Here is a 71620-nt window from a genome sequence, read left to right as displayed (position 1 = left end):
CAGTTTTCCTGAGCCTCTCCCATGTATACATGTTACAAAGCTTTGTTTAATTTTCTCCTGTTATTCTCTCTCATGTGAATTTAATTCGTTGTCTGTCCAGAAGGACCCAGGGTGGGCAGAGGAAATGTCTTCCTCCCCTACAGATTGATTTAGAAAATATGACAGTGGAGCTCAGTAAAGAAAAAAGTCAAAAAAGGAAAGGTGGTCAGAAAGGTAATCTGCTTAAATTTTCAAAAACCAAAAACACTGAAAATAAGCAGTCTTCTGTTGAGCAGGTTTCTCATAAAGTTTGTGAGCAGAGAACTTCATAAATTCTTTACTTAATGAATTTTTTTTTTTTGGTGAGAAAGATTGTCTGTGAGCTAACATCTGTTGCCAATCTTCCTGTTTTTGCTTGAGGAAGATTGCCACTGAGCTAACGTCTGTGGCAATCTTCCACTGTTTTGTATGTGAGATGCTGCCACAGCATGGTAAGTGGTGCTAGGTCTGTGCCCGAGATCTGAACCTGCAAACCCTGGGCTGCCAAAGCATAGTGTGTGAACTTAACCTCTATACCACTGGGCTGGCCCTTTAATGAACTTTTAGTTACTGATAAAAACTGTGAAAATGAGCAAGAAAATTATTCTTGTGTGTGTGTGTGTGTGTGTGTGTGTGTAAGATTAGCTCTGAGCTAACATTCACCCCCAACCCTCCTTTTTTTGCTGAGGAAGACTGGTCCTGAGCCAACATCTGTGTCCATCTTCCTCTCCTTTATATGAGGGATGCCTGCCACAGCATGGCTTGACAAGCAGTGCGTAGGTCCACACCAGGGACCTGAACCTATGAACCCTGGGCTGCCGAAGCAGAACGTGCGCACTTACCCACTGTACCACCGGGCTGGCCCCAAGAAAATTATTCTTTTTTTGGGGTGGGGGATGATTAGCTCTGAGCTAACTACTGCCAATCCTCCTCTTTTTGCTGAGGAAGACTGGCCCTGAGCTAACATCCACGCTCATCTTCCTCTACTTTATATGTGGGACGCCTACCACAGCATGGCTTTTGCCAAGCAGTGCCATGTCCGCACCCGGGATCCAAACCGGTGAACCCCGGGCCGCTGAGAAGCGGAACATGTGCACTTAACCACTGTGCCACTGGGCTGGCCCTATAGAAAATTATTCTTATCAAATTAATGACTTGAACAAGTTGAATGAAATCTCTGCAACTCTGTACTTTTTACTAAATGAAGATTTAATTACAAATCCAAAGACTAAGAATCTACATGGCCTCCATTTGCATGTTTCGGGTGGGAGTGAAAAAATGCCCATCAGCCTTTCTCCCAGAGTTTGTTTTCAGATTAGGCAGAACAGGGCTCAGTCATTCCAGGAAGCCTGTGTGTGTCAGATTCTTCAGAAGGGCCTCCTGGGACACTCTGGGCCCCTGGTATGGCTGGAGAAAGAACCACAGAGAGCGCTCAGTCATGACAGCCTCCCAGGTCCTGCTAGAGGGCCTCATGGGGGCTTGGCCCCATGACCCCTGGGTCTGATGCTCCTGCCCCCTACCTCTGCACCCCTGGAGTCACCTGGGCCTCTGCTTGCCTGTCAGCCTGATAGGTGCAAGCGTCACTTCTAGAAATGAAGGCAGCTGCTTTTCTGTTTGTTTTTCCCTCCCAACACACTGTGTGAATTCATAGCCAGCCCAGTACCCTATTACCTACAGGAACCACCGCAAAGTGACAGCCCCGTTGGATCTGCTACATCTAGCAGCTGCCTCAAGTCACTCAGTGTAGTGTTCGGAGGATCAGTGCAACAGGAGGGAATAGAATAGGGTCCTGCCTGGAAAGCAGAGAGCCATCAGGGGAGGGCATTCCATGGATGAGGTGATGGAGGCTCAGAGAGGGGAAGTGATTGCTTTGAGGTCACACAGCTCCTCAGTAACAGAACCAGGACTCTCGAAGTCCAGTCCAGACTTTTTCCCATTGTGTAAATTAGGAATAGTGAGCTGTCTTCACATCTAGGTAGAAGCTTGTTGTTTTGGTTTTTCTCCCTCTTCTGTAAGACAGCCCTACCTTGGTAAATTAGTAAATGTCCACAGGCTCAGAGATTGGGTGAATTTACAAATGAGAATATAAAAATGTTAAAGATAATTAGACTCTCCCTTTTCCAGGACCCTCTGCTTCCTGAGGCAGCCCTGTTTTCAGCCATCAAATTGTATAGGAAACTTTTGTTTAGTCTGGGGTGTGGGTTACATTTTCTTTTTTCTTTTTTTTTTTTTTTTTGAGGAAGTTTAGCACTGAGCTAACTGCTGCCAATCCTCCTTTTTTGCTGAGGAAGCCTGGCCCTGAGCTAACATTCATGCCCATCCTCCTCTACTTTATATGTGGGACGCCTACCACAGCATGGCTTTTGCCAAGCGGTGCCATGTCTGCACCTGGGATCCGAACCGTCAAACCCCAGGCCACCGAGAGGTGGAACGTAACCGCTGCGCCACCGGGCTGGCCCCAAGGGTTGCATTTTCAACTGCAAAGATTTAGAACTAAAGTTAGAGGATAATAAAAAGACCTCAGCTTCCCATTTGTTATGACACATGAAAAGTGACTATCCAGGCTCCCTTATTTGTAATAGCAAAAGGTTGCAAATAACTTTATTGTCCATCAAAAGAAGATTGATGAAATGACTTATTGTACATCCACACAGCAGCATACTGTGGTGCTATAAAAAAGGAATGACACGATAGTTTTCCTTTTTGCTTTTATTTTTTTATTTTCTGCTTTTTCTCCCCAAATCCCCCTTGTACATAGTTGTATATTTTAGTTGTGGGTCCTTCCAATTGTGGCATGTGGGACGCCACCTCAGCATGGCCTGACGAGCAGCGCCATGTCCTCGCCCAGGATCTGAACCAGCGAAACCCTGGGCCGCCGAAGAGGAGCGTGTGAACTCAACCATTCTGCCATGGGCCGGCCCCCTCCTTTTTGCTTTTAAATTAAAGTTTTCGGATAGTTAATAATCTACAAATAGAATATAGCAAAAAGCCTCCCTCCCACTCAGTCTTCCAGTCACCAAGTTAACGTTCCTGCAGGCAACCAACGTGACCTGACCTATTACTTCTGTAACCTTTTAAAGATGTTTTGTGTGCATAAAAACATTTATGTGGGGGGCTGGCCCCGTGGCCGAGTGGTTAAGTTCGCGTGCTCCGCTGCAGGCGGCCCAGTGTTTCGTTGGTTCGAATCCTGGGCGCGGACATGGCACTGCTCATCAGACCACGCTGAGGCAGCGTCCCACATGCCACAACTAGAAGAACCCACAACGAAGAATACACAACTATGTACCGGGGGGCTTTGGGGAGAAAAAGGAAAAAATAAAATCTTTAAAAAAAAAGAAAAACAAAAAAAACATTTACGTGGGTAGTCTTAAAAAAAAAATTAAATAGAAGTATATTTAAAAACACTGCCCAGCATCTTACTTTTTTTGTATAATATATTCATTTTATTCAATAAATATTTACCAAGTACCTACTATGTGCCAAGCACTCTTTTAGGCATCTGGAATTTGCTAGTGAACAAAACAGATGCATTCCTTGCCCTTATGGAGCCTACATTTTTGTGGGAAATAAGTAAACAATTAAATATATAGTGATAAGTGGTAAGTGCTATGGAGAAAAGCAGGATAAAGGGGTGGGGGGGGTGTGTGCGTGTTGGTGTGTGTCAGGGGATTGTGGCTATTTTATATAGGGTGGTCAGCAAAAGCCTTGCTGATTAAGTGATATTTGAGCCAAGGCCTGAGGCAAGTCGGGAGTGAGCCAGGCAAGTATCTGGAGTTGAATATTCAAAGCAGGCAGGACATCCCGTGCCAAGGCCCTGAGGGAGGAGAGTACTCAGTATGAGGAAGAACAAGGCAACCATTGTAGCTGGAACAGAGTGCGTATGTCTCAGATATTCTGTATCATGAGAACATTCCCATTCTTTTTTACATCTGCATTTTATTCCATTGTGTGTATGTGCCATGGTTTAATTAAGCAATCTCATACTGATGGAAATTTAGGAGACTTCTGGCCTCTTGTGATTGCAATGAATAATCTGATCAGGTGGCCCTTTGCACCTGTGCAAGTTACCTGTAGGATTAATTCCCAGAAGTGGAATTGCTGTCATAGGTGTGTGTTTTTGTATTTTTAATAAATTTTGCCGAACTATAACCAAAAAAGAAGTTATACTATTTTTGCCCCACTGCCAACAATATTTTGATGTTTTAGTCGTTCAACAAATATTTATTGAGTACCTACCAGGGCCCACGTGAGTGCTGAGGACTGAGAATTGGAACAGAAACCACAATCTGTCAAGTAGATCCTGACTCACAAAACAGATAAACTGTGCCAGACCAAGCTACGATGTGCTTCAGACACTATCAAAACTCAAATACGTAACACCAGTTTGTTCAGACCCATAATTCCCAAGTAAGACTACTGACACTTCCATTAATTCTCTAGTTCACAAAATCTACCCAATCCTTGCAAAGAGCACCCTATGTCTAAATACCATCTGGCACAAAATGCACCCAACAATTAAGGAGATCATTTTATTCAGGCTACTGCAAGAGAGGGAACGTTCATTAATGAGGGAGGTCTCAAAGAAGAGGAAGAAAATTTGCAGTTTTCTAAAACCAGGGAGTCATTGAGGAAGGGTAGGGGCAGGTCTTATCTTGGATATGTGAGAGTCAGGTGGTCCTTTGCGGTTAGCCTTTTCTCTGAACACAAAAGGTGGGGGGATTTCTTTTTTTCTTTTAAAGATTGGCACCTGAGCTAACATCTGTTGCCAATCTTCTTTTTTTTTTTTCCTTCTTCTCCCCAAAGCCCCCCAGTACATAGTTGTATATTCTGGTTGTAGGTCCTTCTGGTTGTGCTATGTGGGATGCTGCCTTAGCATGGCCTGATGAACAGTGCCATGTCCGCTCCCAGGATCCGGACTGGGGAAACCCTGGGCCGCCGAAGCGAAGTGCAAGGACTTAACCACTCGGCCACAGGGACTGCCACGGGGGATTTCTTAATGGCTAAAAAAATATATTTTTAAATAACAGCTTGAGACATAATTTACATACTATACAATTAACCCATTTAAAGTGTACAATTTGCCAGTTTTCAGTATATTCACAAAGTTGCGCAACTATCATCATGAACAATTTTAGAACATTTTCATCACCCCAAAAAGAAACCCCATGCCCATCAGCAGTAACTCCCCATTTCCCATTGCCCAGTCCTAGGTAACCACTAATCTACTTTCTGTCTCTATAGATTTGCCCATTTCATATAAATGGAATCATATATCATGTGGTTGTTTGTGACTGGCTTCTTTCATTTAGCATAATGTTTTCAGGATTCATCCATGTTGTAGCATGCATTACATTAGTTCTTCAATTCTTTTTATTGCCTAATAATATTCCATTGTGTAACGCATTTTATTTATCCATTCATCATTTGGTGGACACTTGGCTTGTTTCCACATTTTGGCTATTATGAATAATGCTGCTATGAACATTCAGGTACAAGTTTTTGTGTGAACATGTTTTCAATTCTTTTGGCTATATAGCTTGGAGTGGAATTGCTGGGACCAATGGTAACTCTGTGTTTAATCTTTTGAGGAACTGACAAACTGTTTTCCACAATGGTTGCATCATTTTACATTCCCACCAGCAGTCTAGAAGGGTTCCAGTTTCTCCGCATCCTTGCCAACACTTGTTTTATTACAGCTATCTTAGTGGGCATGAAGTGGGATCTCATTGTGGTTTTGATTGGCATTTCTCTGATGACTAATGATGTTGAGCATCTTTTCATGTGCTTATTTATCTCAGTATAGTTTTAAATTGCGTATCACTTTTTATGAGTAAGGTTAGGCATAGTTACATATGTTTAAGAACCCTTCCTATGTTATTTTCTACGAATTATGTCATTTGTTTGCTTTTCTGTGGGGATGTTGTTTTTCTTGTTTTCTTTCTTTCTTCCTTTCTTGGCTTTTTCAAAGAACCAGCTAAAAGATTTATTTGTTAGTGCTACAATTTTTATGTTTTCTAATTCATTCATTTCTCCTTTATTAATTCCTTCCTCTTGCTTTCCTTAGGAACAATTTTCTTTTTTCCCCTTGACTTTCTTGAGTTTTATGTTTAATTAATTAATTTTTTTCTTTTTACTAAAGTATTTTGGAATATAATTTTTTTCTTCTGAGAACTGTTTTAGCTATATCTTATGGGTTTTGATGTATATACAGTTTTTAACATTATTGTCTAGATATTCTATTGTTCCTCCTTCTTTTTCCTTTTTGAACTTAGCATTAATTAACAGAGGGTTATAAATATCCAAGCAGTAAGGTCTTTTTATTTCCTGGTTCTATAATTAATTTCTAGTTTTATTACATTATGATTAGAGAATGGTGTCTATATTCTTTTTGGAAGTTACTGAAGTCTTCAATAAATTCTTATTGAAGAATTATGGAGGGTACCAGCATACGCCACCCCAAAATATGCCACTTTGGCACATAAGGATTATTTTGAGCTAAAGGCAATTGAGAACCAGGAGACTCAGGAAGAGCTCTTTACCTCCCTCACTTGCCTAAAAATAAAGTATAAATTTCCCCTTTTGTAAAGGAAATTTTCGTTCATAAAGATGTCTCCATCCCAAGAGGAGAGCTACCTTTGGGACAACTTTTATCACCTAAAAGACTCTTAAGCACATAACAAGACAACCTTATTTACCAAACCCCTCACCTTCCCATAACTTGCCTCCCCCAGTCCCAAACCCCAAAAGCCCTTTCCTTTGTTTAGCCTAAGATGGCATGTAAGCCTCAGTCATCTGGCCTCCTCTTTGAGTCTCACATCTTTGTGAAAACCCCGTGCATCGAACCTAGGAGGGTGAAAGGAAAGATTTTTTTCTCCCATACAACTGTATTACTTTTGGAATTTGCTGAAGCTTCTTTGTGAACTAATTACTGTAAAGTCAATTAATTTTGAAAATGTTCCATAGATACATGAAGATAAAATAAACTTTTAGTTTTCAGATTATAAATTTAATATATATCAAGCAGCTCTATTTTAAAAATTATGTTATTTAGGTTTTACCTTATGACCATGGCCTAAAAGAGAGGCAAATTATCTCCCTTATGATGTATTTCTATTTCTCCTTGTATTTTCTCTAGCTTTTGCTTTATTAGTGTAAGTTATTTGTTACATAGATGTTATTAAGAGTTATATCTTTTTTGTATGTGACTTTCACAATCTTATTATTAAATAACTCTTGTCTCATTTCATGATTTTTGCCCAGAATTCACCCAAGTCTGGTATTAAGATTATGAGCTCTGCTAAACTTTTACACTTGCTTGGTAAAAGCACATTTTTTCATCCTGTCACTGCTGAAGGAGGATTGTCTGCTCGCCTCAAGACATGCCAATAGTCAGGAGGCAAGGTGGTAGGAGAGAAAGGGTTTCTTTATTACAGCTTACTAGCAAGAGGGAAGATAGCCGACTAATGTCCAAAAGAGTCATCTTACAGAACAAAGACTACAGGCTAGTTATATACAGGGCTGGTTTCCAGGTGGGGGAGGTGGCTGGTCTCTGGATGAGGCAGATATCTGGTCCCAGTTCCTGATAGTCCTTTGTGTTACTGGATATGCATCAGAGAATGGAGCCATCCCCTATCCCCTGATCTTTCAGTTGTCATTGATGATGGCTATCAGCATAGGCTCTCTGCTCAGGGGCCGTCACATTCCTAGAGAACTCAAAAGATCAAAGTTATCATCTTATCGCAGCTGGGAGGGGCCACAAAATCTACAGAGCATGTCTGGGCTAGTCAATCAGAGGTCATTCAAAGTTACAATATGGTTTCTTTTCTACAATATGGCTTCCCTTATGTCAACCTTGTATTGAGCAGGTATCAGTCCTTTTGTTTTCAATCTTTTTTAATCATTTTGTTTTATCATTAGGTTTCACTTTGTGATCTAATATGAGAATCTCTTTTAACAAGTGAGTTTGACCCAGTTACCCCTGACTCTTGCTCAAACAGATACAAGAATAAAGACATGTTAAAGATTTTATTTTACTCTTGAATTAGTGAGGGTACTTAGACAGATGTTATACTTGGTACAGAAGAAAAGTCCAAGGAACAGAAATTTAAATGGAAAAAAGAGATTATATTACAAATGGAGGCAAAATTGTTTGTCCACAGCTGGAAGTCAAAGGAAACTCTACCACACAATACAGATTTGCATATCTAATCATTTACCTATAGGTTACAAAGAGGTGTAAAATAGCCAGTGACAGGGCTAAAAAGACAATGAACAGGGCTAGAACTGGACAGCCTGGAGGGGTGTGCTATAGACAATGCACAGTTTTTTGTTTTTTGTTTTCTTGAGGAAGATCAGCCCTGAGCTAACTACTGCCAATCCTCCTCTTTTTGCTGAGGAAGGCTGGCCCTGAGCTAACATCCATGCCCATCTTCCTCTACTTTATATGTGGGACACCTATCACAGCATGTCTTGCCGCACAGTGCCATGTCCGCACCTGGGATCCGAACCCGAGAACCCCCGGCCGACAAAGCGGAACACGCAAACTTAACTGCTGCGCCACCAGGCCGGCCCCATGGGTTTTTTTTGTTATTTATTAATTTTTTTTAGGAAGATTAGCCCTGAGCTAACATCTGCTGCCAATCCTCCTCTTTTTGCTGAGGAAGCCTGGCCCTGAGCTAACATCCGTGCCCATCTTCCTCTGCTTTATATATGGGACGCCTGCCACAGCATGGCTTGCCAAGCGGTGTTTACGTTCGCATCCGGGATCCAACCGGCGAACCCTAGGCTGCCAAAGTGGAAGGTGTGAACTTAACTGCGCCACCAGGCGGGCCCAGTAATCACGTTTTTATCTGAAGGTAAGGCTTTTGCTCCACTGGAAGGAGTCAGCTTTGCCTTGCTGATGTGGGGGCTTTTGCTTTTCTTACTCTCTTCCTGTGCCATGTGGGATACCTTCTTCTTGCTCAAGAGGAAGCCCAACTGCTGAGGCGTCAAAATCAGCCCAGGTGCCTCACGGCAATGGCTGGGGCAGGGGCATGGCTGGGGCTGGGCAGCTGCTAGTGGACGCCCCCGCAAACTTAACTGATTGCTTCCCACACAATGGATGCTGTGCTAGGCCGCTTATGGGACAAAAGATCAGCAGTCAAGACTCTGCCAAAAAGGCCCTCCCTATCTGAGGTGGCGGCTAGGAAACGTGCACAGAAGCAGGCCTGTCTTAATATGTATGCGGCCAGGACAAAAGTATCAGTAGAGGCCTACATATTATATGTCTAAATATTTAAAAACTGTAACTCAAGCTAACATACTGTTGACTAAAATATTGTCCTCCTCCCTTAACACATATAACTTCAAATAACCTGAGAAGGCCAGGTTTGAGTGTAGAACTCCCTCTGATTCCTTGCAGTTCTGTGCTTGGATATTGCTGTGGCAGGCAGCTTCTAAGATGGCCCCCAGGGATCCCCACCTCTTGATATTTACACCCTGGTGCAGTCTCCTCCTCTTGAGTATAGATGAGACCTATGACTTGCTTCTAACCAATAGAATGTGTTAAATGGGATGGGATGTTACTACCATGGTTAGGTTACGTAAGATAATGACTTCTCTCTTGCTAGCAGACTCTCCCTTCCTAGCTTTGATGAAGCGAGTTGCCATGTTGGAGAGGCCAACATTACAAGTAAATGAGGGTCGCCTCTGGACAACAGCCGGCAAGGAGCTGAGGCCTGTAGTCCAACGATGCATGAGGAACTGAAATTCTGCCAACAGCTACATGAGCTTAGAAGCAGATTCTTCCCCATCAAGTCTTCAGATGAGACCCGAGCACTGGATAACACTTTGAGAGAGACCTTGAAACAGAGGACCCAGCTAAGCCCTGCCCAGATTCCCAGCTCACAGAAACCGTGAGATAATAAATATGTGCGTGCTTAAGTCACTAAGTTTGTGATAATTTGTTACATAACAATATAAAACTATGTAATAGCACTGCTGGAAGAGTTGGCCTTCGGCCATGGCCCCCAGTTAGTGGCCTACTCATCTTTTCTTTTCTTTTCTTTTTTTTTGAGGAAGATTAGCCCTGAGCTAACTGCTGCCAATCCTCCTCTTTTTGCTGAGGAAGCCTGGCCCTGAGCTAACACCCGTCCCCATCTTCCTCCACTTTATATGTGGGACGCCTACCACAGCATGGCGTGCCAAGCGGTGCCATGTCCCCACCTGGGATCCAAACCAGCAAACCCTGGGCCACCAAAGCGGAACATGTGCATTTACCCTCATCTTTTCTTCCTACCTCCTCTTCATCTTGAACCTTGAGGAGCCTCATGTTCATCTCTATAGACACTCCAGCTTTTGTGTCAGTCCTACCACCCCCACTCCCTACTCCTAGACATCCTTCAGGCCTAGGGGGTGCATGTACTCAGCTGGTGCTGCCCACGGAAGCAGTGCTGCCCTTGGGAGGACAGGCCAGGGGATGACTCCAAACAAGTGCTGGGAATGGCTCAGGGCCATTTATGTAGGGAATTCCAGGGTCCCAGGTACTCAGAACATTCCAGAAGAGGGGCTTCAGGTCCTTGCCCTGCCCCACCCACTGACTTTCCACCTCACTGGAAAGGACACGGCTAGAGCTGGGGCAGAGCAAGGTCCTCTAACACACAAGGCCAAGGCCAGAGGTCCCTTTTGTCCAGTCTAAGGCCAGCACTGCACTCATGAGAAGCACTGGTTGAGGGCTAGGCAGATTGGAACAGACCCAGAGAGCTGCCTGAGGAGCGTAAATAAGCAGATCTGCTGTATATCTGAGGGGAATCTTCAGAGGGAGCTGTGGGTTGAGCTGGGCCATAAAAGAGGGAGGGTTAGGGAGCAGGGCAATGGAAAGGCCTCCAGCAAGGCAGCCAGAATGGAGTTGTTACTTCCCAACAATGTCGTTTCTTTAGGGCAGACTAGTAAAGAGTTTGGGCTATGGAGTTAGAATGCATCTGTTAAAATCCTGCCTCTGTACACTGGTTGTGTGACTTTAGTCCAACTTCCTAAACTCTGAGCATGGTTTCCTCATATGTAAAATGGGGATAATAATACTACCTATTCCATAGGTTGGTGGAGAGGATCAATGCATGCAAAATGCCTGGTAAGTGTTTCATGAATATTGCTGATTACTAAGGAAACTGAGGCTCAAAGCAGATGAAGGGTGATCTTTCTGCTCCCTAGTGCTACTTGCCTTGCTCTATAAATCAGAGGGAGAAGTGAGGAGGGGTTCACTGAGCTGCTAGATTACGCATTTGCTCAACAAGCCCTTATGGAAACTTTCAGAGCATGGTCCTTCCTCATGCCCTCCTTCCTCAAACGCTGTGAGAGCCACAATGAAGCAAAGGGAAGGTGCTGAGTGTGGAGATCTGGGTTCTGTGATGCCTGTCCTTAATGAGTGTGCTCCATTGGGCAAGGCCCCTAGTATCTGCTGCCTCATCTGTGAAGTGAAGGGGTTATCAGTGTCCCTCAAAGAGTGAACCACAGTCCTGCAGCCTCAGCATCACCTGGAGCATGTTCAAAGCACAAGATCTCAGGCTCCACCCCAGACCTACTGAGTTGGAATCTCTAGGGCTGTGGCCTGAGGATCTGCACTTCTAACACACTCTCTCGATGATTCTTTGCTCACTAAAGTTTGAGGATCACTGGGGTGGACTGTCAGAGGTCTTCACAGACCTGGCTCCACTGATGCCCTCAGGCTGCTGTGGGAAGCCTAAGGGCTGGGTTTCCTGGGCCTCCACCCTGGCCCAGTGTGGGCCTCCACCAGAGCAGCTCCACTTTCATAGGCACCTGTGGGGTTTTGAGGAAACAGACACTCTGCTTCTACCCGTTAGAGTTTAGAAACTGCTTGCTATGGTCTGAATGTTTGTGTCTCCCCAAATTCCTACGTTGAAATCCTAACCCCCAAAGGTGATGGTCTTAGGAGGTGGGGCTTTTGAGAGGGGCTTAAATCCGGAAGGTGGAGCCCTTGTAAATGGGATTAGTGATCTTATAAAACAGGCTCCAAAGAGCTCCCTACCCTCTTTGCCACAAGAGGATACAAGGAGAAGTCTGTAACTTGGAAGGGGGCCCTTACCCAACCATGTTAGCACCCTAATCTCGGACTTTTAGCCTCCAGAACTGTGAGATAAAAATTTCTGTTGTTCTCATGCCACTCAGTGTGTGCTATTTTGTCATAGCAGCCGGAGCAGACTAAGATACTGCTGAGCTGGGGTGTAGGACTGGCTATATATGAAAATATATAAAATGTTCAAAAAGCAGGAAAAGAAGCTTTTTGCTTTTTTCTGTGGTCTCCCTCTTGACTCGTCATGTGTTTTAATGTCATGACCTCTCAGGCATGGGGATACCTGCAGGGTGAGTACAGACCCTCACAGGCTTCTGGCACTCCACCCCAACCCCCACCCTCCCTGTGTTCGCACCCAGTCCCTGCCTAGGGTGCTGCAGCTTACAGGGAGACCTCTGAGCTCCGGCTGGAACAAAAGCAATTGCAGCTGGAAGCAAGCAGTGTAGCCAGCAGCAATCTGGTACTCAGAGTGATTAATGAATGCATTTGGAAATATCCTCCTGAGTTGGCCTCAGCCTGTACCTGAACTGTGGTTGACGCAGCAGTATATTTCTGTATAATCTCTTTTGACAGCTGGGAGGAGGGCAAACCCACAAGACTAACCCAATTACAATAAAAGAGAGATCTGACTGCTCCCTGTTGACAAGGTGAACACAAGGGCATCCCAATTCAGGGATATAGTGCTTCGGGAGCAGTGAGCTGCTGGCACAGAAAGTACTTTCCTGTCCAGCTCCCTGGCATATTTTTACTTCATGACAAGTGGTGGCTGTCACTCCTCGCCTGTGTCAGGTTGGGTGATACGAAGGGAGCCAAGTAGATTGGGCTCCCTGTGCACCCATAGCCGGGCCTCTGGTACATCAGCCCAGGAGGAGATGTGCAGACGTAAGAGCCCTGATCAGGGACTCGGAAATGCTGAGGTCTCCTCCGATTCTCCATCACACGGGGTGGCTTTGGGGAGACGTTCAGCTTCCCTGCGCCTCAGTATTCTCATCGTAACAGAAAGGTATTAAATTAGATTATCCTTTACCACCACCTGTCCCTTCCTGAACATTTCATATGGTTAAGGATTTATTTATTTATTTATTTATTTTAAAAGATTTTTTTTTTTCCTTTTTCTCCCCAAAGCCCCCCAGTACATAGTTGTATATTCTTTGTTGTGGGCCCTTCTAGTTGTGGCATGTGGGATGCCGCCTCAGCGTGGTTTGATGAGCAGTGCCATGTCCATGCCCAGGATTCGAACCAATGAAACACTGGGTTGCCTGCAGCTGAACACGCGAACTTAACCACTCGGCCACAAGGCCAGCCCCTGGTTAAGGATTTAAAAGAGACATTTCAGCATGTGCAGTTAATTTTACTAGAGGAGCATTAAGAACATAGGGCAGAGTAGGACACAAATGGAGAGGTGGGTTGATTACATGACAAGGGCCTAAAATGTTCTTAAAGCATTTGAGGCTTCTTTCCCAGAGGAAAGGGATATGTTCAGAGCTGGACCTTAGAAAGATGAAGTAGGATGCCAAATTTCAGAAGAACTGAGGGTAAAAGAAGCCAGGTAAGGGCCTCACACACACATCTTTGCCCTTACAGGCAGCACCAAACGCTTTCCTGAGGCCGTCCTAGTTCACGCTCGCACCAGCAGACTGAGGGAGTTCCTACTTCCCCACAATCTCACCATCACTTGCCATTGTCAGGCCTCTACATTTTTGTAACCAAATGTGTGTGAAGTGGCATTTCACTGTGATTTTAACTTGTGTCTCCCTGGTTAGTCCTGCAGTTGAGCATATTTTTGTGTATTTATATTTCCTCTTCTGTGAGTTTCCTGTTCAGTCTTTTGTCTGTTTTTCTTATGTCCTTTTAAAATCTCTTTCCCCTCATATAGATTCTGGACGCTAATATTTTGTCAGTTTTATGCAGTGCAAATGTATTTTCCCAGTTTGTCGTGGGTCTTTTAACTTGGTTTATTGTGACTTTAAAAAAAGAATTCAGATAACTGTAACCTAGTTGAATTCATCAATATTTTTACTTATGATTTGTTCTTTAATATATTTTTAAGAAATCATTAGGGCCGGCCCTGTGGCGCAGCGGTTAGTACACACATTCCACTTCCTGGTGGCCTGGGGTTCACGGGTTTGGATCCTGGGTGAAGACATGGCACCGCTCGGCAAAAGCCATGCTGTGGTAGGCATCCCACATATAAAGTAGAGGAAGATGGGCATGGATGTGGGCTGAGGGTCAGTCTTCCTCAGCAAAAAGAGGAGGATTGGCAGTAGTTAGCTCAGGGCTAGTCTTCCTCAAAAAAAAAAAAAAAGAAATCCTTTTCTACTCTCAAGTCATAAAGCTATTTTTGATTTTTCCTATATTTTCTAAAACTTTTAATGTTTTCTTTTCATATTTAGGCCTTTGCACACTGAATTTATTTTGGTATATGGTGTAGGATAAGGAAGGATCAGATTGGCTCCAATTTTACCTTTTCCACATGGCTACCCAGTTGTCCCAGCACCACACATTGAATGGTTCATAGCTCAGCTCTGCCACCCAGGGCCAAGAAGAGGCTGAGACAAGCAAGATGCCCCCTCTTAGGGTGGTGAGGGTCTGCAGCCGAGAGTGAGCAGCTCCTTCGATTTTGTACCCGCGGCACTTTGCTTGCCTCACCCTATCCCGGCCCTGCTGTCTCTCTTGCCTTCCAGGGGCCCCAGCTCATGGCAGAAAGGCTTGTCCTGACAGCGACACACGAGACTTTGGGTCTCCTGCCCAGGAATGTTGGTTCCTAAGACAGAAGAGTCTTTGTGAAGAAGGAGAAAAAGGAGCCCTGGAATCTCCTGTTGGCTCTCGCCTGGGGAAGGACGGATGCCTGGGACTGAGGGGAGGGGAGGACCAGACTGGTGCCCCTGAGGTAGTGTGAGAGGCTTTATAGCTTTCTGAGGCTTCTGGGGACAAGGGGCTGGTGCATACAGGGCCTTTTCCCTCCATGCTGTCTTGAGCAGACCCTGCAGGATCTGGTACTTATTGGTTCTACCCCCTGCCTTCTCCATAGAATTTGGGAGGTGCTTAAGGGCCCCGAGAAAGTTTAAGCTACTGCATAGATGTGGAACAGATACCAGTAGAAGGAGAGAAAGATTTCCTTCTTTTAATTCTCTTTCAATCCTTCTAATTGTATCTGGGAGAAAGTTCTCCTTTGGTTTAAGGGGGTCAAGCCTCACTGACACTTGTTAATCCCTCCTTTAACTCCCAGAGGCTCAGGCTTTGAAGACGTGGAAGCTGCAGCATCTAACGAGACATTTCATCCCATTGCTTTGTTTTCATTGTATTTATTTGGGGGGATTGCCTTCTATTCTAGCAAGTGATGACAGTTTGCTATTAGTAATGCTAATAAAAGTTGCCTTTTTAATACGTGTTTGAGCAAAGAAGTTCACCTTATGTATATAAAATCACATTTATGTGTGCATTTGGATAAAGAGATGTAGGAAAGGAGGGTCACCAACATGTTGATGGTGGTTATCTCACGGTGATTTTTGTCTTCCTTATACTTCTTTGTGTTGTTTGCTTTTTTTTACGATGAGCATACATTATTTATATAATCAGAAAATAACGATTTTTGTTATGGAGAAAGGTATATATATTTAAGGGAACATATTAAGTACATAATAATACAAGGAATATATGGATTTGGCAACATGGTTGGTTCTACCCCCTCTGCCAGACAGGAAGAGGAGGAGCTGGCTGAACCCTTGCAAAGAGCAAGGACAGCCTTCCGGTCACGGGAAATTCGATTGCCTACTCCCCAGGGGTGGGCTTTGTCCTTTCAGCGTTGTTCAGAAGAGTCAGCTCAGTTACAACTTTTTTTTTTTAAAGATTTTATTTTTCCTTTTTCTCCCCAATGCCCACTGGTACATAGTTGTGTATTTTAGTTGTGGGTCCTTCTAGTTGTGGCATGTGGGATGCTACCTCAGCATGGCCTGATGAGCAGTGCCATGTCCGCACCCAGGATCTGAACCCCAAACCAGTGAAACCCTGGGCCACCAAAGCAGAGTGAGCAAACTGAACCACTTGGCCACAGGGCGGCCCCCAGTTACAACTTTTGAATCAGCTAAAGCATTGATCATTTGGCCAGATGGGCCCGAGCTTCTGTGGTGTGTTAGATCTTTGCCTGGCTGCATTCAGATGCCCCAGGTTGGGTTGGACAAAGGGAACCCGGCAGGGTCTTGAGGTCTGTTATTTGAGAGTGCTGTCCTGTGAATGGTCTGTTGTATCAGACCTGACAGGTGACAGCCTTCTCCCTGCTGGGTTGTTCCCTGTCTGTGGGGTGACCACTGTCCGGTTCTCTTCCCAAAGAGTCCTGGCAGCTGGCCAGTTCATGGTGCTGGCCATCCCCCAGGGAGGGCATGATTTCACGGGAGCCTGTGGGGCAAAGGGTTCCTGATGTGTAGCCCCAAGAATCCTCAGTTCACTGCCCTCAGGAGAAAGCTCCTTTCCAGATCACACCTCAAGTTATTGTTTAATCTTTAATGGGGCCAACACAGTCCAGATGCAACAAAGAGCAGGCAATTAATCATAGATCCTCCTTGGGGTTTTACCTGGCTTCATAGTCTGACTCCTGTTCTGGGCATCTGATTATGGGACAGGTGGGGGTTGGGCCAACAATGTCTGCCAATCACAAGACAATATAGACTACATAGTCACTAATCAGTAGGCTCTGTATAGGAGGCCCCGCCCTCCTGGAGGTGGCAGTCTGATGGAGAAGGCAGACAAATGATGGCAGATGTGAGAGGGTTTGCAGGAGAGGAGGGGGCTGCTGCAGCACACAACAGTCATCTCTGACAGGGGGACAGGGAGCGGAGTCTGAGCGGGAGACATTTAGACTGAGACACAAAGAAAGAGTTTGCCAGGTGAGGAGATGGGAGGAAAAGCGATCCAGGAAGAGGGAACAGTGTATGCAGAAATCCAGAGGCCAGAGGGACCCTACTGTGTTCAGCTGGGAGATGCCCTTCAGGTGGCTGAGGAAGGGAGACCAAGGTGGGGAGACAAGCAGGGCCCAGATCCTGTAGGACCTCCTAGGACAGGAGTTCTCAACCGAGAGCTATTTTGTCCTCCAGCGACATTTGGCAAGGTTGTCAGACCTTGGTTGTTTCAAGTATGCGGGGGGAGGTGCGGGTGGGGGGTGGGGCTGCTACTGGCATCTAGTGGGTAGAGGCCCTGGACGCTGCTAAACATTCTGCAACATCCTTGCACAAGATAGCTTCTGGCAACCAAGAATGATCCAGCCCAAGATGTCAGTAGTGCTGAAGTTGAGAAACACTTATTTAGGATCACTTTAAGGACTTTGGTTCCTTATTCTAAAGCCGAGGGGAAGCCATGACGGGGTTTTATACAGGAGAAGGACACGATCATATTTACGTTTTAAAGTCTGGCTGCTCTGAGGAAATTTTGAGATCTAACTGTTCCAGTTCGGGGCCAATCTCCTAGTGGTCTTGGACCCACTCTCCAGCTTGGGAATTTCCAGCCTCTGATTTTCTTTCCCCCCTGGGGCTTGCCTTTGAACCGCTCTGTGGCCAAAAGGTTTCTACCAGGTCAGGGAATCCAATTCAGATACTTAGTAAGAGCTAAGCAGGCCAGGGAGTTTCCACTGGGTATAATAGGCACAGCACTAGGCCTACAAGATGTTTAAGACCATGTGGCAGGCAGAAAATGGCCCCCCAAAGATGTCCATGTCCTAATCCCCAAAGCCTGTGAATATGTTACTATACACAGCAACGGGATTTTGCAGATGTGATTACGTTAAGGAACTTGAAATGGGAAGATTATCCTGGATTATCTGAGTTGGCCAATGTAATCACAAGGGTCCTCTTAAGAAGGAGACAGGAGGGTCAGATTCAGAGGAGCTATGGTGACAGAAACAAAGACCAGAGAGAGAGAAAGAGAGAGATTTGATGATGCTATGCTGCTGGCGTTGAAGATGGGGGATGGGGCCAGTCCTATAAAATAATAAATTTGAGTGCCACTAAATTTCTGGCAGTTTGCGAAAATAGCAACTGGAAACTCATATAGCCTGGTAAAAGTTTTAATTAACTCTGAAATAAAAAAGGAAAACTGCAAAATAGAAATTAATAAATGTCATGTATTTTAAAATTTGTTTTATAATATTTAATATATACAAAAAAGCCTAAAGACTAAAACAACACACAACCAGGCCCAGGTAATGTGGGTAACCACATTACTCACTCAACTCAAGAAATAAAGCAGTTCTAATTCAGCTGAAGTCCCTTGCAGACCCATCCCAGATCTCATTTCCCTCTCTTCCTTCCAGAGGTAACCAATATCCTAAATTTGGTATTTATTATTCTCGTGTACTTTTTTTTTTCCCAAGGAAGATTAGCCCTGAGCTAACATCTGCTGCCAATCCTCCTCTTTTTGCTGAGGAAGACTAGACCTGAGCTAACATCCGTGCCCATCTTCCTCTACTTTATATGTGGGATGCCTACCACAGCATGGCTTGGTGAGCGGTGCCATGTCCGCACTCGGGATCGGAACTGGCGAACCTCGGGCCCCTGAAGCGGAATGTGTGCACTTAACCACTGCACCACTGGGCCGGCCCCTCATGTGCTTTTTACACTTGTATCTCCAAACAATATGTAGCACTGCTTTGCATGCTATTTTACATACATGACATCATAGCATGTGTTTCCTTACGCAGCTTGGTTTTTGCATCTAACGTTTTGAGAATCACTATTGTTGATGGAGGTAGTGACTGCCTATTATCCTATTGTATGAATATATCATCCTTGATTTATCTATTCTGCTGATGAACATTTCAGTTGTTGTCAGTTTTGGCAATTACAAACAAAGAGGCCATAAACATCTTTGTGCCTGTCTCTTGGTATATCTCTACAAGATTTCTCTAGGGTTGATTCCTAGGAGTGAAACCACTGGGACCTTAGATAAATAGCTTTTCCAGAGATTTTCAAACTGCTCTTCAAAGAGGCCAGGCCAATCTACACTCAACCAGCAATGCACTGACCTGGTGGTGGTGGTGATATTGTTAGTCTATACGATTTTTGCTGATATGATATAAATATATATTTTTTTTGGGGGGGGGAGATTAGCCCTGAGCTAACTGCTGCCAATCCTCCTCTTTTTGCTCAGCAAGACTGGTCCTGAACTAACATCTTCCTCTACTTTATATGTGGGACGCCTACCACAGCATGGCTTGCCAAGCTGTGCCATGTCTGCACCTGGGATCCAAACTGGTGAACCCCGGGCCGTCAAAGCGGAATGTGCGAACTTAACCACTGCACCACCGGGCTGGCCCCTGCTGATATGATATTTTATTGTGGTGGTTTTAACTCTCATTTTCTGGATTACTATGGAATTGAGCATCTTTTCCTATGTTTATAGGTCATTGCTGTTTCTTCCTCTGTAAATTGCTTATTCATCTTTTTGTCCATTTTTCTATAGAGTTGATTGTTGTGTTCTTATTAGTTCATAGACGTTCTTTATATTATTTTGGATACTAATCCTCTGCAGCTATATGTGTTGTAAATGTCTTCTCCCATTTTGTGGTGTGTCTTTTCATGAACACGTGGCGTCTATTGAGGCAAAGATATCATCTTATTCCAAGGCAGCATTTGGGCAGGAATTCAGTTCCATGATCCACCCACGGTCCTGGTCTGCCACTTAGCTTCAAGGCTCAGCTGGTGCAGATAGTTAAGGCAGGGTTACATAAAATGATTTTCAAAGGTGAGGAGTGTCTTCTAGACATGCTCAGTGTTGTTAATAATTTGTTATGAAACGATATACATACATTTATTTAAACCAGAGAGCACAAACTCAGTGCCTACAGGGAGCCTGGTGGGTAACATAAAAGATTAAAGTGGGCTGGGTGGGACATGCAGCCTTCTCAGAGGCACTTACTTGAGGCTGCCCTAAATGGATACCAGTATTACTCTCATCTTACAGATAAGGAAATCTAGGCTTAGAGAGGTTAAGCAACTTGCCCAAAGTCAAATAACTGGAAAATAAAAGAACCAGAATTCAAAACTAGGCTGTCTGCCTCTTGGGCCCATACTCTTAACTAGGATGCTAAAATGCTGCTCAAGGAACAAGAAATATTTCACATTTCTCTTAACTCTACTATAAGGAATATAGCACTGCAGGTGAGATTAGAAATGACAACTGGCATTGGGCCTCAGTGTTGGGAATTATTAGGGCATGGTGAGGACTGTAGCAGGTTGGAGAGGAAATGCCTGCTACATGGGTCCTTGATTCCAGCTGCCTGATGTCAGCAGGAAACGCAGACCTAGTGTTGCCAAGATCTGCTTTTTTTTCAAGAGAAGCTGGAAATTCAGATTTTTATGGGAATGGCAACTGATTTTTAAGTACTGGCAATAAAATTAAATAATTTTACAATATTGCTCAGACCAAATATAACAATTTTTGTGGGCTGCCACTTTATGACACTTGATTTAGCCCAGAATGAATTATTGGTTTACAGCCTGAACTACCTTTCAGGGTAACCAATTCTGTAAAAATCATATGAAATAACATTTCCTTCCACTTGTACTAAAATAAGCTTTTTCAAGTAATCAGTATTCACCTGTATTATAGTGCCTAGGAATGTGAAGTCCCCAGTACAATCTCACAGACTTCAGTCATGGCTCGTAGTAATCGTCTTCTTTCCAGACAGGAGTTATGACGGATGAAACAGTCACAGATCCTGGGACCGATGTTCCTGGTTTGGACTAGCTTTCCACCGAACCTTAGGAAAATGATTATTTTTTTCTCCCAGGCCAAAGCAAGTGTCTTGATGTCTGTAATTGAAAATACTGCAGCACTGATGGTGTAATGCTGTGTTCTTGCTAGTTAGATTAAGCTTCAATTCCAGGGGCAGTCTACACCCGGGGGGTAGCAGCTAGCATTATATCAGAAAGGCCATCTGCCGAGGTGGCCCCTATACGTGCTTGAGTAATCTATATTTTGGTCCACAGCAGACACCGCTAATCAGCACAAGGAATATCATAAATGGATGGATTTTATTTAATAAAATTAGTGGTGTGGTGATTAGCATGAGGAATGATAGAAAAGGGCTCTCATTGATGAAATTAAAGATAGTCAAGGTGTGTGAATAGTCTAAAATATATAGAAGCACTCCTCGCATTTACCTGAACAGGATATAAGGGTCTAGCAGCGCCTTTAGCATGAACCTGTAAGGACAGAGCCAGACACTTGATCCTGAACCACATCTGTCTCCAGACATAGCTTTAGGTGGGTTTCTGGTTGCCTGATGCTGATCACAAGTATAACGCAATCCTGCCTCTGAAATGTTGTTGGTTCTGCCTCCAGCGGACCATAAATGCCAAGTAGTGATTGGATCATTTAAAAAGATAAGAGCTCGGACTTCATGGAACCTGCAGAGCAGGTTGCATGAAATGTTCTGTGCCCAATTGCTCATGAATGTTTGTTTAATGAGTGTCTTTATAGGGGGTAAAATTTGGTCTGAGACTTGCTTTCATTATAACTTAATAGCATGGTAGTTGAGTACGCAGCTGACTCTCACCCACTTCTAAATGTCTTGGGTAACTTGTAGACTAAAATTAACTTAGGCTAGTTTCCAAGAAGAAAATGGAGGAGCCAGACCTCAGAGACGAGAGGCGGTAACTGAAGGCCCCAGAAGTATATGATCTTCCTTGCTTCCCATGCCCTCCCTGTTGCAAATGGGCCTCTGAGGCCAGGCTGGAGATGCCTCTCTTCTCTTCTCTTCCTTCCTCCAGCCTTGTGAGGCTGCCTGTGAGGTCTGTTGAGGATCCGAGTTTGCATAAGCCCTGGAATCAAGCAGCTCCTGAAAACCTGGCCCCTCCCACAATAGGAAACAAGCAGAAAAGCTGGGCTGCAGGGAACTGGCTCTGTGGAATGCTCACCAGCAAACATTTTAACCTAAAGTCTAAATTACTCAGAGAAGTGGTTTTTCAGTATGAATTTCTAAAAAAGTATCGCCCATGGCTACCCCGTGCTGGATTACAGAAGTCTATAGACACTTCCCTTGCCCTTGAAAGGTTAACAGACTTTCTCTTTCAATAAATAGATTGATAAATACGGTAAAGCTCTCCTTGAGGGATTACCACAGCACAAACCAGTTCTTCCCTTGGAGAAACTCCTATATTTTTCTTTTTTCTTTAAATTCATTCCTTTCTCTGTGGAATCTTGACCTCATAAATGCTTCTCTTTTCCCCTTTTATTATTCCTGCTATGGTCCCTGAAAAGCTTTCTGTCGTTCCCTTTCAAACTTTGGCTTCTATCTCCCCTTAAATTTCATTCATGCTCCTTGATCTGAATCCTTAACCTTCAAAATTACACTCAAGGCAGGGACTCTCCCCTGTTCTCTACAGAGATGAGTGTCACTGGATTTCCAAAGCATTTCTCTGTTTCGTGTATAGATTATCTTTTCTCCCCAACTACATCTTAGGCCTATCAAGGACAGGGTCTGTTTTTAACTTCTGTTGTACCTCCCTGCCCTACAGCACCTGCTCTACAAATAAATTCTCAATGAATAATCACTTCTCATCCCATCTAGAAGATTTACAATCCATAAATGTACACTTCTAATTAATGGAAATAGAAAGCTCTGGATTGGAGGTGGGGTCACCATTATTATAGCTAACGTTTTTTAACATTTCACTTAATCCTCATACAACAATGCTATGAAGTAGGTACTAATATTATCCCCAGTAACTAATGAAAAAATTGAGACACAAAGGAGTTTAGTAATTTGTCTAAGGTCAATGGGGGAGCCTTACTGGGGGCATCCAAGACACAGCAAAATAACCTGGTGGAAGAATGGGGAGGATTTTACAGGGGGAGAGAAATTTGCTTCTCAGTAAGACCTTGAAGTAAGACCTCTTTACTAGTTTGGTAGTTTAAACATATATCCACAAATTCTTTGATATTCCTCCCTTCAAAAAGTGGAGCCTAGGGGCCGGCCCCGTAGCCAAGTGGTAAAGTTCGCATGCTCTGTTTCGGCGGCCCAGAGTTTCACAGGTTTGGATCCTGGGCACAGACATGGCACCACTCATCAGGCCATGCTGAGGTGGCATCCCATATAGCACAACCAGAGGCACTCAAAACTAGGATATACAACTATGTACTGGGGGGCTTTGGGAAGAAGAAGAAGAAGGAGGAAGAGGAGGAGGAGGAGGAGGAGGAGGAGAGGAGGAGGAGAAGGAGGAGGAGAAGAAGGAGGAGGAGAAGGAGGAGGAGAAGAAGGAGGAGAAGGAGGAGGAGGAGGAGGAGAAGAAGGAGGAGGAGGAGAAGGAAGAGGAGGAGGAGGAGAAGGAGAGGAGGAGGAGAAGAAGGAGGAGGAGGAGGAGGAGGAGAAGAAGAAGAAAAAAAAGAATGGCATGTGGCAGGAGTGACAATGTATGACTCCTGAGACTAAGTCATAAAAGCCATTGTGGCTTCTTCCTTGCTCCCTTGGTCACTCCTATGAGGGAATCCAGCTGCAATGTTGTGAGGACACTCAAGCAGCCCAATGGAGAGGTCCATGTGGTAAGGAATCGAGGCCTCTTGCTAAGAGCCAGCAAGGAACTGAGGCCTTCTGCCAACAGCCATGTGAGCAAACCATCTTGGAAGAGATTCTCCAGCCCTAGTCAAGCCTTCAGATGACAGCAACCGCAGCTGACTTCTTGACTGCATCACCACAAGAGATTCAGTCACCCAGCTAAATCACTCAATTCCTTACCCGCACAAGCTTTGAGTAATAAATGTTAGCTGTATTATACTGCTAAGTTTTGGGGTAATTTGTTATATGGCAATAGATAATCAATACAACTAAGGTGATCTCTAAATGAGTAGTTCTTACCCTTTTGGACATCAGGGACCCCTTTGAGAATCTGGTAAAAGCTATGGACCCTCTCTTCAGAAAAATGCACAGACACAAAAACACATAGCTCACATTTCTGGAGGATCATATATTCTAATAAAGCGCATTCATAGATCTCAGGTTAAAAATTCCTTCTCTAAATACTAGACTCTTTGCCACAAAATCGTTTTCCTGTGGATGACTAACTTAAAATATTTTTTATTCTTTCCTTCAGTTTATTTTTCCTTGAGATGGAAGAATCAGTTGAAGAAGAATCCGCCTCCTCCCGCCACCCCCACCCCATTCCCCCAGGCTCTCTCTACCCAGCACATTTCACAGAGCAAAGGGGTCAAACTGACTTTTCTCATGGTTCTATTTTTGTGACTTAAGTCTTTAGGAAGAGAGGGGCAGGGTGACTGGTGGGATTTCCAGAAAAGCCAGAAATAGTAATTACTAGAAGTACAGGAAGGAAGTGTGTTCTTGAAAGATTAAAGTTCCAGAGTTCAGAGAAAAATGAGTTGACTTGGTTTGTCTCAGGACACATTGGAGCATTTGGGGGAATCCTACTGAGCTCACTCTTCATCCACTTGAGCCCTTCCATCCTTGTTTTCACATCTACCGAACTCCAAGGCTGACATCGCTAATACAAAGGAGAAGCATAATTATTCCTGTCTCCTGGGGAGATAAAGACCTCGAAGGGAACACAAATACGGAAGGAAGGGGTATCAAACTTTCTGAGGTCAGTATCTGCTAAATCTCTCGAGCCCATGATTTCTGATCAAACCAAGGACACTAATTGTACCTCTCAGAGTCAACTTATGCTCTGGGGACCCCGGAATGGTTCTTACTTCTATTCACGAGCGCATTTCCCTGGGCTGCAGAAATGTAATGTAATGTAGTGCAGGAAATGTAACCCAGGAAGAGAGACAGAGCTTGGGGACACCATGGTGTGTTAATTTGGGGCAAATTAAGACATTCATTAAGGGTTGGATATATATGGGACTGGAACTCTGGAGAGGTCTGGGTTTGGAGACTTTTGGTAGTTAAAACACGAGGACAAAAGAGCTTGCTCTCTGAGAATGGAATCCTGAAAACTTATGGGTAGAGGAGGAAGACAAGCCCATTAAAGAGTGAGAAGAACTGGGAGAGAGAGAAGTGAGAGAAATCAGTGGATGAGGAGTTTAAAGATGGAAAGAATGTTAAGTAGTTTCACAAATGAACAGACGGATTAGGCAAATGACAGTTGAAACGTGTCAGTTGCATTTAGCATGAGTAGGGGCTCACTGGTGGTCTTGGAAAGAGCATTATCAGCGGAGTGGAGGAGGCAGAAGCCTGATTCGAGCAGGTTGAGGAGTGAATGAGCTGCAGAAGTGGCTCACAGAAAAATGGCTAAACACAGTCACCCAAGATTTTAAATTGGGCAAGGCAGAGACTTCTGTTAGCCCCTATTGTGGGCAGCAGTCTTAGAGGCAGCTGGAAGACTGTAGTGAAAGGATTTTATTCATTTTGCTGTTTGTTCATAATCTTTTATTTATTTTTTGTTTTTTTAATTTTTCCTTTTTCTCCCAAAGTCCCCCGGTACATAGTTGTGTATTTTTAGTTGTGGGTCCCTCTAGTTGTGGCATGCAGGATGCCGCCCCAGCATGGCTTGACAAATGGTGCCATGTCTACGCCCGGGATTTGAACTGGCGAAATCCTGGGCACCGAAGCAGAGCGTGCGAACTTAACCACTCGGCCACGGGGCTGGCCCCTCATAATCTATTTTTATTGAATGAGTAAAATTATATTTTTAATAAACCAAGGTAGCTCTCTAGAGATGTAAACTTTGATGTGGAGAAGATGCAACTAAGTGAGCACAAATAAGCAGATCAAAAGCCATCTGCCCAAACTAGAACTATCAGAGACGAAAAAGCCTTGCCAGGCATAGGGACAGACAAGAAGCTGATGAGGAATCAAAGAATTAAAGGGTAAAGGATTACAAGGGGAGACACATGGAATCCAAAGGTCAGGGCAGGTGATAAGACAGTCTGCTGCCTTGTCTAAATGGATATAACCTCTGAGACACTCAGCCTCTCTGAGTAATTAGCACCAGTCTTAGATGTACTAGAGAGTAAAGAGGAGATGGACAAATTCCACAGACAATTCTAGGACTTCGATTCAGAACACAGAGAACATAGGACTTATAGTATTATTTTATTAGAAATAAATTGATTTCCTATATGTTTTAACAAATAATTTTCTGTATGTTTAATAATAATCTTTCTGGTTTAAAAAAAAGTGAGCAAAGACAACATCTTTCAAGAAGGTTCTCCAGGCTGCCGGCAGGTGCTGCCCTCACAGCTCCTGCTGTGCTTTTCTGTGCTCAACATTCACTGAAGGCCTATCACCTGCCTCTACAACTATGTTACTATGCCTGTCTAGTGATTCTGTCCCTTGGAGACACTGGCTACAGGTGATCCCCAGCCCTTCAGCAGAGCCCAGTATGTGGGTCCAGGGGGCCACACTCCCTTAGGCTTTCATTCAGGTTTAGGTAACACCCCTGTGCCTCAGGCCTTATAGGAAGTGTTTGCCCACGCCAAGACCTCCCCACCCATTCCCACCCCCCCACACCCACTGCTGCTGAGCTAGTGTCTCCCGTTGGGACACCTGTTATGTTACATAGACTAGAAAGATCACGTGAGGGCCAGCATCAACTTTCAGGAAGCAAGGCTGAGAGCCCACAGTGCTTTCATGATGTGCTCAGCCTCAAAACCCCAATTGCCTGCTTGCTATATCCACAGAACGCTCCACCATTTCCATTAAAATACAGGAAGAGAAGCAACAAAAGACAAATTTCCTGCTAAACATTTGGTGGCAACCAGATATAAAAAGAGGAACAATAAAATGTGAATATGATGATGACCGTTATGTACCCAGATGGCTTTCCTGTTGAAAAAGTCCAGCTTGGAGGATGGGGTGGGGAACTTGGTCACACAGCTGTGAGCTCAGGATGGTCACACAGGCAGCTCTCTTGCTTGAGGGTCAAGAAGAATCTGGGAGCATTGGCTTCTTTGATGTCACAATAAAGCAAATGTTGGACTTTCTCAAAAGTTGGAAGCTCTGACTCTTTTTGCTAACCTTAGAGGCCAGCTGGCTTTTTTTTTTTTTTTTTTTTTGAGAAAGATGAGCCCTGAGCTAACTGCTGCCAATCCTCCTCTTTTTGCTGAGGAAGACTGGACCTGAGCTAACATCCATGCCCATCTTCCTCTACTTTATATGTGGGATGCCTACCACAGCATGGCATGGCAAGCGGTGCCATGTCTGCACCCAGGATGCAAACTGGTGAACCCCAGGCCGCCGAATCGGAACGTGTGCACTTAACCCCACTAGGGGGCTTCTTGGGGGCTGGGTCTGACTGTGGAAAGTCCTTAATACATGTGGTAGCATTTGCAGCTGATGAATTTTCTGCCAGAGTGGCTGTGAAACGAGACCCCCAGTTGTGGACAGGCCTCCTAACATCCCAGACACCTTGTGTCAGCTGTCATGGAACCCTCAGATCCCACTTTCTGCCTCCAGGACCTACCTCCTCCTAGGACCTGAAGTTCAGTCCCACTCCCAATGCCTACAAAGAAAGCTTTTGGGAAAATAATATGAAACAATGATTTTATTACTTTTGTTCAAAATAACATATTCATTCTAAAAATTCAAGCAATATAGAAAAGTACAACAAAGAAAGTTTAAAAATTCACTATAAATCCTACTGCCCAGAGACAACCATTCCCAGTATCTGTAAAACACCATTAGAGACTCTATAGGTATGTGGATAAAAGGTAGAATGACTGATAGAATTTTATAAAAATAAGATGATACTCTGCATACTATTTTAAATGAAAAAAAATTTTTTTAAGATTTTATTTTTCCTTTTTCTCCCAAAGCCCCCCAGTACATAATTGTGTATTTTTAGTTGTGGGTCCTTCTAGTTGTGGCATGTGGGATGCTGCCTCAGCATGGCTTGATGAACAGTGCCATATCCGTGCCCAGGACTCGAACCGGCGAAACACTGGGCCACTGCAGCGGAGCGTGCAAACTTAACCACTTGGCCACGGGAGGGGGCTGGCCCCTGAAAAATTTTTAGTATTGTTTTACTTGAATTTAATGTTAGAAAAACTGAAGCAAAACTTAGAAATGACAAAATTGGTTATTTTTTTCAACACAAGTTCTTAAAAGATTAATTCTTTCAGAATTAAAGCATTAAGAGATTGAATTTGCTATGATTTTTTTTAAAAAAACAAGGCAAGCTTCAATTTTAAGTGGTATCTATTGATTTCCTGCTATGAATGAACCACGAGGAATTACCCATCCTTATACTTTATGCCATTGCCCAACTCTGTCTCTTGATTTTTATACATTGTTAATGTTTACCTCATTTCATTTTGTTCTCTAACCATACTATTGCCTTTATACTTGAAGGATAAGTTGGCATGTACACATCCTTGAATCACATTTTCTTTTCTTCAGATCTTTTTAGATGCTGATCCTCTGTCTTCTGGCATTGTGGAGAAGCCTGAAGAAATCCGATTTTTCTCTCTGTACATGGCTTATTAACCACATGGCCATCCACGTGAGATTTTCTTTATCTTTGGTGTTTCATAACCTCCAGGAGGATATACCCTGATTTGAAGAGTCTATATCAGTTTTTCTTGGAATATGTATGCCCTTTTCATCTACCGATTCAAGTCATCCTTATTTCAAGAAAGTTCTCTTCTGTTTTATTTTTGAAAATAATTTGATTAATTCCTTTTATGCTCCTTCTTCAGAAATGCCTATTCTCCTTCAGAAATGCCAAGGATCTCTATTATTGGTTTTCCATAACAATAGCAATTTTCTCTAGAATCATCAACAAATCTTGTTTTCTGTTATTGTTCATTTCCGGTGATTTCCCAGAGTTTTTCCACACTATGGTTCCAACTATATAGTCAGTTATTTGTATCCCATTTTCTCTCGCTTCTAATGTAGATTCCATCTGTATCATGGTTTACTCTTCCATTTTTATCCTGCATCTACCATCTTGCTTTTTATCTTCTTTCATTTTTTAATATTTCTTCTTTGAATTCTTATGTCTTTTCCTTGGGATCTTTTTCTAGAAAGATACTGTTTGAAGTTTCTTTGAGAATATAAAGAATTTATCTGAACATCTTTTCTGTTTCCTTGGGTAATTCTTCTTGCAGTGTTAATTTTTTTTTTTATCAGTCTTTTGTGTATAGTCCCTTCCTCTACAATTTCTATGCATAAATCCTGTTATAGTTTCCTTTTCGATTATGACTTATCATTGAATGGGGTCCACTGCTGGTTGAATAACAGAATGTCAAGTGGAAAAGTTGGTGGGGGGATTGGAGAACATCTAAGATCCTTAGCGTTAAACAGCCTTTCAGTTATTTACTTTTCCTTGGGGACTATCTCCCCTTAGCTTTTGGTATTCTGGAAATCCCTGTGGGTTAGACTCATAGGCTCCCTGTGGTGCCATCTGATGGTCCCTTCCTCCACTTCCTCCTTTCCCTTGCCATCATCCCATGCATCATACCTGCAAGTCTCCCTTCCTGGAGGCAAGGTCAGCAAGGTGGGTTCTGCAGACCTACCTAACCTGCCACTCTGCAGTGTGGATCCCACTCTATACGGGACATTCCCGTCTCTGGAGGCAACCTATGCTACCATATCTCGTAGATGGAGTAAAGGTGTCATCAGCCAATCTTCCACCATGGACCTTCGGAAAGATCTGGGTCCTGCCATGAGTTCAAGGAGGCACCTGGCATCTCTCTTTCCTGTTCCTGTTCTGATCCCACAGTAATGAGAAGGTTTGCTTCATGGTTTCTGGTATGTTGCTTCCTTGTCTCATTGAAAATGAAGGGTACCTCCCTCCCATTTTTAATTTCTTTCACTATGTTCAGTGGGGTTCATAAAAGGAGAGCGGAATAAATATTTTAATATGAAGTTTCTTGTTTGGAAATGCTAATTGGTATTATAATAAATCTATTTATAATTTGGAAAGATTTGTCTTCATTATATTTATATGTGAATACACTATAAATTATAAATAGGGACATGATCTATAGTTCTTTCTTTTTTTTGAGGACGATTAGCCCTAAGCTGACATCTGCTGCCGGTCCTCCTCTTTATGCTGAGGAAGACTGGCCCTGAGCTAACATCGGTGCCCATCTTCCTCTACTTTCTGTGTGGGACGCCTACCACAGCATGGCTTGCCAAGCGGTGCCGTGTCCGCACCCGGGATCCGAACCTGCGAACCCTGGGCCGCCAAAGCGGAACATGCACACTTAACTGCTGCGCCACCAGGCCGGCCCTAAAGACATTTTCTAAGTGTAAATAAATGTGTCTGCAATTTGACAAAATGGGGTCATATATCCTGTTTTGTAGTTTTTAAAATCATCTAAGCACTGTGTTAATACATTATCATTGGAAGAAATTCAAAGGATGCAGACAAGCCCTTCTCACCCTCTCTCTATCCTTTTCTTCCCCTCTTTTGGGAAGAGCACTTGTCTCAGGCTTCCAGGCCTTCTTCTATTCATTTACATACCTATATATAAACACATAAAACATACACGATTTTTGAAAACATAAATTAGATCATACCGAGTATGACGAAAATTCTTATTCAGTATTATATTTTTTGTTACTATTGAATAGGATCTTATTTTTAATTACAATTTCTAATCAGCTCAAAGGAATTATGTTGTGTTTTGAATATACACTGTGTCTTATATTCATCCACTTTACCCAACTGTTTAATGAATTCATGTGAAGCCTCCTCATGCCTGCAGTAGCTGGACAATCATTTTCTGTGGTTAGGATAAAGGTGGGACCCGAAGGGCTTTCTGTTTTGTTCCTGTTTTTACTAACAATGCTTCTGCTTTGCATTAAAGATAAAACCAGCTCTGTTTTAAATAGCTCTGTATTTTGTTATTGCAATATGTTTCTATTCCTCTTTTTCTTTTTTTCCTCCCCAAAGCCCCAGTACAAGTGGCTATTGAATGTTATCAACTGCTGTTTAAGCATCTGTTGAAATCATTGTATTTTTCATTATTTAATCCAGTGATGTGGGTGGTATTTTATTGTTATTAATAATAGTTGCTTTTGTGTCAAACCCTTTGATCATCCTTGAGATAAAGCCTTTTTGGCCATGGTGTAGTGTTTCCCATAATATGTTGCTGTCATCTATTTTACGTATATTTTAATGTGAGATCTGTGGGTGGTTCATGGCAATAGGTGAAGATCCCCTAGAGCAGTGCTTCTTAGCCTGTTTCTCATTATTACCCACCCAAGGAGACTTTTTAGACCTTTTTTTCTTAATTGTCCCTCCATGTGATTTTAATCCCACAGATACACAATATCTGTATATGTACTGTACATATATCTTCACTTTCTACACAAAAAAGAGTAAGATTTTTGGCCCCCTTGAGAACCAAATTGCTCCACTGGAATGCATGGCACTATCGCCCCATTGAGAATATATGGCCTATAGTAGTCTTTATTTGTGCATCATCCTCATTAGATTTCAGGACTGAGACATGCATTTTAGAATGAACTATGCGTCGACGCAAAATAACCAATAACCATTCTATAGATAAGAGAGAGAGGTGAGTTTTACTTGAGCCAGAGTGAGGATTATAACTGCAAAGACCTTTTCCAGAAAGGAAGGCGTTCAGCCCTGGAGAACCATGGTTTTCAGTACAGTGTTATACCTTTTTAGAACAAAGAACATACATTAAACACACCCAGGATACATATTCATCAAAGTTTCAAAGAGGTATTCAATTGCACATTAGCAGTCAACATGACCCTGATGTTGGAAAAGGGACTAATATCAGCATTACCAATAGGGCAAAGGAGGGGAAGAATGTATTCTTATTTTAAGAGAGTGCTTTTTTTTTTTTTTAAAGATTGTCACCTAAACTAACATCTGTTGCCAATACTCTTTTTATTTTTTTCTTCTTCCTCTTCTCCCCAAAGCCCCCCAGTACATAGTTGTATATTCTGGTTGTAGGTCCTTCTGCTTGTGCTATGTGGGACGCCACCTCAACATGGCTTGATGAACAGTGCCTTGGTCCACACCCAGGATCCGAACCTGCAAAACCTTGGGCTGCTGAAGCAGAGCGTGCGAACTCAACCACTTGGCCACGGGGCCAGCCACAAGAGAGTGCATGCTTAAGTGGTTAAAGCAGATGTACAGTGTATGTTTGATAGGCCAAAGTCACGCTTTTTTAGTTCAAGCCAAAACAGTAATCAGTTCTGAATCAGAATAGTTACCCCATAAACCCCAGTATGTGAAAATCTCTTGTCATATGCAATAGGCCACACTTTTCAAGGTTCAGAAACAAGGTATGGAATAGCAGAGATGCTTTAAGGTCAATACATTTTAGTAAAGGTCAAGTCTGTTCATCAGCTTCTCTCTGACCATCCTATAAAAACAGACCAAGAAATACATTGACCTTTGTCATCACTAATAAAATCAGCCCCACAGCCTTACAATTCAGTCCATCCCTAGAGAGCCTTTGCCAAGTAAGACTTTGTAAATTGTAGCCCACAGCCCCTTTCTTCACAGCATCAATCACAGGCCCATCAGCAAGCATATGGATCAGAATATTTGAAATACCTGGTGGATAAAACAGGTTATAGAACAGGAGAGGAGATCAAGGGGTGAGGGCCTAGAATGTCGCTAGACACCTAAAGCTGTATGCATTGCATATATGGCCTTAGCAGGAGAACATGACAGCCACGGAGAGCAAGACTCCGTTAGGGCAGCTGCTTGTCAAATCAAGAAAGTGAAGTCAAGGATTGACAGCATAGGAGCTGGGTCTGAAGTCAGGGAGAAGAAGTGGAGGGCAGAGGTAGGAGTCACAATCTGAACTATAGATTGAGATGTAGCAATGGGTATCAAAGTGCATAAAGTGAGGGCCTAAGGCTCTGCACTCAGAGGCTTAATTTGCCTGCCACACACGCCTCTTTTGGAGCTTCAGTCTTGTCTTAAAGGGACAGAACTCCTTGATTGCCATTTTTCAAGGTAGATAGTTAGCCATTGAAAGTTTGGGAGGATTTCGCATTCACCCACATTGTGGTGGACACGACCTGACGTGACCCCCAATGAGTAACACTCCTATATAATCAATTCCTCCCCTTTAGATGTGAGTGGAACCTGTGACTTGCTTCTAACCAATATACTGTGGCAAATGTGATGGGATATCACTCCCTTGATTAGGTACGTCATATGGCTAAGGTGATGGAATGTCAGTCCTTGATTTGTTCATTATATAAGAGTCTGTATAAGCAGACTAGAGAGAGATTCTCCTGTTGGCCTTGAAGAAACTGTAGGGGAGGAAGACATTTCCTCTACCCACTCTAGGTCCTTCTGGCCAGACAACGAATTAAATTCACATGAGACAGAATAACAGGAGAAAATTAAACAAAGCTTTGTAACATGTATACATACATGGGAGAGACCCAGGAAAACTGAGCAACTCACCAAAATGGTGGAAGCTCTCACCTTAAATACCACCCTCAGCTAAAGACAAAGGAGGATGTTGGGGGTGGGGCAGTCAGTTATGGGAGATTACCAGAAAAGCACAGTAAACAAGAGTAAGGTTATTATGCAGATTTAAGTCCTGGCCTTCTGCATTGATTAAGAGTTTTTAGACATAAAGTCATCCTCCCTTCTTCCTGGTACAGAGAGGAAGACACCTTTATAGATGGAGATTTCCTTTACAAATGTAAATGTCTCTTTACAAAGGGTAACTTCTACTTCTCAGAGTTTCTCTTATGTCTGCAGTTTTTTAAAAGCAACCAGCCCAAAATAATCCTCATGACAAAGAGATATATCTTGGAGTGGCCAATTCCTGTCCCCTAGAGTCTTGCCTTTGAAACTTTTAAGTTTCACAGTCCTTTGAAACTTTAAGGAGTTTCATAGTCCAGAAGCCGAGTGGGAGATTGTTTCATCTCACTGAACACATTTCTTAGTCCCGGTAATAGATCAGTCCAGTTAAATTTATTTTAGAAGGTGTTGATCCAGGTGGGTTCCCAAAGCTAGGCCTATATTTTGGAAGCATGCAGTCAGGTTAATAAGAAGTATTTCTATGGAAATAAAAAGGGAAACAAGGTTAATGGTTGGAGCAAATTGTAAACCAGTTCCTGAGCCTAGGGAGCAGCCAGTCAAGAAGATTTCTAGATGTCAGAGTTGAAGCATCTTTTGCAGCTTGAGATGTCTCTGATGATGTCATTGGGCATTCAGGTATCTTTCTGAGTGGCTTACAGCTTACACAGCAACAGTCAGGAATCTCCCTTAAGTTTATATCAAGTTGTTCAGCTTCAGTTTGCAAGGCTTCAGGAAAAAGGGCAGGTTCAATTCTCAATTATTCCAAATGAAAATGAGGGAAAAAATTGAAAATGTTACTTTGGAGATTTGCAGCCAGATATTTCAGGAGACTAGAAGAATTCAGGATCCTGTCCAGTTCACAGGTAGAAAAATCCTCAAAGACAACTAACAGAACTATGATCTAATATCCACAAATGAATATTATAGTTTTCACTGAAACATAATTTTTCTCTCTAAATCACCCTCATTTTTACCAAAGATAGCCAAATTAAGACTAACTGGTTTGAAAAATATTTAGTTTCAATAAACTTGGCCCAATTATTTACATAAGTACAGCAAGAATATCTATTGATCATATAGGATCTTTTAAATCTGCTTTGTTGGAACTTTTTATAAGGAATCTCAGATTGAACTTTAAAGGCCTCTCAAGGGGCCAAGCCTGGTGGCACAGTGGTTAAGTTTGCATGTTCCACTTCTCAGTGGCCCAGGATTCGCTGGTTTGGATCCCAGGGGCGGAAATGGCACCACTTGGCAAAAGCAATGCTGTGGTAGGCGTCCCACGTATAAAGTAGAGGAACATGGGCATGGATGTTAGCTCAGGGCCAGTCTTCCTCAGCAAAAAGAGGAGGATTGGCAGCAGTTAGCTCAGGGCTCATCTTCCTCAAAAAAAAAAAAAAAAAAAAAAGGCCTCTCAAGGCCAGGAAAGCCAAGTCAAGGATTTGTCATCAGGCCTCACCTGCAATACCTACAGATTTGGGTAGACTCCTTTCTTCTGGAGGTCCCCCAAAATACTTTGAGGTTCCAGGCACTTGCCAGATGAATAAGCTTCCTTACTTACTAGGTAAGATTGCTGGAATCTCTGTAAATAAGCTGCCAGGCCCATATTTCAAAGAGGCTTTATTCCATAAAGTCCAATCCCTGTTTCTCAAAAGCTGTCTGGTCATATCTGAGTCTATACCTGTTTCTCTCAAATATGACATTCCAGTCAAAGCTTTGGTAAGATAACTAATGTTTCCAATTGTGTCCTGTTATAAGGAGAACAGATGCTCATTGAACTTATGCAAATAACTATATTGCCATGAAAATAATAATACTCACTCACTAAGTTTCCAAATTCTGGAGGAATCAGGTAGGGAGAAAAAGATAAATGTTTCAGTTCTGCTCACAAAGGTATAATTTCACCAAATTATTCTAAGTCATAATTAGCAAAAGAGAAAAGAGGAAAAGATTTCCTTAAATCTGAGAAAACAAACTATCAAAAAATCAACATTATTTCAAACAAAAGTCATAAAAAATTATAATCATCCTCATCAGTTCATACAGTCCTGTGTAATCGATTTTTTTAATCTTAATCCTTTAGCAGTTTTATGGGATCATCAGTTTCTCCATTAGAATTCTGTACTTTTTTAACCAGTTCAGTTTTATGATCTGAAAGTTTATCAGAAACCTGCATTCCAGAGTAAGTGTCAGAGTCCCTTCCATGAATCTCTCTGAAGATGAACTATATTTGCAAAAGCAAAAAGCATCAGAGCAAAACCATAACTGTCTGTAAACAACAAAAGACTCAAAAATGGAAATCAACAATAAATTTCGTTAATTTTGTGAATACAACACCTTAAAATAAACAGAATTACGGCTGACAACCAGGAGAGATCAGAATTTTAGGAACGTTATATAATTTCAAAAATTTATATCAATAACATTTACCCACATAATACCAAAGGTCTCTTTGAAACAATGTTTAGTTATCCATGTAACCATAGTGACAATTAAAGATTTTTAGGCAAATTCAGAAGACTAAACAGCTGTAAGATCTTAGCACCTATGATTAACGACGTGATAAACAATACAGGAAATTTATTTTGATAAAACACAAAATCCCTACCCTTCCACTAGACTACTTAAAGAAAAACTTTCCATAATCTCTTTACCAAGAGAAGACTAGAAGTTCAGGAAAATTACCCTTTGAGAGGAAAACCAAATTTTAATTTCCGCACCGGCTTATTTTTATCATTAACACTCATTTACTTTAATATTAGTCAACTTGACCAGCATAAAACTCCTTTCAGAATTTCTCCTTCACAAACTTCTACAACTTTCTTTGTACCTTCAGAATTTGTCCCATGCTTGCTATCTTCCTTTCTAGTACTTCAGGACAAATTTATCTTTCTTAACCCAACAAACAAAAATACTTCCATTCTTTGTACCTTCTTTACCGAAAATATACATTTTACTTTCCTTGAAAACAGAGCTGTTTTCCTTATTAATTTCCAGTAGCTTTAATTACATTTATTAGTTAGAATTTTAACCCTTAACAGACCACAGTAAAAACTAAAAAGTAAGCAACTATGAACTGTCTTTTATATCACCATTCTAAACACATTTCATAATTTCTAGAAACATGCTACTTCACAGTAATAGACCCAAACACTTTTAGCCTCTCTTCAGTAAGAAGCCAAAAGTAGATAAACTTACACTTAATAATTAATGTCTAATATCTTATCTTATTTGGAAATGATCTAGATATTCAATGAATTTTATCATTTAAATTAACCTAGCAAAACTTCAAAGTTTCTAGTTACCAAAAATATTTTGGACATTACTTTAGATATGTATGCCATAAACTATAATTATTGCTAAAAGTTTATCAATAAACTCTTGATTCATTTATATCTAAATCATTTGTTCCCAATAATGATGTTTAGATTACCCACAAAAACTTTATGAGACATTAGACTATGGGGGAGTGGAACTGGCCACCCCAAGATATGTCTCTTTGGCATGAGGATTATTTTGGGCTGGTTACTTTTATTTATTTTGTTTATTTTTTTTTGAGGAAGATTAGCCCTGAGCTAACTGCTACCAATCCTCCTCTTTTTGCTGAGGAAGACTGGCCCTGAGCTCATATCCATGCCCATGTTCCACTGCTTTATACATGGGATGCCTACCACAGCGTTGCTTTTGCCGAGTGGTGCCATATCCGCCCCCGGGATCTGAACCAGCGAACCCTAGGCTGCCGAAGTGGAACATGTGCACCTAACTGCTGTGGCACCGGGCCGGCCCCTGGGCTGGTTACTTTTAAAAAACTGCAGACATGAGAGAAACTCTGAGAAGTAGAAGTTACCCTTTGTAAAGAGACATTTACATTTGTAAAGGAAATCTCCATCTGTAAAGGTGTCTCCCTCTCTGTACCAAGAAGAAGGGAGGATGACCTTATCTCTGGAAACTCTCATCAATGCAGAAGGCCAGGACTTAAATCTGCATAATAACCTTACTCTTGTTTACTGTGCTTTTCTGGTAATCTCCCATAACTGACTTCCCCCACCCCCAACATCCTCCTTTGTCTTTAGCTGAGGCTGGTATTTAAGGTGAGAGCTTCCACCATTTTGGTGAGTTGCTCAGTTTTCCTGGGTCTCTCCCATGTATGTATACATGTTACAAAGCTTTGTTTAATTTTCTCCTGTTATTCTGTCTCATGTGAATTTAATTCGTTGTCTGGCCAGAAGGACCTAGAGTGGGTAAAGGAAATGTCTTCCTCCCCTACAGTTTGGTGACTTGGACAGGATAAAATTTCACTGGCTGGACACTGCTCACTCCTGGGCTGCTGCAGCTGAGAGATCCTGGACCCCTGACAAGAGCCAGCAGGAGGTAAGAGTTCTTACCACGTCAGTCTCCCCGATCTCTGCTGCAAGGTCCAATGGAAGCAAGAGTGGTGAGTTTTTTTTGAAATTTAGATTAGCGGGGAAAAATTTTGGTGAGGCTAGCTTCTTAGACTCAGTGACTCTAGGATTTGGTTGAGTACTCACTGGTAGATCCTTTCCTCCCAGAGATTGTATTTTTCCTTGTCTCTGTCTTTTTTTGTCATTTGTCATAAGACACAGGCTTCTCAATAAGCCTCATGTCTGGGAATATGCGCACAAGGTTGAAGTTGTTGCTAAGTGCATCTTGGAAGCCAAAAAAGCTGCAACTTTGGTGGGCGCCAGTCAAGCAGTTAAGAGCCACTAGGGTGCTCGCCACCTCAAGAAGTCTCCCGTGAAAGGATGACTTGGTCCCAAAACAGAGTAGATGACACAGGTCCCCTGCCAACTTCAAGAAAATGCCTGTGCAATGATGAGGTACTCTGTAAAGCACACATGACCCCTAACCCCACGGCACCTCCCTCCTGGGTATTATTCTGGCTCCAAGAGACCCAGAGCATAGCTAAAACTGTTAATGTGCATATTAGATGAGGTTTTTCTTTTGTCTTGTTCTATATCTTGAGAGCTTGACTTTGTGATCTTTCTGGTCTCCGCCATCTGGAGGATGCATGTATGGACATGCATCTTGGCGGCCTGTCGAGTAGACTGGGGTTCCAGGACACACTCTCTTTGTCCAGCTGTGTCAACTCTCAGGGGAATTTGTCATAAGGGGTCCAAATTGCTTTCATAAGGGGCCTTGTCGTCTCAATCTTCGTTGCAATGAAGGCCTTTACTTTCTTAGACTATTTTAGGGAGTGAACTTTCTGAATCTCTTTTGGGGACGCCTCTTGCATCCATGGTTAAGTTTATTGGTGTGAGTCACTGTTAAGATACTACTCATCAATGTGGCCAGATGATGGATCATTTAAATTGGAAAAACTTCTAAATTAGGGAAAAAATTTATGAGAGCTCTCATCATAATTTTTATTGGTACCTATGAAAAGGCCAACTTAAAAGGAAACACAAGAAAAAAATGACTAGCCTTAAGACCCTGACTCAGGCTACAACTGAATTGAGAAAATATAAAAATTTAAGTGTTAATAAGATTACAAAGGTTGGAATGCTTGAGCTAGTTTTTTTTTTTTTTTATAAGGAGGGTATATCAACTTTGCCTGAGTATGTTTTAAAATGTCTGGCTGGGAATACTTCTCCTATCCAATATTATAAGACCAAGACCTATTGATAAAGTCCTGATGAAAGCTATGATTAGAGATATAAGAGTTGATGGAATTCAGATGAAATTTTTAGAAAACTGATATATTTATGGGCTTTATGTAAAGTGATTGTAAGTCTTTTTGCTTGATCGTATTATAGATTGTATTGTGCAGGTGGACACTGTCTCACTGGGGAGTGTTTACCCTGCCTGATTGTAAGACTTTTAAAGGTGTGACACATTGTCCTGAAAGTTTTAGAAAATACAAATCTTTGATTCACCTCTTAAGTTAAAAATTTCCCTGATAGAAAGAAATAATTGGAAGGGTGTAGCTGGAGGAGTGAGTCAGCCTCTTTTTTTGTCATTCAGGCTGTAATTCAATTCTTTGGGGAATTGGAAGCAACTGTCTTTGTCTTGCAAATCTCTGCAAGGCCAGAGGTGTGGCTCTAGAAGACAATTCAAAATTCACCTGTCTTTTGCCAAACCCAGGGCCTCTCCTGTTCCTTCCAAAATGCTCCTAGATATTGAGATAAAGATTCAGACATTAGAAACAGATAAGGCAAATATGTCCCTGAAACTCCATCTTAAAAAAAACTTGACTGCTTTCTCTCTGTCTTTATGATGTAAATTTTCTTCTCCCATCTTCTCTAGGACCTGAGAGCCATTCTTTGAAATGCAGATATTTCTCAGAAACTAGTGCATTTTGTATTGCACCTGATTCATGGCAAAAACTTAACGTCTCTGTGTCTACCTGTGTGTTTTAGTATGTCTATATGTATGTTATATATGTGTGATATTTTACCTCTGGATGATATGGCCAAAATTAAGAGCTCTGTTTAACTGGCTTAAAGTGAGTGGTTACATAAATTCTAAATGTAATAGAAATTAACCCAGTGTCTTTTAAGTTAACATGATATAGATTAATCTTTGGTTAATGAAAGTTTGTTTGTTGGCTTGATTGAAAAGTCCTCAGAGTTGTTGGTGTTTGAATATGATGCAGACATGCAGCCTGGGTTTACTAGTCAAACAAGCTCATGTTGTCTGTTAGAAATTCATCAGCAAACTAACAGCTTTAAGTGATACCTAATTTTGCCTTGTAGGGGAGAAAGACATTTCCTTTACCCACTCTAGGTCCTTCTGGCCAGACAACGAATTAAATTCACATGAGACAGAATAACAGGAGAAAATTAAACAAAGCTTTGTAACATGTATACATACATGGGAGAGACCCAGGAAAACTGAGCAACTCACCAAAATGGTGGAAGCTCTCACCTTAAATACCAGCCTCAGCTAAAGACAAAGGAGGATGTTGGGGGTGGGGGAAGTCAGTTATGGGAGATTACCAGAAAAGCACAGTAAACAAGAGTAAGGTTATTATGCAGATTTAAGTCCTGGCCTTCTGTATTGATTAAGAGTTTTTAGAGATAAGGTCATCCTCCCTTCTTCTTGGTACAGAGAGGTACACCTTTAGATGGAGATTTCCTTTACAAATGTAAATGTCTCTTTACAAAGGGTAACTTCTACTTCTCAGAGTTTCTCTCATGTCTGCAGTTTTTTCAAAGTAACCAGCCCTGGGGCTGGCCCTGTGGCCCAGTGGTTAAGTTCACGTGCTCTGCTGCAGGCAGCCCAGTGTTCTGTCAGTTCGAATCCTGGGCGCGGACATGGCACTGCTCATCAAACCACGCTGAAGCAGCGTCCCACATGCCACAACTAGAAGGGCCCACAACGAAGAATATACAACTATGTACCGGGGGGCTTTGGGGAGAAAAAGGAAAAAATTAAAAAAAAAACAAAACTTCTTTAAAAGAAAAAAAAATTAACCACCCCAAAATAATCCTCATGCCAAAGAGATGTATCTTGGGGTGGCCAATTCCAGTCCCCCACAAAGCAAACTGCTGTGTTGTGAATTGCCTATGGAGAGGGCCATATGGCAGAGAACTTCAGGTGGGCTCAGGGCCTGAAGATAGTCAACAGCCAATAGTTAGTAAGAAGTTGAGCCCGTAGTCATATAGCCACAAGGAAATGAATCCTGCCAACAACAAATGAGCTTGGAAGCAGATTTTTTTCCCCAATCAAGCTACTGGATGAGAACAGGGTGCAGCCAACACCTTGACTGCCACCTGTGAAACTCTGAGCCAAGGACCCAGCTAAGGTGATCTAGACTCCTGAGCTAGGGAAACTGTAAGATAGTAAACGTGTTATTTTAAGCCACTGAGTTTGTGGTAATTTGTTACACAGCAACAGAAAACTAATACATGTGTGTGTGTATATATATATATATCTGGTGACTTCTAGTTGAATTCTAAATTTCTGGACACTTCTAAATTTCTTCCCTCTTCCCAAATTATTAGTTTAATATTAATCAGGTTAAGTTTACACTTTCATATTGGAAAAAATTGTTTTTTATTTATATGTTCAAATCTTATTAGCATATGCTTTTGTGTTCTATTTTTTATTTAAAAAATTTTTATTTATTAGTTGGTATCTTATTTCTCAACACAAATTTTATTGAATTATGAGTTTACTTTTCAAATACTTAGTTTTTAGTTTTATTTATTGAACCCAGTGAAATTATTTTTCATTTCAAATTATCTCCTCCTGCTTTTCTTGTCATATTTTCTTCTTCCTCTTTCTCATTCCTTTTCTAATGTTTTCAGTTGAATTCTTTTTAAAACGTTCTCTTTTTATCAATCACCAAAAAAGAGAAAATTTTAAATCATAAAATTTCCTAAAAGTACTGTTTTGAATACATTCCACAGAGATTACTGTGGAACTATCCTTGTTTTCTGAATAAACTCTTTTTGTGTTCTTGATTTCCTTTCCAAGTCAATTGTTGACTCAGTAAGAAGTTTTAAATTCCCAAGTAGTTGGTTTGTTTTTATTTGTTTTGGTTGTTACTTTATATTTCATTCTATTTTGGCCACAATTCATAGCATGTACCATTCCTGTTATTTCTGAACTAGTTGAGATTATATTTGTGGCCTAGCATGTGATGTATGAGACCATATGGTCAATTGCCCTGGACAGTTGTAAATTATATATAGTACAAGATATCGATTAATTCTATCTCTAAGATACTTTTTCTCAGGGGCTAGGTCAGGCTTGGAGGCTGAAGTAAGAGCTGAAGAGTACCCATGAGTGTAGTTATAGGATTTTGAGTGGTGCTCTTCCTAGCTTAGCCTGGAACCAGGGTCCCCCTACTGAGTGTGTTGCTAAAATAGAGAGTGAGTTGTTGAGAGAATAGCTGATGTGACAGGCCAGAGAGTTGGGGAAATAGTGTGTCATCCTGCACAGTGAGGGAGGGGTCCAATAGTAAACAAGCAGAGAAGACAAAGAGGGAATGAAGAGAGAGGTGTGGATCTTGCTGAAAATCCCCATCCGAGGCAGGATTTGGGTTGGCTGCATATAGCAGAAAGCTCAAATAACAGTAGCTTAAATATCTAAGGGCTTATTCTCTCATGTAAAAGACATCTAGAGAAGGTAGTCCAGGGCTAGAATGGTGACTTCACAGAGTTGTCAGGCACCTGTGTTCTTTCTCTTTCTTGTTTGCCTGTCTCAGAATTGACTATTTGGGCCTAGCCACTACATCTACATTTCTGGAACACGATGGAAAAGAGGAAAAGGACAGAAAGCTCACCTTCTAGCTGAATCAACTCCCTGTGGAAGTCTTCCTGGAAGCTCCACATTTCCATTTCCATCTCAGTGGCCAGAGGTCACATGACCAGTCATAGCTGAAAGGAAAGCTGGGAAAAGTCATCCTTCAGCTAGGTGCTTTACTACCCTGAAGAAAATCAAAATCCTCTGTTAGAAAGATGAAGGGGAGACTAGCTAGAGAGTGGGCAACTAGTGGTCTCTGCCACATTCCCTAAGGTGGAGACCATGCCTGGTCTACGAGGACATTCCTGATTCCAGGCACACTATGGGCTTTTCATGAATATTAATTGACTTAGACTGAAGTGGTTTAGAAAGCTAAGTCTGAATTCATTTCAAGCAGAGCAGGCACAGCTCTGGAGAGCCACACAAGTCCAAGTAGACATGCATAACAACTACTATTAACTGAGCTCGAACTCCATATCAGGCAGTGGACTGGGGCAACCAATACAGCCTTTGCAACAATCCTACAAAGTAGGCATCATCAGTGTTCCCCTTACATACTCTAGTTATATAAGGCTTGGAGTGTTGGGTAAACTTTCCCAGAGTCATACAGGGAGCAAGTGGTGGAGCTGGGGCTAGACTAGGTTTTTCTGCTTCCATATCCTCAATGTCTCCACTGGACTGCCTTTCCCTATTTGCTTCTTGCTGGTTGTCTTAGCTCAGGCTGCTATAACAAAATACCATAAACTGGCTGACATAAACAACAGACATTTATTTCTCACATTTCTGGAGGTTGAGAAGTCCAAGATCAAGGTGCCTGCAAATTTGGTGTCCAGTAGGGGGCCTGCTTCCTGCCTTGTAGACAGCTGCCCTCTCTCTGTGTGCTCACATGGCCTTTCCTTGGAGAGTGCTCAAGGAAAGCGAAATCTCTCTTCCTCTTCATACACTAATCCCAACATGAGGATCCCATCCTCATGACTTCATCTAAACCCAATAACCTCCCAAAGCACTACCTCCAAATATTATCCCACTGGGGGCTAGGGCCTCAACATATGAATTGGGTGCAGGGGGCACAAATGTTCAGCCCATAACATTCTTTATTGATATATGTGGGACAGATGCTGCTTCTTGATATATCATCTAATGTATGTTCTCTCCATTTTCCTTACTAAGATAACTCTAATTTTGTTCAGGATGGCAGTGTACCCAAGTAAAATTACTTACCTCACTTGCAACTAGTAGTAACCTAATTGAGGCCCAATGGGATCTAAAAGAGAGGCTACTGGGTGGAGTTTCCAGAAAAGCTGTTGTTTTCCTAATTAAGAGAGACTAATTCAGCTGGCACTTGACTTCCCCCTTCAACCCCTCCCATTCTTCCTGCATGAAATGTAGAGTCAATGCCTAGAGGCACAGCAGCCATCTTGTATGATGAGGTTGCAGGGGAGGAAAATTTTTCTTTTTCTTTCTACCTTCTAGGTTCTCCAGCTGGGGCTCTGTCAATTAGACTGACAAGATAGAGTAGCAAGAGAAAAACCATCAGAAGTTTATTAACCTGTGCATCATGTATATACATGGGAGCACTCAGAGTTGAGAAATTCAAAGGGATAGTTACAACTTGGGTTTATACAGCATCTTAACAAAATAACAATACATTTTTAGACAAGAATAAATTTTAGACAAGTGACAAGAGGAAGGAAAAGGACTTTCAGTTTCTTGGGTGGCAAACTGTAGGAGGGTAAATATATGAGGGCAACTAATGGAAGATAAGGGTTAGTTAGCAAGGTTTGTCATGTAGATTCCTCCAGTGCTGTCTCTGGGCTGATAAGAGTTTAGAGTTGTCTCCAGTGATTGACTCCTGTCCTTCCGGGTAGAGAAGGGCCAGCTTTACAAATTTCTGTCCTGTTTTTAAGTAAATAGGGGGAGGGCAGAGAGTTTTCCTAATACTTACTTATTCTCACTTGCCTTTAGCTCAAAATAATCTTCATGCCAAAATGGCATATGTTGGGGTGGCATATTCTGCCTCTCTTCAAAATCAAGAACAGCACACTGCAGCAGAGCATGAAGTTAGGAGGAGCCTGGTAACTTCCACAACCTCTGCACGTCCCTGGAGGCCTTCTGCAGACTTCTTGTTGCTTGGGAAAAATACTTCATTTGATTAAGCTGCCATATTTGCACTTCTATTATTATGCAGCTAAACTCAAGCCTGACTGAGGATAGGACAGTAAAATCTCTAACTATAATTATTTTTCAAAACCAACATTTCCTTGTATTTATACCCATTTTTGCTTTATGTTTTTTCTAATATACTTTGGAGTCATATATACTCAATGCTTTAAAAATCTTATTATTAAATATGTCTTTTACATCATACATGATCTTTTTCATTCTTTTGCATATTTTTGCCTTTATTTGGTAGGCAGTGAAAAGCAAAATTATTATTTTTTTCTCATAGAAGGGAGTTAGAAGTTCTTATTGTTGTTATGGCTAAATATAGAAAAGAAAATGTTTTTTATTTGTTTTAAGTTAATTGCCTGTTGCTGCTGAAAAAATATGACTTACAACACATACTTACTTACAAAATACAAATAAGCAAAACACATAATGGAAAAGAGACAAGGAAATATAAAAATTAAAATATGAACCCAGGAGGCCAGCCCTGTGGCCGAGTGGGTGGGTTCTCGCGCTCTGCTTTGGTGGCCCAGGGTTTTGTCGGTTTGGATCCTGGGCGCGGACATGGCACCGCTCACCAAGCCACGCTGAGGTGGCGTCCCACATGCCACAACTAGAAGGACCCACAACTAAAAATATACAACTATGTACTGGGGGGATTTGGGGAGAAAAAGGAAAAATAAAATCTGAAGAAAAAAAAAAAGAACCCAGGAAATGACTAAAAATAATAGTAAATGAATATAGTCAAAGTTATACTAAAAACAAAGAGCTCAGTTTAGATTGAAAAACAAAGTCTATTAGTAAATCAATCATGAGGTATACTCAAATTTTGCTTTTGTTTTGCTGGGAAAGATTTGCCCTGAGCTAACATCTGTTGCCAATCTTCCTCTCTCTTTTTTTTTTCTCCCTAAAGCCCCAGTACATAGTTGTATATTTAGTTGTAATTCCTTCTGGTTCTTCTATGTGAGTTGCTGCCAGAGCATGCCTACTGACGGATGAGTGATGTGGTTCTGGACCCAGGAACCGAACCCAGGCTGCTGAAGTGGAGTGCACCAGATGTTAACCACTAGGTCACCAGGGCTGGCTCTCAAATGTCTTTTTAAAATGACAAAATCCAGAAAGTTAGATGAATATTTCTATCAAAATAAAGAGAAGGAAGGGAAAGGAGAATTTCCAGTATCATTAGTGGCTTCCAAGAGTCCCCCTCATCTCCTCTAGCCAGTTCTCCCACAGAGAAGGGACCACTGTGCCCAAATGCATCGGCTCTGAGGCGTGCTGCAAGGGGGTTCTTAGGGGTCCCTGGAGGCTCCTACGTATAGTGGGTACAAACCTCGGTCCACAAACTCAAGTGAGGAAGAAACCCAAGCTTCTGTTTTCAGATTCTAACTGAACTTCTAGTACAGGCTCCCATTCCATCAAGGTGTCCTTATCTTCATCCCAGCCACTCAGAATCCACCCCCTTTTCCCTGGGTTGTCTAGTTCTGGAGCACTTCCAGTGGCACGAGGGTCGGGGCAGGGCAGATGCTCCTTGGTTGCTATGGAGATGCAGGATCCTTGAGGACTGGGCATCTCTCTACTTCTGTGCTACTCTTGAGTGCTCATGAATTACCTAGCCAGGCCATACCAGACTGTCTGCCTCAACAAACTGCACACCCTTCTCCCTTCTCTGGGGTCTTTCGACCTCTTTGTCTGGAATTCTGTCTGGAAAGGGAGGCACAGGGTCTCCTGCTCTCAGATCCTACATGTTCATTTGGGATTTGGCTCTGTCCCTGGGGCTCAGCTCCGGATAGAGGTCCCTGAATCCTTTTGTCTATGATCCACTAACATCCAAGCCAAAGGCAGCAAATTAGTAGCATACAGGTCAAATCCAGTCCACAAGGTATTTTGTCTGACTCAGATAGTGTTTAAAGATTCTTTTGAAAAGATTATGAACATTTTTTTTAATGAGGGTTTTACCTTTTAAATCCAAATACCAATTTACAGGAAATGCAGAAAACAGAAGAGCATGTTAAATGACACCAGCAAAATCCAGACTGTGGGAAACTCTACATGACAAAGGACCTGTCTTCTTTAACAAATACATTGCAAAGGGACAAAAAGAGGGAGAACAAAATTAAAGGAAACTTAAAAACATCAATCACTTGCAATGTGTGGACTTTGTTTGGATCCTGTTTCAAACAAACTATAAAAAATAATATAAACATTTATGACTTTCATGAGAAAATTATAAATTTTAACACTGACAGGCTATTTCATGTGAAATTATTGGGGTTTATTTAGTTATAGTATTGTATTATATTGAGGAACATGAGTCCTTATCTTTACAAAGAAAATGATGAGTCTAAGATTTGCTTCCAAATAATTCAGGATGGATGCCAGCCCGGTGGTATATTGGTTATTTTTCTGGTTCACATATTCTGCTTTGGTGGCCCAGGGTTCACTGATTCAGATCCCAGGCAGGGACCTACACACTGCTCATCAAGTCATGCTGTGGCAGCGGTGTCCTACATAAAAAACAGAGGAAGATTGGTACAGACGTCAGCTCAGGGCCAATCTTTCTCACCCTCTAAACAAAAAAAAAAAAAACAGGATTGGGGAAAGTGGGTGGGGTTACAGATGAAACAAAATTGGCCATGAGTCGATAATTGTTGAAACTTGGTGATGAGCACACAGAAGTTCATTATACTATTTTGCCTATTTTTAAATATGTTTAAAGTTTTCCCTAGTAACTTTTTTTAAAGCCTAGCTTTCACATAAAAATTCTGATTTTGGATTCTCCAGGAAAAATGGAAAGATCTGCTAACCCTAGGCCAGACCTCCACATTGCAACAACTAGCAGAGTTGAGAAATGTTACAGCAAGTTGCTGTCCAGGGAACCACAGTCCCCACCACTCCCTATTGCCCTTAAACCGGGCCTACCTTCTCTGTTTATGGTACATGCCTCAGCTCATCAGCATTCTGGTTTGCAATCCATGGGAATTTTCCTTTCCTTCCTTTTAACACTCTCCTTCAACCAGCCCAGCCACCAAGTGGGGCTGGGCCAAAGGGTTTGCCTGCTCTTCCTCTCCTTTTCAAGATATTTTTCTCCCAAATCTTTTTTCTGTCCTATGAATCCTTTTTGGTCCCCCTAGAGTCCAGGATTTTGAAACTCAGAGTCAGAAGGAGACACTTCTCCCTCCTCCATCCCCCTACTCCCAGATGGAGTGTGAAGGAAAAATTGGGGAAAATTTGGTTAAGATGTAGAGATAGATCTTATGCCTATCAGATTGGCAAATATTAAACAGTTGGATGATATCAAGTGCTGCCAAAGGTGAAGGGAAACAGGAACTTTCCCGGGAATGTTAACTGGTATAACCTTTCTGGGAAGCAGCTTAGAGGTGTTAAGTGAAACAGAATACAGACAAGATCCCACAACCCAGCCTCCTGGACACTGAGACCAGAGAAACTCTTGCCCAGGCCCCCAAAGAAACAAGTGTAAATATGTTCTTGTAGAATTGCTTGTAATAGCAAAGATTTGGAAACACCTAGAAGTTTATTAATAGGAAAGTAGATAAATAAAACGTGTTACACACAAATGATGAATACTATTCATCAGATGAAAGGAATGCTCTGGTCCATATTCACTTATATCAACTTGGAGCCATCTCAAAATCTCAACCTTGACTGGAAAAAAATGAGAAGAGAATGATATGTATACCAAAAGACCACTTAAGCATATTTTTTAAAATATGCACAAAATAATACCAATACTGGTCCTGGATACAATAAAAATATAGAAATATAGATTAGCAGAACATACAAAATCACAGGAACGGTGAGAGGAGGAAAATGAGATTGTTGATGGGGTGAAGGTATCAAAAAAATCAAGTAATTAAAGGAAAAGTGAGCCCAGTATATGCTAATAATATAGCTGATGTGCCTTGAACCAAGGAGTATGGCTAATTCATTCTGAGCACGTGAGCTTTCAGCAAACAAAAAACTAAACCAAAACAAAACATCAGTTAATATTTAAAATATTAACCTGATGCAGGTGGAAAGAGAACTTGAGCGAGGGGCTATGAATAACCGCAGGTCTAATGTGTGCCCAGGTGGCAGAGAGGGTTATCACTTGGGGGTCCAGGCGGAGTGGGGCGAGAGGGTGGCCTCAGGCAGCTCCAGGGGAAGTCTGGCGTCCCAGAACCTTCAGGCCTCTGTGATTTTCTCTGATGGCTGATCTCATTCTGGGGTCACCCCATGTTGTGGCCTAGAGTCAGTTTGATCACAGACATTCAGCCTCCTTCCAGCACTGCTGACTGATCTCAGGGAACCTGCCGGATCATGAGATTTTCCCACAGAGATTGTCACCATGGGGTGGTTTCATCCTGTTATTGGCCTCAAGCTCCTCCAGCAAAGTCAGGAAATCCTAGGAACAAATACTCCTCCAGCCCTCCTTTTTATGTGCATTCAGTGTCAAAAGCTATTTACCAACGGAGTGTTATATGATCGAGGCTAGAACTGTCCAGCTTAGTTTTGGGGGGATGTGGAGGGGCAGAAGAGAGTGGTTCTGGCCAATTGCTCTGATTTTGCTTGAAGCCCCACTCTTGGGGAATTAAGGGAAGAAAGAAAGATGATGAGTTATATGTTGTCTCCTGAGCCCATCTTTCTTCTCTCCCTTCCTCTTCGCCTCCCTCCTTTCCTTTTACAAACACATATTCAGTGCTGAGTATGCACCAGGTACTGTGCTAGGCCCCACAGGACTTGAATCTGACTTTGTCACCTGCCCTTAAGGAGATTCAAGTCTAGAGGGGAGCAAGCAGTCAGTGTGGTCAAGCATGGCAGAGATTTGTGAGGGGTGAGGGTGCAGGCAGCTACTTCAGATGGGAGGGTATCAGGGATGGCTTCTTGGAGGTGGTGTTCCTTGAGCTGAGTCTGAAAGGATCACTGGAGTTAACAAGAAGGGGAATAATGGGGAAAGATATTTCTGCTGGAGGGAAGAGTATGTGCAATGGCTGGGAGGTACAACAGTAGGAAGCAGTGGGAAGCTGTCAGTAGTTCACCATATCTGGACTTGGGGCTCAGGAAGGGCCTTAGGTGCTAGGACTAACTCATGTCCTATCTCCTCCCTGAAGCCTGCAGAAATACCCAAGCCCCATCATGTCCCTCTCCTCTGCCAACCTTTTACAACTGCATGTTTCCTTACTGTTATCTTGTCTTTTTGGCATGAAGGCTTTATCTCCCAGGCTTGACTCAAAGAGGGGCCCAGGAGCCCAGTGCTTCTCCTACCCATGCCTTGCATGTAGCCTTCGCTCCGCCATGGGGATGACTCACCCTATTCTGAGTGGGTATGCTGTTCAGTGAGGAGGCAGAGAGACACTGAGTAGCAGCAGCAAATCTCACCCCAGTGCATTGGGTTTGCTGTCTGAGAGGCTTCTGCAAGGGTGTGCTGACGTCTGGCCCAGTGCCCAGGTGAACATTCTTCTGGGAGGGAGAACTGAAAGCTGAGGTAGCCAGCCTCTAAGGTGGTGCCCAGTGAGGCCCACCTCCTGGTTTTCACGGCCTGGTGTATCCCCCATTGAGGCCTTGTGTAGCTCCCACATTCTATCAGGATTGATCTGCATGACCAACAGAATACAGCAGAAGTGATGGCATATGCCTTTGAAGCTAGCTCAGTAAAGACATTATAACTTCTGCACTAGTTTCTGTCTTCGATTACTCACTCTGAAAGAAGCCAGCTGCCATGTTGTAAGGACACACAAGCAGCCCTATCAGAGGTCCATGTGGTGAAGAACTCCTGCCAACAGCCATGAGAGGAGCCATCTTGGATGCGGATCCTCCAGCTCTAGTCGAGCCTTTAGATGGCAGCAGCCTGTTCAACATCTTGACCACAACCTCCTGAGAGACCTTGAGCTAGAACCATCCAGCTTAGCTGCTTCCAAATTCCTGGCTCTTAGATACCGTTACAGATGCTAAATGTTTGTTGTTTAAGCTGTGAAGTTTTAGGGTAATTTCCTACATAGAACTAACACAAAGCACTTGGCAACTCCGAGTGGTTTTTCCCGCTGTGTGTTTGGGGAGGCTTCCTGGCTGGAGTTTTGCCTCCTCTGAAAGGCAGAAATATTAGGGCTTCCAGAAGGTCACAGCCACTCACCCCTGTTCCTTCCCTCACAGGTACTTCCCTTGAAGGGACCAATAATCCAACAGCAGATGCAGAAGGAATCTCCTTTGAACTTCCCTATCTGACTAGCACCGAGCTTTAGGAGAGTCAGCTGTCACAACCCCACCCCCACTCCCTGGGGGAAGTCTCCAGTCAGGGAGGCACTGACCTTGGGCACCCGGACATTCCCAAAGAAATTGTGTAAACAAGCTTCATCAAAACCCTCCACCCTTTGAAGCCCTAACCTTCCCTTTTGTTAAGTTGGTATTTAAACCTTTACCTCTGGTTATTCAGAGAAGCTACTGTACTCAAAATGTGCACAAACTTTGTCTTTTCTCCTGTTAATCTGGCCCCTACCCTCACCCCTCGAACCTAAATTGGTAGAGGAAAAGTTTTTCCTCCCAACGCTCTCAAATCAAAGAAATCCCCAGGGGCTGTCAAGTGGGAAGTTCTGGAGGCCTTTGCACCGGGTTTTCTCTCTGGTCAAATGAACTTTCCCTGAGAACAACCACCTCTGCAGGGGCGATGCCCCAGGGATTCACATCCTCAATCCCCAGGGGCAGACAGCCAGGGCCCCACAGAAACACAACTGCTAGACCTGAGGTCACAGCAGGGGCAACCTCTGACTTACAGAAGGCTGCATCTCCTGCTCTGTAGCAGCTTCTTCTCGGGTTTTGACTTATTTAAGAAACACTTAGTGCTTGCTATGTGCCAGGCTCTGTTCTAAGTACTTTACAAATATGAAATCATTTAATCCTCATAACAACCCTGTTTGAGGTAAATGCTGTTTCTGTCTTCATTTTATAGATAAGGATCGTAAAGCATAGAAGGATTAAGCAATTTGCCCAAGGTCACACAGGGAGAGAGTAGCAGAGTAGGAATTCACACCCAGGCGCCCTGGCCCCTCACTCTGCCCTGAGCTTAGAACTGACCCATGTCCATTCAGTAAGCATTCTGTGCCACTGGGGCACTGCTGCTTGGCCAGGCTCCTGGGGCTGGACAGGGTTATGTATTTGAGTTCTGGCTACAAGGAATCCAGAGGTCCACATCCAACCAGGGCATTGCCTCCTGAGGAAGCCAGGCCACATCCTGACTGGAGAAAACCATGGGGGGTGGGGGAGGGGGGCAGACACGTTCATCTTCCAAGGCCAACATCTGTTCTCAATCCAGAGAGTTGGCCTGAACCCTGCCTGGGCAGGAGGGTCTCCTCTCTGATCATGCTCATTCCTGCCTCCTCACCATGGCTCAGCCAGGTTCCCCGAGGGATGCCCCCCAGTCCCCCATCTGCCTAGACCTGTGGTTCTCAACCAAGGGTAATTCTGGCCCCCCAGGGGACATGTAGTGATGTATAGAGACATCTTTTATTGTCATGACTAAAAGGCTGCTACTGGCACCTAGTGAGTAGAGGCCAGAGATGCTGCTAAACATTCTAAAATGCACGGGATGATGCCGCACAGTGAGGTTGAAAAACTGACCTGGGCCCATCTCACAGCCCACTTAAGGCTGAGGACCACCCCCACTCCTCCCACCCCCACACATGATCCGATTCCTGTTACGGTGGTGGTCTGGGATGCTGGTGGGGCCCCATGCATCCCACTTCAGCATCTCTGAGAGGTGCTGAAATAGAGCATGAAAGAGACATGAAAGGACTCAGTTTGCATTCCAACTACAAGTTCTTCGAAATAAAATGAGAATTTTGAGGTACTGACAAAAGTAACTGGCATTGTTTTGTATCAGGCTCTGTACTAAGCATTTTACGTATTTGATCTTTTATAATTCTCATAATCCAGCCTTAGATGCTATTATTATCCCTATTTCACAGACGAAACTAAGGCTTTTTTAAAAAGGTAAGGTAACTCACCCAAGGTCACACAGCTAATAAATGACAGGGCCAGGTTTCTAGCCAGCCCAAGCAGTCTGACTCTGGCACTGTTCTACATACCTAGCCAAAAGTAAAGATGATAAATTCCCAGGGAGCACCTGCCTAATGCCCATCCTGGGCCTGCTTGAGGTCAGGGGGCCTCATGCCCTCCCCAGGGACAGAGGGATCAGCACCACTCACTCCATAGCACAGTTGCAGCTGTTGACGAAAATAATCCATAACCAATCTATAAATGAAAATTTGGGGGAGCTTATTCTGAGCTGAAATCTGAGGACCATGGCCCGGGGCCTTTCTTCCTGAAGGAAGAAAGGGCACCAAAGAAGTGGGGTGCACAGAGTGGTTATATACCCCCACACAGGATGTTTCACATATGATTGAAATGTCCCTACCACAATAGTCACAAGATTGCCCTGTCAGCACAGCGCTTGATGGACACAGCAGGTAGTGGTCTGCTATCTCGGAGGGCGTAGCAGGAGGCAAGTCTATTGTCTCGAGCTGGGTGGTGACAGGTGAGGCAGCAATCAGTTTCTAGCCTAAGGAAAGATGCTTAATCCTTAAGGGAATGCCAACTTTGGGAGGAGGAGGGAAGTTTCACCTTTATCTCAAGGGCCTTTGTTCTTGCCATAGGGAATATCTAAAGCAGATATACAGTGCATGCTCAACGCCTGGGTCAGGCCCTTTTGGAAAGACAAGGTCAGGCCGAATTAGGTTTACACCAAATGGCTTCCTCATATTCTCCAATATATCCTATTGCTTGCCATTTTTATTTGTCACAGCCAAGACTCTCCGAGATGGGCAGAGAGCAGCTTGACCTGCAGTGGTTCTTAAAAAGGGAAAAGGAATAGTAGAAGGAAGAGGAGGGTTGGTTTTTGTGCAGGGACAAGTAAGACAGAGAGGATGGGCAGGAAAGAGACAGGTGAGGAAGGAGGCCTGCGAGCTGTCAACCTGCAAAAACAGAAAGCAGATTAAGAGGCAAAGCGTTTATTTGGGATCAAAGAATTGCAATTTTGGGAGCACAGATTCAGGTAGAAACCCAAATAGTGTCCCGCTAGGGAGTAGAGTCAGGGGCATTCATTCATTCGTTCACTCACTCACTCACTCATTCATTTTTGAGGAAGATTAGCCCTGAGCTAACATCTGGGGCCAATCCTCCTCTTTTTTTTTTTTTTCCCTGAGGAAGACTGGCCCTGAGCTAACATCCGTGCCCATCTTCCTCTACTTTTTTTTTAATATGTGGGATACATATAAAAAGCCATGGCATTGATGAGGATTTTAGGCTGGTTAATTTTAAAACTGCAGATGAGAAGCAGGCTCCGAGGAGTGGAATTAGCTTGCCCTTTGAGGAGAGACATTTGCATTGGTGAAGGAAATCTCCATACCTCCCCCTCTGCACCAGGAGGAAGGCAGGATGGCCTTATCTCTGGAAACTCTTAATGGGGAAGGCAAGGACTTAAGCTGGTTACTGTCTGGCAACTTCATGTAACTGATTTAGGGTGGTGGCTTCTGGCTTTACTTAATCCGATTTGATTCTTATCTAAAAGTTGTGGGACCACCCAATGGCCAGACCCCACCTGCACTGATACCATTTTACCTTTTTTACACGTTCTTTCCTTTGTCTTGTAAAGAGATGGCTCGCATACCTATGCCTTGAGTTTAGCCTGACTCTCCACCCGGGTTTGCAGCAGTAGCGGGGGCAGCAGCAGCGGCTCCTCCTGCCCGTGGGCCCTGTCCCCACGCAGCAGCCTGCCTGCCCATGGGTCCTGTCCCCATGCTATTCCACACTATTCTCTAAATAAAAGAGCACTACTGCCAGATCTTGAGAGTCCAAGAAATCTTTCTTTCAACTCCTTGGCTCACTGACCCCATATCAGCATGGCTTGACAAGCGGTGTGTCAGTCTGCACCAGGCATCTGAACCAAGGAACGCCAGGCCACCGAAGCAGAATGTGCAAACTTAACCACGGCGCCACCGGGCCAGGCCAAGTTGGGGGCTTTTAAAGGCAAAGAAGAGAGATTGTAGTACAAAGAATTTTAATTGAGTTGGAGGCAGAGAGCTAGTCTTGGCTAAACATTGATTGACTGTTGACTCTTTCTTCAGAAAGTCCACAATCCTCAGTCTTTCTAATCAGGATGTCTGTTCTCCTGCTACTTCTCAAACAATTGCTTGTAAAACAATTGCTGTTTTGGCCCAGTCCAAAGGTTTGGCCCAGTCTAAGGTTCAAGACGGCAAAGCAGTTTCTCTGGAAAGGCAGCTCTGAATCCATTTAAAAACGGTTCCACTATAGTCAATTTTGACAGAGCTTTTTATTATATATTACAGCAGGGGAAAGAATGGGAGGTTTGTTTCTAAACTATAAATACCCTTCTTTGATCCCTGTATATATCAGAGATAAATGAGTCACTTAATCCTTAGAAATTAATATTGTCGTAATTATGACCTTAAGTGACCTTCCAGCATTAGTAATTCTCACCACTCCCTGCAAAACAGCTGTGTCAGTGTTTGACCAGGTTTGGGGAGGAGGTGGACGGGAGCAGGGTCAGCTCCTGCCATGATCACTCAGTTTGCAGAGATGAAATCGGCCTCAGCTCTTAAGGCCAGTTAGAACCAGACCCCAACTTCTGGGCTCTGCCCTCCCTGTCTTTGTCCTCCAGGCCCTGTCGAATCCTGACTTCACTGAGAGGGGATGGTCCCTAGGGGTGTGCAGAGCTGCAGGGCCATCTGACAGCAAGAGGGCCTTTGGTGCAAAGTTAACATCTGAGCTTCCACAGGCCCCTTCCCATGCAGATTCGTGCAGGAGCTTTGAAGTCACCTTTGTGATGTTTTCATAGCCCTTATCCTACAGTCCTGGAATTAGCCTGGGGCCCTGCCCCATCTCTGGAGATTTATTCCTCCACTACAAAAATCTTAGGAAAACACTGCAAGCTCCACCCACCATCCCCTAGCCACTGACTGCTTTTTCCTTAGGCTAAAACACAGAGACCTCAGAACCCTCACCAGGAGACATTCTCTATGTGTTTATAGTTTCTCTAGAGACATTCTGATGAGCCCTAGAACCGGATCTAAGGGCAGGAGCTGCCAAGATAAGTGTTTTTGTGAGGTGGGGAGAACATGGTAAGAGGAAGAGTGAGTGAACAAGATGGTCCCTGAAGGCCTCCCAAGCCCCAGGGCCAGATCCAGGGCAGTAACTGCAGGGCCCAGAGAAAAGAAAAAGCAGGTGGACTCAGCCGTTCCAGTCACACCCAATGAGCCAACCGCTGTGCTTCATGTAGCCAAATACCAATCTCAGGGATCTTTGTTGCTCTCAGCTTCACAAGAGGGCCTCTGCTATCATATCGGTGAATCCAACAGAAAGTGAGTAACTCAGGATTGAAAAAGAAGGGAGGGAGAGGGGGAGGAAGGGGAGATGGGGAGGGGAAGAAGATAGACGATGGAAAGGAAGGGAGATAGAGAGGGAGGGGAGCCAGGAATACCAAACCAGCCGAAGAGGATATACCAGCCCCATTTGCTTTTCAGAGTACAGACTCTGAGCAATGGTGCCATCTTGTGGCTATGAGGAGGAATTACAACCAGGTCCCGCACCGTTCACTTGCTTTCTCCCTCTCCTCCTCTCCTCCCCATATTCGAGAGTAAGATTTCTATATACATGTTTCTAGAATGACATTGTCCAAAGCAGTAGTCACTAGCCACATACAGCTATTTGTACTTCAATGTAAATTAGTTAAATTAAGTAAAATTTAAAATTCACTTCCTCAGTACATTAGCCACATTTCAAGTGCTCAACAGCTCCATATGTGGCTACTGTACTGGACAGCACAGAAATAGAATATTTCTGTTGTTGCAGAAAGTTCTATTGAACAATGCTGTTGTAGAAATTTCAGAGTTGTCATTTGATGGAGCAATATAAAAAGTCAGAAGAAATATAGTGTAAAGCCTGCTTTCTACCTTCAGAGTGGCCACTGGTTAAAGATTTTTTTTTTTTTGAGGAAGATCAGCCCTGAGCTAACATCTGCCGCCAATTCTCCTCTTTTTGCTGAGGAAGACTGGCCCTGAGCTAACATCCGTGCCCATCTTCCTCTACTTTATATGTGGGACGCCTGCCACAGCATGGCTTGACAAGTGGTGCATAGGTCTGCACCCAGGATAAACATCGGCAAACCCCAGGACGCCGAAGTGGAGCAGGTGACCTTAACCACTGTGCCACGGAGCCAGCCCCTGGTTAAAGATTTAAAGAGCAATTTTCACGAAATTATTTCCTCCCACTAGAGAGGGCTTCAGGAATTTCTGAGGGCAGTGTTGTATTTTGGAAAGAACAGTAGACTGGGAGTCAGACAGACCTGGGTTCTGGCCCAAGCTCTGCACTTAAGCCTCTCTGGGCTTCAGTTTCCTCATCAGTCAAAAGATTTCTCTAGACTTTTCCAGTTCTACCAGGCTGTGATCTGCCAGGGGTTGATGAGAGCTGATGTCAACCAGGAAGGAGGCATGGAACGAACAGAACGAACAAGCCCCTGGGCTGTGTCCACCCATGGTGTCTGCAACCGCAGGGGCACAAGCCGTGGATCTTAGCTATCCGCACCTCCCACCAACATATCCCCAAGGCCACTCCAAACTCTGCACCTCTTCCATATACCCCTCGGGTGAGGCCATATTCGCCTGGTGAAATGCCTGCTGATTGGTCTTTGACTCAACACTAACTTTAAGATTCATTCACTCATTCAACAAATATTTATTGTACTCTTATTATGTGTCAGGCACTGACCTAAGACTTGGGGACTTGGGTGTAAATAAAAACATCGCTATTCATGCACCTTACATTTCAAATAGGGAGAGAGAGATTAGGCACGCAAATAATCACATAATGGGAAGTAGTACAGGTGTCCCTTGGAATCCACAGGTGATTAGGTCCAGGACCCCCTGGGGGATACTAAAATCCAAGGATGTCCAAGTTCCTTAGTTGGCCTGAGTTTGGTTGACTCTGCAGATGCAGAATCCGTGGATATGGAGGATCAACTATAACAGGTGTAATGAAGGAAAATCAAGCAGGGGAATTGTAAGGCTATTTCAGACAGGATAATTGATCAGGCACAACGTTTATAAGCAGGTGACATTTGTGCAGAGCCCTGAACGAGGTGAGGGAATAGGCCAAGTGGGTATCTGAGCAAAGAAGAAATTGCAAATGCAAAGGCTGCAAAGGCCTGAGGCTGTCTGTGTGGCTCTTCTTGGGGTTGTGGCTCCAGGGTAAGCAGCTATAGGGGATAACACACATGAGATAATCTAGGGTTCTAGAGTCTAGGGTCTAAGAATAGATCTGACATTTATCCCTGTCTTTAGCATTCAAAGATATTTTATAGAAATCTACCTGCTGAGGGCCCAGAGAGCATGTGTAGAGGCCTTGCTCTAGGTTTGAATTCAGGACCTTCTGGCTCCTATCCTTCTGGATACAGAAGCTGACCTTTTTTTTTTTTTTTTTTTTTTTGAGGAAGATTAGACCTGAGCTAACATCTGTGCCCACCTTCCTCTATTTTATACATTGGATGCCTGCCACAGCATGGCTTGATGAGTGGTGCACAGGTCTGTGCCTGGGATTTGAACTGGCAAACCCCAGGCCGCTGAAGCAGAGTGTGCCAACTTAACCACTATGCTACCAGGCTGGCCCCAGAAGCTGACTTTTTTTTTTTTTTTGAGGAAGACTAGCCCTGAGCTAACTGCTGCCAGTCCTCTTCTTTTTGCTGAGGAAGACCGGCCCTGAGCTAACATCCATGCCCATCTTCCTCCACTTTATATGTGGGACACCTACATACATCTGACAGCAAGAGGGCCTTTCGTACAAAGTTAACATCTGAGCTTCCACAGGCCCCTTCCCATGCAGATTCGTGCAGGAGCTTTGAAGTCACCTTTGTGATGTTTTCATAGCCCTTATCCTACAGTCCTGGAATTAGCCTGGGGCCCTGCCCCATCTCTGGAGATTTATTCCTCCACTACAAAAATCTTAGAAAAATACTGCAAGCTCCACCCACCATCCGCTAGCCACTGACTGCTTTTTCCTTAGGCTAAAACACAAAGGAGACCTCAGAACCCTCACTTACCACAGCATGGAGTACCAAGTGGTGCCATGTCTACACCCGGGATCCGAACTGGCGAACCCCGGGCCACAGAAGCAGAACGTGGGAACTTAACTGCTGTGCCACCGGGCTGGCCCCAGAAGCTGACTTTTGATGTGAGAAATCCAACACACTTCACTGTCTGGGCCAGTGTTTTCTTTCCCCAAATTGTCAGGCTCCCTTCTCTGGCCAATAGTGATGCCGCAACTCTGCCTTTGCTTATATCAAATAGCCCAGATCTCCAAATGAACATTTCCACTAAGACATCACAGTTGAAATTTTTAAAAAAAGCAATTCTTTCAGAGAGCACACCCAAATTTTAGAGATCTGGTTATTAGCCAGTTCATATTCCAGGAGCGCCTGCTCTGCCCCTTGCTCACTTAATAAACAGAGTACAGTTCCCAGGTGTGTTTTGCTCATTTTCCAGGTTAACAAACAGCACAGTTTGCAGGTGTGCTGCCAAAATATCACCTGGAACATTATTTGGGGCGGGGAGAGGGGTGCTAAGCTTTTTTCTTTATTTCGGCAGGCTTATATTCTCTATAGGCAGGGAGCCAGTTGCTTACAAGTAAAACTGCTCCAAACTAGATTGCTATCAGGGCCCATTCGCTTTGCTTTTTCAGCATATGAGTCAGTGAGAATGAGTCAAATGTTTCTTGAGTGGCCTCCAGGTGGACAAGGTGACTGGCTTCATCAGGTTACTTGTCTGGGAAGGTCAGAAATGGCTGCGGCAAGAAGCCTGAGGACTTGATACCTTTTTTTCAGTGTTTGTATTCACAATGTCCATTTATATCTCCAGAAGCTGAGCAAGGCAGCCTGGTGCAGGGGCCCGGGTCTTCTCCCAGACAGCGTTTTGTACAGTCAGTGGCCAAATTCAAACGATCTCTACCAAAATAAAAAAACAAACAAATACCAAAAAAACCCTCCCCAATCGAATGTTAGAAAACATCTTCACAATGAGTTTAGTCTTTTAGTTTCTGTGGTTTCAGCAACTGCTTTATTTGGGTGTATTGTTGACAGTCAATGGTTTCAGAGGGTTCTAGCCAAGAGGAAGTCCTCTGATGAGACAGTGTAACCTTTTCCTTGTACCATTCTGCCTGTTAGGAAACGGGCTGACTGCAGCTCCAAGCTCTTGCCCTTGGCTCTTCGGGTTTAGTGTCTCCTGCTCAGGTAAGTTTGTTGGGTAAGTGTGTCAGGTAAGTTTGCTCAGGTAATATGTCTTGTTACAGGGTTCTCCGGGCACACCTGCCTGGGCCTGGGAAAGGCCTTGTGGAAAGGTTCCTGTTCTGGCTGAGCCTGTCCCTGGGCCTGTGGATAGAGACGGCAGGTCAGTCACTGCTGCCCTGAAGCTAATCCAGCCTATACCTGGATCAGAAGCCACAACAGACTCACTCAGAGTCAAGTCATTGGCAACCAGGGCAAAGAATGACTTAGCTGTCCTCTCCCTGACATAAGAAACAGGCCTGCCACTGCCACCTCTCCAGTGAGAGTTAGAATGGCATTTGCCTCGGTGTGGTTTTCAGTTTTAGGAAGAGATGGGCTTGGTGCTGGGGGTGGGGGAAGACTGGCAATCTTGGTAAGGGCTTCAAGCAAGGATACCTGGAGCCTGCTGTTGAGTGTGAATCATTGCAACATTTCAGGAGGCCAGTTTGGCAATCTGTATCATGCCCAGGTCAGTCCTGGCTTATTGTTAGTTATTAGTTACTGTTAATTTTTAAGATTTCCCTTCTTCATTCTCAAAAATGTCCTGCTTGGGAGGATAAATGATGTGGTCACCCAATCTTTGGGGTACCTTTAGGGAATGTGTCCTAAGAATTTGTACAAAGATGTAGATTTAGGGACATTTACCCACAGGGCTACTAGACATAAAGAAAAGGTAGAGATGAGCCAGCCCTGATGGCCTAGTGGTTAAAATTCAGCTTGCTCCACTTTGGCAGCCCAAGTTTGGTTCCTGGGCACAGAACCACACCACTTGTGTGTCAGTAGCCATGCTGTGGCAGTGGCTCACACAGAAGAACCAGAAGAACTTACAACTATACACAACTATATACTGGGGCTTTGTGGGAGAAAAAGAAGACAAAAGGAGAAAGATCGGCAATAGATGTTAGCTTAGGGCAAATCTTCCCTTGCAAAAAAACAGAAAAGGCAGAGATAAATTATGTGTCTTACAATAGAGAATTAACTAAGTTAGTTAAATGAATTATAGTATATCCACATAGTAGAATGCTAGATAGCCATTAGAAAATGAAACACAGCAAAAACATTCAATAGCATGAAAATATATGCATATTATTAAGGAAAATTACTAAACTCTATATATATATAATATTATTCAAACCTAGTTTACAAAGGAAAAAAACACATAAGCACCGAACAAAGGATTGGATGAATAGTCACTAAACTGTTGGTAGTGATCTCTGGGAAGAGGGATTGGAAGTGGCTTAAATATTCTCATTTATGCTTTTTCTGTATTTCTAAATTTTCTACAATGAACATATACATTGTAGACAGACTAATGACCTCTCAAAGATGTCCACATCCTAATCCTCAGAGTCAGTGAATATGTTAGGTTACAGAGCAAAATACATTAAGTTTGCTGATGGAATTGATGTTGCTAATCAGCTGACATGCAGAAGGGGAGATCATCTTGGATAATCTGGATATCCTGGATAACCTGACCCAGTGTAATCACAGGGGCCTTTAAATGTGGAAGAGGGAGGCAGAAGAGAGATGCCCTGTGAGAAGGACTCTATCAGCTGTTGAAGATGGAAGGGGGCCATGAGCCCAGAAATGCCGGCGACCCCTAGAAGCTGGCAAACGCAGGAGAATAGGTTCTTTCCCAGAGCCTCCAGAAAAGGAACACAGCCCTGCTGACTCCTTAATTTTAGCTCAATGAGAACCATTTTGGACTTCTGACTCCAGAACTATAAGATAATAAACTTGTATTGTTTCAGGCCACTAAGTTTGTGGTACTTTGTTACAGCAACAATAGGAAACTAATACAATGAATTTCTTTTTTAGTCAGAAAAAACGAGCTGATGATAATAAACGTCATTTTAAAAGAAAGGATTAAAAATCACTCCTTGTAATTTAACTCAATAGTCATCCAAGGAGGAGGTGCTAGGAGGAGGCCTGGCACAGTCTTCGTCCTATAAAACATCTGGATGAGGAGCCCACAGGAAGAGCTGGCTGTTTTGTCATTAGCAGAAAATAATAATGCAAGGGATAAGTAAATAACCAGGCCAGCCAGCAGCCTGAGAACTGTCCTACAGTAGTGCACAATTAACTGCACAAAGCGGGGCAAGAGCAATCAGTACTATGGGTCCAGAAGAGGGGGAACCAGAGATCTGCTGCTTTCAAAGATTCTGGGACCAGGAAAGGAAACTGAACTTGAAAGGAAACTCTTTTCAAGTAGTGGAAACTGCCAGGTTGTTCTGCTGGTTTGTGCTGGCAAATCCCATTCTTTTACCAACGAACAGAAGAGGGATGATGGGCACGGCCCATGGGAAGCTCTTCCAACCTCAACGAGGGGCAGGGAGCTGAGCATGTTTGCAGTCTTGCCCATTCCGGACTGTTCATTGAAGCAACAGGCCTGAGTTGGAGAGTTGCAGAGGATTTTCTCTTAAATAAAATCCTTTCCTGTTTGCTTTGAAGGAGCTCTAAGGGAAACCTCAGACCCTTAGTGAAGGCTGCCGTGAATAAGGTATCTGCAAACGGAAGCAGTATTTTTTTTCTTTGCTAGTGGGTCCCAAACCACCTCCTTTTTGGTTTTTTATTTTTTTTTAAAGATTGGCACCTGACCGAACAACTGTTGCCAATCTTCTTTTGTTCTTTTCTTTTCTGCTTTATCTCCCCAAATCCCCCCAGTACTTAGTTGTATATCTTAGTTGTGGGTCCTTCTAGTTGTGGCATGTGGGATGCTGCCTCAGCATGGCCTGACGAGTGGTGCCATATCCATGCCCAGGATCCGAACCGGTGCAACCCTGGGCCGCCGCAGCAGAGCGTGCAAACTTAACCACTCAGCCACAGGGCCGGCCCCTCCTCTTTGGTTTAATCTGTTGTCAAGTCTCCCCTTCTGTAGCAGATAGGGCTCTCTGGAAGCAGGTGCTGAGCTGGAACTTGGCAAGCAGGACATTTGTTATGGATAAATCCTGTGAAGGTCAGGAAATCGAAGCAAGGTTGGGCAGAGGGAGTGATCACGCTGAGATGCAAGCCTGACAAAGTGGACCCCACAAACCTATATGGCCCATATGTAGGTGGGTAGGCTGCAGTGGCCAGCGTTTAGACACCCTTCTTGTGATCAGTTGTCGGATGTGGGCCTGGTCTTGATGATGAGGCAGCTCTTGGCCAACCCCAGAGGAACTGGAGGCTGTCTGCTGACTGCAGCATGTCCTTCTCTGAGGGGAAGTCAAGTTGGCACATCTCTGTGTTCACTATACCATCCCCCTAGTGGCTCTGCTTACTGGCTTGGACCTACAGTCCTATTAATCTGGTGAGTCCAAGAGTCACTTGGCTCATTTTCCTGAGAGCAGAGGTGACCGCATCAGGGAAATTTGCAGAGAAGGCTCACAACAAAGAACGTGATAAAAAAGCATGACTTTTTTTTTACCTTTTAAAATCTCTTTTTTAATACTTTTCTATCTCTAAGAATTAAGGAAAATTACTAAATTCACACCTTTCACACGTCATACCAGTTGTAGATATAATAAAGGCGATCAACAACTTGAATAAAATCTTACCCTTTTATGCCTCTGAGAATAAAGGGAACTTACTAGTTCAGATCTGACCCCCTATAGTAAGTTAAGCTACATATCAGTTTTTCTTTTTGCTTCATACCAGTTGCAGATATAATTAAATGGATCAACTACTTGAATAAAGTCATATCCCTTCCTATCTTTAATAAAAGAAATTGAGATCTTTCACATCTTAAACTTTATCTAGCCTATCAGTCTATATAAATTTACTTCCTATATTTAACACTTACATTAAATGTCTAAATTTAACAAATGCTATTACTTAGAATTTTGCAAACAACTAAAATTAATTTGGAACCACACAAGTTTTTATGAAAAGAAAAAACAAAGCAGCAGGGGAGCTCTTGTTTGTAACTTGAGACATCTCCTGAGTAACCCAGTTTAAGAAAAAGCAAACCGAGAAACAGTCCACGACACATATTTTTTTCAAAGAACTAAGCAAAAGGCACTCATAAAGCACTTCGATCACATAAACTCCAACTCCATCTAAGGAATCCAATATATTCATGGTGATAGCCGACCTCTTAATCTCAAGTTCACGCGCCCCACGCACAGTAAGCCAAAGCCTGAGACATCAGGGCTTGAAGGCGGAGAAAGATTTGTTCCCATTGGCCCAAACGGGTAGGTGGGAGCCTGGGTTCCCTCAAAGCCGCCTCCGGGAGACCAGAAGGCAGCGGGGTTTTATGGAGCTAGGGGCTGGCCGGGAGGAGCTTCCGGCAAACACAGGGGTCACTTCCCATAAGCCCCTGGGAAAGCTGACTCCCGGGGCAAGGCTGCTGAGGGCCGGCCAGCGGGATGAACCTCCCTGAGGGCGTTCTCTTTCTTCCGCAGAAGGAGCTCACAAATCCTCAAGACACCAAGTCACCCCTCAAGTTAACAGGAAAAAACAGCAAATTGCTTTACTATCTGCAGTACCCCTCAGGCACCCGGCTTCAATGGCACAACCTGAAGATTCCGAGCTAAACTGATTTTCCTCAAGTTAAGAATGCATCAGGGGCCGCCCGGGCCGAGTGGTTGAGTTCGAGCGCTCCAATGCAGTGGCCAAGGGCGTCACGGGTTCGGATCCTGGGCGCGGACATGACGCTGATCGTCAGGCCACGGTGAGGCGGCGTCCCACATGCCTCAACTAGAAGGACCTGCAACTAAGATAGACAACTATGTACTGGGGGGATTTGGGGAGAAAAAGGAAAAGAAAAAAAAGAATGCATCAAACCAAGTTTGAATTTTTACCCCCCAGTTATTTGCAACATGACCAATTCTCATGGATGAGGGAGGCAAAGGCCCTTCAGGGTAAGAAGTGGTGAGAACTTATCAAACCTACTGTCCTCAGAGAGCACAGTACAGGGATTTTCCTCGTGAGGGGCCCCGGGTCCCTCACCGCGAAAGCAGTGAGGAAGGAGCGAGAGGCGGCTACACGGCGACGACGCAGAAAGACGGGGCGGGAAGGAAGAAAAAACAGAAAACCAAAGGGGGAAAATAATGGAGCCTACTGAGGAGACGCAGGGGCGGCTTCAGCTCCAGCGGCGGCGGCGGCGACGGCGACAGCACTGGCGGCGGGCTGCGCAGCACCATGGGGCCTAGAAGGGCCTGGAAGAGGCGCGGGGCGGCGCTCCCCGGGTCGGGAGAAGCGCAGGGCGCGGAGGAGCCGCGGCGTGTTGGCGTGCTCCTGCCCGGCACGGGGACGGGAGAGTGGGCCTGGATCCCCTCGATGGGGGCCCGCAGGACGCGCGACAGGCCCTCGGCGGAGCGGGCCTCCCCACGACGCGCTCGCACGATGTCGCAGGAACCCAGGAAGTCGTCGCGACTGTCGGCGTCGCCGTTTTCGGAGTCGCTGAAGAAGGGCCGGAAGTCGCCGCCGCCGTGCTTCCTCAGGCCGTCGGCGGGCGGCGCCGCGGGCTCCCCGTTCCCAAGGACACCAGCTGGTCTTGGACGGCGCGGCACGTGCAGTGGCCGCCAGCTGGATCTCCTCCATCTCTCGAGTCGTGGCCTCCAGGATGGCGGTAAGCTTCTTTCCCTGGTCACGGCGAAGCTGGGCCCGGATCCTCTCACGCCGCCCCGTCTTTCGCGCCTTCTTTGTGCCCTTGAGAGGCGGGGCGGCTGGGCCTCGAGATCCATCTTGGCAAGATCTTCAGTGACAGAATCGAGGTTGCTGTCATCAGGAAAATTCTTTTGGAGCTTCTCTAGTTCCTGCTGGTGCCTGGGCTCCGTTGTGGCCTCAAGACCGGCCACGTCGAGGAGCAGCTGCTTCCTTCCTTTCCGGTCGCTCCTGGGTCGGGCCTGCAGCTCTTTCTTCTCGAGGTGGTGGCGTCGTACCATCCGCTGGTGCTCCTTCTGCCGATCTTTCCTGATATTTAACGGCAGGCCAGAATGGAAGTTTGGCGGCTGCTAAAGTACCGGCTGCTGTTCAGGCTAACGGCGCAAACCGCGATCAGGCCACGGGTCCTCAGCCTCCCCTGGCCGCTGCAGTCTGTAAAGCGTGACTTTTGCAATGGGACAGGATCCTTCAAGAGGTCCTAAGCCACTGGAATACTCAGAGCCTGGGGACCTGTGTGACAGGATGGAGGAGGGATTTCTACGTTGAGCCGGAGGGTGGACGGTTTCTTTCTAGGGCCCTTATGTCTCTGAGGGCGTGTGGCTACTGGGACCACCTTAGACTCTGCCCCAGGGGGGCTGTTATTGGCCATCTAGGGCTCCTCGGGTGTCACCTTTGGGGCTGATGTCTGCTTCATGTCAGGTCTACCCCCAGCACTTTGCCACAGACCTGATCCGCGTTACTCCCAGAAAGGGCCCAACTTCAGCTCAGAGAATTCCTACAGTCTGGCCCCTTCAGATCACCCCCTTTCTCTTTGCCCCACTTGCTTGGCTCCCAGTCTTGGTTCCCCCTTCCCATTTTGCCCCTTTTGGATTTGCTGACCCTAGCATGGGCCCACACATCCACAGGACCCTGCTTCTGCTACAGGACTCTCAGCCGCCGGCCCTGCAGCCCTGGGCACGAGACACTGCGCTTCCTCTCCTAGTCAGATGTCTAAGACTTCACTGCCCATCCCTGTCCTGGAGGTGAGATCAGTGAGTAGCAAGTACTGAACATTCATAGTCCCCTTGGTAAATGAGACTTCCTTTTATTTGATCAAACCATACCTGCCGCAAGTTCCAGCAGGTGCCACCTTTTCCTAGTACTTCAGAATTTGATGAACAAGTCATGTTTATTTTATTCGTGCTGCTCATTGTTTCATATATATGTTTAAAAGCTTGGGGCTGGCCCCATGGCCTAGTGGTTAAGCTTGGTGCACTCTGCTTTGGTGGCCCGGGTTCAGTTCCCCAGTGCAGACCTACACCATTTGGTGGCCGCCATGCAGTTTCAGTGACCCACATACAAAATAGAGGAAGATTGGCACAATGTTAGCTCAGGGCAAATCTTCCTCAAGCAAAAAGAGGAAGATTGGCAATGAATGTTAGCTCAGGGTGAATCCTCCTCAGTAAAAAAAACCAAAAAACAACCTCAGTATATCTTACATGCAAAATGATATGTATTATATACTTGTAACCACACTTGAGTACCCACTACCTGCTTAAGAAGTGGAAACTTATTGGTACCTTTGAGGTCCCCTGTGGTCCCCTCTCTCCAAAACATCTCCTTGCCTCTCTCCCAGAGGCAGCCCAGGGGACTGCCGTCTTGAATTTCAGTGTGTCATTTCTTTGTTTCCTTCACAGTGTTACCACCTAGGTATGCATTCCTGTACAATATATTTGCTTTTGGTACTTAAAAAGAAATTCATGTAAATGGAATCTACTGTGTTATTCTTCTGTGATGCTTTCTTTTCACTCAATATTATGTTTTTGAGATCCAGCCCTGCTGTGGCGTGTGATTTATATTTCAGTGAGGCCCCTCCTCAGTCTTTATCTTTCCCATGACCCTGCAGGCTGAGGGGTTGTGGGCTTTCAGTTTGCCTTTCGGCAACAGTCCACTGGAGACCCCCTGTCTTCCCCATTATCCTCTTCTATTCTCCTCCTTTGCATCTTCCACTATCACCTCCTTCAAGTGCAAAGACCATCCCCCACTCACATACCAAAGCATGTGCATCCATGCACTGGGTTTCTGGAGATAAATACACAACCATGGCACTCACATGGAGGTAGTTTAATGATTGTGACTCTTTTACTTTGTTGAAATCTGGACCCTGGGACAGAAATGAGTTTCCTGCTTTAGGAAAATGAAGCATGTTGATTTTATTGCTATTGGACCAGGCAGGTAATGCTTTGCAAACTTCAGTGAGCACAAGAATTACCTGGAGGTAGGGGATGAGGAGCTTGTTAATTAGGCAGATTTCTGGACCCCCATTCCCTAGAGGTTCAGAACTAGAAGATCTGGGGGTGGGGCCCAGGAATCTGCATGTTAGCAAACATTCCCCTCTCCACCCAGATATCTTTGGTGACTCTTTTGGCAAACTTTGGACACTTGACCTGAAATGCTGTCAACCTCTAAGCATTTCTCTTAGCTAGGTGTTAAATGAAGTCCTGTCTCCTGAGCTTTCCACACTGGACCTGCATAGAAATCAGTCTTCACTGAGGTTTGAAGTTCTGGCAAAGACTGTTCCCTCAGAGAGAAAGGTTAGGCAGACTCCAGAGCTGGTACTCTGAAACCTGCCCCCTCTGTGCAGTGTTGAGTTTCATGGGGATTGCTGCATTTTCCACACAGAAAGCTGGAAGAAGGAGCTCATGCTTGCTGCAGACACATGAAATCGCTCAGCCACCAGCTTGACAGCAGCAGTCCGCAGGCCTGGGTCCTGACCAGGATAGCAGTAGCAATAGCAAGCAGCAGCAATTGCAGGAGGAAGAGTCTACCCACAGGGCACCCCGGAACCAGCCGGTGTGGGCAGACCAGAGTTGCTGTAGGCCTAGCTCAGGCATTTTGCATGCTCTCTGACTTGGCCAGGCTGGGGAGAGGCAATTAGCACTGGACATCTTTGGCAGGATCTGTTGATCATGGGCACCTGTCTGCACTTCCCCTGTGGGACAAGGATCTTGGCCAGTGGTCACCAGTCACACTTGTTGGGGACGAAGCTGTCTAGGCCACTGAGGCATGTGGCAGGAGTCCCCAGGGAGGCAGCTAGACTGTTCTTTTCCAACCTAATGAAATGAAAAACAAAGGCTTTGAGTCCAGGGCAGTAGAGAGGTCCTGGGTGGTAGGGAGGCCCAGGACATCTGTTTGTCTTTGACCAATGGAGCTGAGGGAGAGTTGGGGGCACGGTTCAGATAATGAGCCTGGCTCTGCATGGTGCTGAGGCCTCAGCAATGAACAAAAGACACAGGGTCCCTGGCTTCACAGAGCTCTGGCTATGTAAGTAAATAATTGCAGATGTGTGCAAACTGAAGAATTTGCTGAGTCAGTGGGGAACGCCAAGTTGGGGGCAAGGGGTATGAACTTGATTTTGTAGTCAAAGAACACTTTAGAGGAGGAGACACTTACAATGGATCTTAAAGGATGAGCAGGAATCTGAAAGTCAGGAGGCAGTATTGCAGGCAAAGGAAACGTCAAGGGCAAAGGCCTGAGATGAGTCCAGCAGGCTTCAGATGATTCCACTGCTGCTAGGTACCTAGAGTAGTCAAACTCAGAGAGACAGAAAGTAGAAGGGTGGTTGCCAGGGGTTGAGGGGCAGGGGGAATAGGGAATTACTATTTAATGGGTACAGTTTCATTTTTGCAAGATGAACAGAGTTCTGTGGATGGATGGTGGTGATGGTTGCATAATGACAGATGTACTTAATGCCACTGAATGAACAATGTGCCCGTAAAAATGGTTAAGATGGAATATCAGTCATGTGCTGCATAATGACATTTCAGTCAATGACAGGCCACATATACGACAGTGGTCCCGTAGAATTAGTACCACATAGACTAGGTGTGTAGTAGGCTATACTATCCAGGTTTGTGTAAGTACACATTGTATGCACAATGATGAAATCACCTAGCAAGCATTTCTCAGAACGCATCCCCATTGTTAAGCAACACTTGACTGTATAAATGATGCCTGAAGTGCTCAGCCCTTAGCTTTTAAAAGCTCTACTTGCTGAGAATGTCACCCAATAGAGCATCTTAGAATGATAATTATTGGTGATACAGTCAGCAAATTTATACCTAGTTAATAATTCTTTATATTAAATTCTTTATGTTAAAAAAAGCTAAAGGAAGGTTTTTGAATTGATAATGCTAAAAAGTTGTAGTGACTTTTGAAAACCAAAGTGATTTTTGAATAATCTTTTCTATGCAGAAAAGCTGCCCACAAGGACTCCCCAAAGTCACCATGAAACATAAAATATTGTCATAGGTAAGTGAGGGTTCTAGGGCTTTAATTAAGGCAGTAGTGGAATGGATGGAGAGGTGAGGGTGTATACAGCAAGTGTCATCCAAGGTAGAACAGCTATGGAAAGCAAGGCAGAGAGACCCAGGAGGCCAGGATTGGCTCTTGGTGTTAGACTTGAGTGCCAGGGTGGATGGAGAGACTGTTGATGGAGCTATGGAAGAAGGAGCAGACGTATGGGGAGGGGGCTCTATGAGTCTGGGTGGAAACTGAGCATTCAGCAGCCAGCCTGACACTCAGCCATGGCACTCAGGAACATCAGGGTGGAAGTAAGGATTTGAGAGCATCAGGGCATAAACAGTGGTGGAAGTGCTGTATGCCACAGAGATGACCCTGAGAGAAATGTGGGTGGAGGAGCGACCTTGACCAAGGACATAACCCCGAGGAGTGCCAGCACTTTCAGGGTGGTGAAGCCTGAGCTGACAAGATTCACTTAGATGGGATAATTTCAGGGCCTCAGAATTCCTCTGCCACCTTCACCCCGTTCTCTGCCCCCATATCTCCTGTAGGGCTTTGCCATGCCTGGAGTTCTTCAACTCAGGAAAAGTGTGGCAATGAGGCATCAATGTCCCAATCAGAGGCCCAGGGATTATGGTGGGAGAGATGACATAAGAACTGAAATCACACAAAGGTGCCAATGACTGATGCCTGCTGGTTTCCAGCAAGCAGTTTCCTTTGGGAGAGGAGGGTACACGAGATGTCTCAAAGAGGGAAGCCTGTTGGCCTGGTATTTGATCTCTACTTAAATGTTCCTTGTCTCCGTATAGAGTCATTTCTCAGAGCTGAGAAACATGAGACAGGCAAACACCAGGACTGTCCTAAGGGCCCACATGAATGATCCAAGAAAGATGGAGAACTCTGCAATGTCTACACTGACATTTCTGAGTTAGGAAAGACTGCAGCAGCTTTTCTCAATTTTGGCTGGACATGGGAATTACTTAGGGAGCCTTAAAAATACCAAAGCCTAGGTCCCATACTCAGAGATTCTGACTTAATTGATTTGGGGTGGGGCCTGGGTATCTGGATGTTTACAAGCTTCCCAGGTGATTCTTTTTTAAAAAATTGTTTATTTTATTTAGGAAGATTAGCCCTGAGCTAACATCTGCCGCCAATCCTCTTCTTTTTGCTGAGGAAGACTGGCCCTGAGCTAATATCTGCGCCCATCTTCCTCTACTTTATATGTGGGACGCCTACCACAGCATGGCTTGCCAAGTGGCACCATGTCTGCACCCGGGCTTCAGAACCGGCGAACCCCAGGCCGCCTAAGTGGAACGTGCGCACTTAACCACTGCACCACTGCGCCGGTCCCCAGGTGATTCTAATGTGCGGCCAGCTCTGAGAACCACCTCAGTAACACCTGATTGGCCACCTGGTATCTCCATCGGGGGTTGAACTCCATCCGCTCGGCTTTTGATACATGCTGTGCCTTTGACGTATATTGTGTTGGCCCTAGGA

General features: G+C 44.0%; 1 protein-coding gene, 1 long non-coding RNA gene and 1 other non-coding gene across 5 annotated transcripts; 1 reads left to right on the top strand and 2 right to left on the bottom strand.

Annotated features, from left to right (window-relative positions):
- The first annotated feature begins 24450 nt into the window (after window positions 1–24450).
- LOC138917685 (uncharacterized) lies at window positions 24451–29091 on the top strand. Its single transcript, XR_011426043.1, has 2 exons — window positions 24451–24669; window positions 28428–29091. It is a non-coding gene; the product is annotated as an uncharacterized lncRNA (long non-coding RNA).
- A 2455-nt stretch (window positions 29092–31546) lies between these two features.
- LOC138917684 (OTU domain-containing protein 6A-like) lies at window positions 31547–67647 on the bottom strand. Of its 3 annotated transcripts, XM_070235426.1 has the most exons (4): window positions 65298–67647; window positions 44720–44903; window positions 42815–42908; window positions 31547–34046 (listed from the first exon to the last, which is right to left on the bottom strand). In XM_070235426.1, exons 1-2 carry the CDS (start codon window positions 66121–66123, stop codon window positions 44836–44838), a joined length of 894 nt encoding a protein of 297 aa, XP_070091527.1. In that variant the 5' UTR covers window positions 66124–67647; the 3' UTR covers window positions 31547–34046; window positions 42815–42908; window positions 44720–44835. The 3 variants fall into 3 exon arrangements, with proteins under 3 accessions (XP_070091527.1, XP_070091526.1, XP_070091528.1); XM_070235425.1 differs by lacking the exon at window positions 31547–34046 and having other exon boundaries at window positions 41780–42908; XM_070235427.1 differs by lacking the exons at window positions 31547–34046; window positions 42815–42908; window positions 44720–44903 and adding an exon at window positions 63652–64949.
- MIR9148 (microRNA mir-9148) lies at window positions 66159–66283 on the bottom strand. The gene has a single exon (NR_128220.1). It is a non-coding gene; the product is annotated as a microRNA mir-9148 (primary transcript).
- Window positions 67648–71620: the final 3973 nt, after the last annotated feature.

This window comes from Equus caballus, chromosome 15, assembly GCF_041296265.1.
Source record: "Equus caballus isolate H_3958 breed thoroughbred chromosome 15, TB-T2T, whole genome shotgun sequence".
NCBI classification, from domain to species: domain Eukaryota; kingdom Metazoa; phylum Chordata; class Mammalia; order Perissodactyla; family Equidae; genus Equus; species Equus caballus.
The sequence above is the reverse complement of the archived record's forward strand: the minus strand, read 5'-3'. Positions and strand labels throughout refer to the sequence as shown.

Excerpts from the sequence above, each read along its gene's own strand:
- LOC138917684 (XM_070235426.1), bottom strand. The coding sequence starts at position 66,123 with ATGGTACGACGCCACCACCTCGAGAAGAAAGAGCTGCAGGCCCGACCC. Across the intron at positions 44,904-65,297 it reads GCCGCCCCTGCGTCTCCTCA|CAACAAGAAGTCTGCAGAAG; the intron begins GTAGGCTCCATT and ends ATTTTTCCCAAG.